Raw genomic sequence first — 72,089 nt, forward strand, 5'->3', positions numbered from 1 at the left:
GGTCTACCTAACCCTGATACTTGTATACTTGCAAAGGTCTTTCAGCGAATCATTTGCTCTAAGTATTCAATGCTATAATTCAAGAGATACTCAGCAACAGCCAGCTACCAAAGAGTAGTCTCGATTCCACGTGTCTGTATCACACGGAATTTGTTCCTTATCATTTTTTCCTGTAAGATGTGGAAGATAAGAATGACAGCCAGAATTTGCTTTTCCACAGAAGATTTTGCAGGAGGAGTTCTGGCTAATGGTTACCCAAGCTTTAGACTTTCCCCAGTTTTATCTACTTTCCTCAAAACCATTGCAAATTCTGATCGTGAGTGAGCTTTGGTGTAAATTTGGCACCATTCTTTTTTCTGTTCTCTTTCTGCAAAGAGAAACTTTTGCCTGTACCCCTGAGGCCAGTTGGGCAGAGCACAACGTGGTCCTGGGCAGGGCGCACACCCTGTGATTCTCACCTCTTCAGGGAGAGCAAAGCTGCAGCCAGCAGACAAAAACCATCAGACCCCACTCTCCCAGACCATGACGAGGACGTGCTGTTCTGTGATTGAGCTTAATTACTGATTTATACTCGTCATGAGCAAGCACGGAGAGTAAGGCCTTCAGAGCTAAGGGTGCTTTGCTGCACTCCCAGATTTGAAGCATGGGGTGAAATGGGAAATTATTTGCCCGTGGGGCTCCCACTGGTGTGTTCTGTAAATCTGGGCTTAGCAACACGCGGGCAAGTAAGTCAGCCAGCTCTGAAGCCTCGGGCTGCTGTGCGAGGGCAGACTCCTAGGTGGCAACACGGAGCACTCCCTGCAACACCTTCCCGGTTGGTCATGACAAGTGCCCTCTTCCAGTAGTCCTTTCCTTTGTACTGAAACCTTTAAGGGCATGTCTATGTTGTGCCTTGACCTGGCCTTCAATCAGGAGGACATGAACCTCAGTGAAAGCATTTTGCTGCATTAGGGGCTTGTGTTTCACCTCTCTGACTGTGTCTTTCTAGCAAAACAATGCCAATGAAGCACACCCACCCCAAAGCCTCTGCACTCCCACTGCTGCGGTTGTAGGACCGATGGTAAACGCGCCTCCTGCAAGAGCAGAGACTTTGGTGGCACTGGGGAAGGGCAATCACCTCTTCCCAAAAGAGCCTCTTCTTGGAGAGACCTGGCACATCACAGCTCCCTGTGCAGGGTAACCCAGGTCCCACACGAGGAGCTCAGCACAGGCGGACGGTGGCATCGTGGTGAGGGAAGGGAACGGTGCAAACGCTGCATGTGCTATCCAGCAGCCTATGACTGGAGCAGAAATAATTCCTTTACCTTTTTTATTTAATTTTATCTTTGTTCGGTCACAGCTTCCCCTGTATTTCTGAAAGGAAAAATGCAAATCCGCTATTTCTTAATTTATTTATTTTTTTAAAGTAGAGAAGAATTACTGAAGAAGCAAGTTCCTGCAGGCAATACAGCACTGGCTGAGCTTGCAAAATAATTCAGTGTACAGAATGGATTAGATTGGCGGCTGCTTTATTTTCATTGCTTCTGAAGTAGCTGAGAAAACGAAGCTGTAAAGGTAAGAGCTGTAATAAAGAACGAGCTCTGTAAAGCGGCTTTGCTATAGCGAGCCTTAAAACCCCTTTGAGAATGCCAGAGATTTAGCATTATTCTTGAGCTGACTTGACACACAAATCTGGCGTCTTTGCAGTTGAGCCTTCGAATGAAAAATGCTATAAATTCAATCTTCAGCAAGATAAGGAGTGAGCAGCTGACTCCCAGGGCACAGGCAGCATTGACTCGCTTCTGCTATCGGTGAGCGCGCCGTGCTGTGAGGGGATATCTCCTCTGGGTAAGTGCGTTTCCAGCACCGGGGCGCATGAAGTCTGACTGTGGGTGGCCGCCACTACAGACACACAAGATCAATTTTGGAGAAAAACTGCTCTCGTTTTGACTAAAATGCTAAGCTTGAGTAATAACTTAGGACTATTATAAGCTATCAAGAAAGGAGGAAAGCCAAAAACTAGTCACACAGTCACATTTCCAAAGATGCACAGTGCTGTTGCTCTGCATTTTTCAGTCAGAATAATGAATTTATGTTTGAGTACTTGTGACGCGGAAGTTTATCATTTGGATTACTTTAAATCCAACAGAGCTATCTGATCCACACGTAGGGGTGCGGAGCCCATGAGCTGCTTCCTCAGGAGCTACCTGTGTCGGAGCTGTTGCCACCAACGCACTTTCAGTAGGCTACAGATGGCTGGGGCAGCCCCCATCCAAGGCAAGCTGGGACCCGGGAGGATGGAAATGACTATATCCGCTGCCTCTTTCTCTCCAGGCTTTTGTGTATCCAGCTGAAATTTTGAACTTCACAACCATTTCAAGTCGCTGGTCCTGGCCACTGCTCTCTTTCCTTCAGGGGAGCACTCTCACCATGCCCAGCCCGTGTATGTGCCGCCCCAGGAGCTGGAGGCAGCAGTTTGGAAAGGATTTGGGCTAGCATCTCCAGTAAATAACAGCGACATATTTTGCATGGCAGTGCTTAAAATGACATTCTCATTGCTATATTGCCAGAAAAAAAAAAAAAGTTGTTTTTTTTTGGACCACAGATTTCAGGCTAATTTAGTCATCTTTGTTTCTGCTAGCTTGCTTTCTTAAGAACTTGTGAGGATTTGGGTGGACTGCTCTATTCTCTTTTGGCCTGTCTGTTAGCACGATGTGAGATAGAGATTAGACGAGCCACTCAGGGCACTGTGGTGGTTACGGCAGTCGTGACAGGAGCTGCTGTGTTCCCGGAGTGGTGTGTATGTTTCACTAAAGCACATTAGACCTGGAGTACAGCCAGGTCTTTCATTGCTGGGCTCTCTTCAACTGCAAACAGAATTGCTCTCCCTCCGAAATTGAGCAGTCACTTGCTTTTGCAAAAGGGGGCATGAGTATTTGGCATAATATTTGGAATTTTCATCCATTGATTTGTGCCGTGAATTAATTCTGTATGTTTTGTGAGATCGATGTGTTTCAGAAAAATTAAAGAGCCTGTTCTGCTCTGCTACATTGTCATGGTCCCATAATGCCAATGAAATTGATTGGGAAGAAGTTGGCTCAGGACAAATAGGTCCCACACAAGCTGTAAGCATCGCTCACGGTTAGGAAACGATGCACACAGAGCTGCACAGTTCCCTGATGTGGCAGCAGAGAGGAGTGTAAAACATCTCCTCTGAGGGAAGTGTGACTCGGTGTAGCTGTCACAAGCGTTACTGAGATGCTCAGGAATTTTTCTGGTTACAATTTCAGGAGTTGTGGGGCAGTTTCATGTGGGAATCTTTGTCTACTTGTTTTCACCCTGCTCCCTGTGTCCAGCCACAGACCCTGTTCCAGGAGACACCTGCCCACGTGCTAGGGCACAGCCAGACAAGCTGTGGATCTGCCTCTTGGCACACTGCAGGGGGAGGAGATTGGTGCAGGAAATGGGGAAAGGATGAACTTGGGGGGACTAAAAACTTCCTCCATCAGTAGCAGATCCACTTGAAGAGATGTATGCTGTGTGTTCTTGGTCCAGGAGTGCGTCACCTGGATAAGCAACTGCTGTGTGTGTGTGCAGGAGGTCAGTGGAGGCATGGCTCTAGACTGAGGGGTGCTCCCAGGCTCTGCAGTGAACCACAGCTGCCTGAAACCTGTAACTGCGTCTCTAAAGCAATCCTGAGTGTGATAGCAAAATGTTTCCATTGATTTTTATATTTAACATTTTAATTTGAAGACGAATGCCTAATCTGGTTTGAAATGACTGGATTCGATGACAATTTGATTCCCAAGGCTGGACGATCCGTTAAAGCACCACAAGCTAAACACATGCAGGGCTGAACTTTCCAAAGGCACAAAACAGGCAGTGGTACAAAGACACGTGGCTGCTGATGGCAAAACCTGATTTTAATTGCTCTTCCCCCTGTGGAGCTCTCCACCCCTACGTGAAGGTGACCAGCCCCTCCTGGGGGCTGAGAGGCAGGTTTATATACTGAGTGGGTGGGATGCAGGCGTTCCTGAGCTGTGTTTGGCTGACAGGGCTACAAAAAGCAGGACGGAGGTAGTCATGCGTTACAACTAAGGCTTGTTCTCCAGATCTAAATCCCATACCCTCTGGCTGCACTTGTTGTCTCAGAGCTTGGCAGTTGTGTCTTATGCCTTGGAGAGGGCTGAGATGGTCATAGTCACCACAATTATCTTCTAACTGCTTCAGCAAGACCAGAGCCAGCAAGTGCTGCCTTGGTATGGGGAGGAGAAAGGACTGTAGGTTGGTTTGCCAGCCAACTCAGTCCTTGTTCCCATAGGGACTCTTCTTGTTCTGGTCTCCCTGTCCTATAGCCAAGGATCTCAGCTGGTTCAGCTCCTCCCCACCCAAGTTAGATATGCTCTGACATCTACGGGTGTGTGGAGGGAGAGTGTCTGCTTCTCTAAGGGTATCTGGCCAAGGATATTTTTCAAGAGGTAATAAGAAAGGAGGAAGCCATAAACAAGAACATGCAGGGGCACACACCTGGCCGACAAATGATAAGGGAGGCAGTGACAGGAACCAAACCTGGTCAGTCACACACATTGATGAGGGCACATGGGAGTGTGGGAATGCTTATTTCAGTGAGATAATCTGATCAGGAGCCCTGTCAAATAGGAAATTAAGGGGAAAAGGGGAAAACCAGAAACAAAATACGCAGGGATGCAGACTTGACAAAACAAAGAGACAATGACAAGAAACAAGCTTCATGGTCACACTGCTTGATGGGCTAGCAAGAAGGCAGAGGTGCTGCTTCCAGGAAGATCAACCTGGACTTTGCAATGGATGAGATGGTAAACTGGGGGGCTGGGAGGGGTGTGGGGATGGACAGAGCTGCAAGGAACATGTGGGAAGAGGGGAGCCAGGAGGGACAAATAGGTGGGAGATGGAGAGGGGTACAAAAGCGCCAGGTGCATGCCGAACAGTGCTGGTCTTTGTGCTTGTCTGGCTGAGCCCTGAGCATGGTCACTGCAGCCTGTCCTGCCTTCTTGTATCTTCTCATTAAACCTTCTCTTAACCATCTCTCTGCCTCATCTCACTCTCTATCCCATCTCTGTGCGTGCTGCAAGGACACGTGTGCGTACTGTGAATGTGGGTGCCTGTGGGGTGAGCATGTCAGGAAAAATTCAGCCACGTGAATTGATAATATTTAGCATTTGCATCCCAGAAGTATCTGGAGGATACAGATGAAATCAAGTTTCCATTGTGTTAGGCTCTGCTTATACAAGTGATGGTCTCTGCCCAAAAACATTGCAATAAAAACAAACTGTTGAGTGATCCTCTGCAGTAGTACTTGCTACTGGAAGATAAAACTACATCAAGAGCATAATAAAATTACTCAGTTCACAAACCTGTCAGGGCAGATAGATAGCACTGTCTCATCTAATAGGGGTTTACATCATGTGGATAACCTCTTATTAGTAAAATACCTTATGCAATATTCCTTAACAATTCATAATGGCTTGTGTGTGAAGAGAGGAAGACAAACTAGTGAAGAGAGCTCACGGCTGTAAAGGTGAGATAAAGAAAGTGCAGGGAGTTCTGCTACAGAGCAGCTGCCCAGATGCTCTTCTCCTCTACACAGGACTCTGAGCCCACGGTGCATTGTTTGAGTGAAAGGCTAAGCCGAGCTGTTTCGTGGGATTGCACTGTCTGGAGCTCTCTAACAGTGAGCTGAGCACATATATTGCAGATGACAAATGTTCCTGCTACCTCTGACATTTTTCACCCTTTGTTAGAAGAAAAAAACAAAATGAAAACAACAACCAAAGAAATTCTGCCTCTGACTATAACATTATCTTCCTCCAGTAAGAGGAGACAGTGTAAAATTGTTTTTATATTTTTTAGCACTGTTTATTGTCTCAGAGTTGCCTGTTGAGTTACTGAACACATAGACCTAGGCACATAGGAGCACCACTTACTTTAGAAGATAAACGGAGTGAAAGTGGTAAACATTTCCTACATGCTTCTTTTCTGGTTAATGGGAGTTTCACAGGTGACTCCAATGGGACCAAGCAGACAAATAACGAGGGGCCATTTGAAAAAATCTTGCTGAATTTCATACTGATGAAATTTCATAAAAGATGTTTAGAGTGCTTCACTAATAAATATCAGTCTATGCTATACCTTTTTACTATAAATCCATTGTGTTTTGGAGGCTCTCTACAGACTATGTTCTGAAGATGATCTTTCTGTGATAACAAAACAAAGAGCGAGCAGCTACAGCACGCAGAGGACACAGGTTAGCACTCATTAGCTATGTAAATTACAAAATTACACACTTCAAGCCGTGGACAACCTACAGTGGCCAGCAAGCGAACAACAAAACTTAAATACCTTGTCAATAGACATCTTCAGAACTGCTCTGTTTAGCATTTCCTGATAGCAGGTCCTGGTTAGCAGCTTGGGTCTCTGCTGCCACTCGTTGGCACCCACCCCTGCCCTGAGCTACTTGCAAGCTTGCATTCCTCCTCATGGGTAGAGGACTCCACCAGGCAGCAGGGAACCTCAAAACTGGGCACTGCCGTTCCCAAAGCCTTCTGCTGGGCTTTGAAGTTCTGGTGACTCCTCTGCAAAATGGGTTGTGACACTCCTGGGTTGGTCTGCTTTGAGGATTAATGCGCTAAGTTACTTTCAATAGCTCTTCATTGTTCCTCAGAAGATTATCTCAGATATAGATTGCCTCAAGTGCGGAGACATCTGAGGTAGCTCTGTGTGACAGCATGGGATTACCTGGGTTAATTTGCATAGGGTGCAGCACCCTATGAGGAGAGCTGCACTGATACAGAGCTGCCTAAACTCACGCACATGCCTGCCCTTAAAAGCCCTGGTGCCTGGGGCAGCTTTCTGTGCCTCCCTAACATTTCATTTTCCCCTTTTCTTTAAACTAGGCTTTCTACTGTTCCTCACAACAGACACTACATTACAGGGCCTAGAAGTGCCTACAGTGTGCCTGCTGTCCTTGTCACAGACTGCACCCAAGGGCCCAGCTGCTTCTACAGTCCCAGTGCCCGATCACCTCTGGGTGCAGACCCTTTCCCTAACCCCCAGCCTGACCCAGCTCACATGCTGTGCCTGTCACTGTCCCCAGAGAGCAGAGCTCAGCGCCTGCCCCTCCGCTCCCCTCGTGAGGGAGCTGCAGGCCACCATGAGGCCTCCCCTCAGCCTGCTCTGCTCTGGGCTGAACAAACCAACGTGGTGTTCAGTTCAGGGCTGCCCATGAGAGAGAGAAATATACCTCACCAGAGTCAGGCATCAGGCTCCAGGCTCCGATTTCCCTGTCCTTAGTGGGTCTGGGGATTTGAAGTTCAGAACTGGAGTCCTCTTCTGAGGGCTTGCATCTCATGAGAGGAGTTGATGGTTCCCCTGTGCCAGGGAAACCAGAAGCATTGCTCTGTCACAGCTGAGTACAGCAAATTATTTCAATTTTATTGTGCTGTCATTGCTGTGCTACTGAGCAAGAGCAGCCTCCCTGCTTCCCCCATCCCTTCCCAAAGCCACAAGCATGGCAAAGGCTTAAAATATGTTGAACAGCAAGTAGCTCCTCCACTTAATCTGATATCTGCCATAACACATGGCATTGCACTGCGGTGCTGTGCTCCAGCCTCAGATTCTTCTACAGCATCTCCAGATCTTCTAGCCTCTGATCCTTCCTGAAGGGTCCTGCATGTTTATGGGAAGCCACAGAGCACTTGTGATTTCTAGAACAATGTGTCTCTGCAAAAGAGTAATCTCCAACAAATCAAAAAAAGTTCTGCACTCTAAAAATAAGATGAAATTTTAAAAGGGCTATAAAAAGCTAAGTCATTGACTGGATCCGGATGATGTACATGAAAGAGAGAACAATATTCAATTTGTCTAAAACTGTAAGTTCTTCTCAAAAGGCACTAAAGAAAAGCATTCAGAGGCATAATGTAAATTAGAAAACCACCAACACAGTTCATACTTGAATGAAACTAATTCACACAGGATGCAGCAAATATGGAATAACTATAGCACCACTACTATTATTTTTTTTTTGTTGTATCACCAAAGCCTTTATTTCCTTTGAAGATGGATAATTGTGAGGAATACAATACTTTTGTCTCCTACGTACTATTCTTCTCCCGGTCACTCTACACTACACAATGTATCAGCTACAAATGATTAAAGCTGGCCTCCTTCCCTTTGGTTGTTTTTCAGAGACTCAGTGTCTCCAATGGGCTGAAGCTGTGTAGCGGAAGAGTGTGCATATGGACATAAAAGCATGCTATTTATCTTCAAAGCAGAAAGCAATTGAGCAGTCTTGACAGATGTCTGGGTTTCTCTGAAAAAGAATTGCTTTTATTTAAACAAATTAAAAAAAAAAAAAAAGTAAATTCAAAGCAAAATATGAATTCCTGGGTCTTTGCAAGATTGCTACCAATTTCATATTTTTGGTCCACCTGTGACATTCATACTTTCTAAAATGTTGTGAATCTAGAGCCATTAATTAATGGAATTTCACCCATATATATATACCCTATCATCTTAAGACCTAGAAGTAAAATTTGGCTTTGTCTGCATTATTGTTTCATCGGACTGAAATTTTAGTTATTCTAAGAGTAGTTTTTGATTCTGTGATTGGTCTCTCAAGCTCTTTGTTGACTCTCTGTTCCCTGAATAAACGTAACAGTATAGCTGCCAACAACATCTAGGGTCTCTTCTGTCCAATCTCTAATAGAATCCCCTGCACTGATTTATGGAGCTGTTAAAAATGGGCAGGTTTGGGCCCTATGTTGCTATCAAAAGGCTGTTCCAGAGCTTTAACTCTCCCGTAATAAGAAGTTTTTTTTTTTTTTTTTTTTTTTTTTTTTTTTTAACTCATTTCTAGTCTATTTTTTTTCTCTCTGTGATTACATGCTCAGTTTCCAAATTGTGGATAGCAATTTGCAGTTTAGCATATCCATCCCCCTGAGCCATTTTGGCTATGTACTCCCTCCTACTTGTCATGTTCTATATCATCTTCATTAGTAACAACTGAAGAAAAGGTTTGCCACTGTCCTTGGATTATCCCTGAGTTTCTGTCTGGTTGTTCAAATCCTCCTACTCTCTTGAGCCTTTATAGTATAGGATTTTCTTATAAGGTTATTACAAATCCTATTTTTCCCTGAGACAAATTTTCCTGTGGAGCTTCTCTGTCTTCTACAGTTCCGATTCGTTTACAGTTCCTATTCCTCTTTAAAGAAAAAATATTTTGTTGAAAATGGCATTACTTCAACAACTGGAGATATGGGGTGAGAGAAACTGGGGTATTTAAATTGTGAAAAAGATAGATAGGTTCAGATTTGGCATTGTCTGAGTACTGGCATGAGATATACTTCAGCAATTTCAGAGCCTGACTGGGATCCAGAAATCAAATTGGTTTTGGCCTATACCTCCCTATGGGCTTTATCCATTTGCCTATTTTGAGAATGTCTTATATACACTGACAAGTCTGGTCTCCCCACAAATTTTGTGCTTGTTGCCATGTTCTCCATCCAGAGAACATTCAGAGCATTTGTTATTCTTTCCATTGTATGTACCATTTACACTTATGGATAAAATAGGCAAGCATGCTTGTGCTCTTCATGAGAGATGGAAAGTTTTCCTCTTTGAATTGTAATACAGCCTCAAAAGTTCCTGTGTTCAAATTGCTATGGATTTGGAACTGACCTTGGGCAGAGGAAGGAAATTTCTGTGAACACTTCCTGGGTGACTGATCCAACCATTCAAATATACTGGTGATAGCATTACCACCTACTGATCCTGCTTAAGAGAAGACTGAGTCCTTCTTGCTTTGATTGTCTATTTTCAGATGGGTTTTCAGTGCTCAGGATACCGAGTATAGGAGCTTCCTTTCTTTACACCTAGCACAAAGTGCTGGCATTCTAGAAAGACATGAGATTTCACCTAGTGCTTTCCTGTTTGGTGACTGAAAATGGTTCTTTGCCATGAGCACTGGTCACTCCAGCACCCCTGAAAACACCCTCCCCATCCTCTAAATAACAACTTTCGACATGAAATCAGTGGGTTCCTGTTGATCTTTATTGGATTTTGCTTTGTTCTCACTTTTTCTTTGGAAATTTAGAAATACAAATATCAGAAATAATGAGAAAATACTGAGAATATGGCATTTGAAATTATTAAAAATCTCAAGCTATATCTCTACTATCTAGGGAGAGGAAGCCAGTGATTTACCTCAGAATGAAGAGGAGACTGGTGGCGAGGTTCTAGGCAGATGGATAAAAAGGGCTTCAATATATGTACCCTTCTGGGAACTGCTCTCCCAGACCTGCTTTACTGGGTTTATATGCCAAGGTTTTGGTAGTGGGGAGCTCTGCAGAGGTGGCCTCTGTGAGACGAGGCCAATGGGATGAGGTTCAACAAGGCTGGGTCCTGCACTTTGATCACAACAACCCCATGCAACGCGATAGGCTTGGGGCAGAGTGGCTCGAAAGCTGTGCAAAGGAAAAGGATCTGGGGGTGTTGGTTGATGTGTGCCTGAACATGAGCCAGCAGTGTGCTCAGGTGGCCAAGCAGGCCAACGGCATCCTGGCTGGTATCAGGAACAGTGCAGCCAGCAGGAGCAGGGAGGTGATCGCCCCCCTGTACTCTGCTCTGGTAAGGCCACACATCGAGTGCTGTGTTCAGCTTTGGGCCCCTCACTACCAGAAGGACATCGAGGCCTTGGAGTGTGTCCAGAGAATGGTGAAGGGCCTGGAACACAAGTCCTGTGAGGAACGGCTGAGAGAACTGGGGTTGTTTAGTCCGGAGAGGAGGAGGCTCAGGGGAGACCTTATTGCTCTCTACAGCTACCTGAAAGGAAGGTGTAGGGAGCTGGGGGTTGACCTCTTCCTGCAGATACCTAGTGATAGGACAAAAGTGAATGGCCTCAAGATGTGCCGGGGGAGGTTTAGTTTGGAAATGAGGAGACATTTCTTCTCAGAAAGAGCAGTCAGGCATTGGAATGGGTTGCCAAGGGAGGTGGTGGAGTCACGGTCCCTGGGGGTGTTCAAGGAAAGGTTGGACCTGGTGCTTAGGGACATGGTTTAGTGGGTGATACTGGTGGTAGGGTGATGGTTGGACTAGATGATCTTGGAGGTCTTTTCCAACCTTAATGACTCTATGATGAGTCCAGAAGCTGCCCTGTGTATGACCAGAGCCAGCTCCAGCAGGCTCCAAAAGGGACCCGACCTCCCTGCTGACCATAGAGAAGACAGTGAGTGATGGTGGTTGTGCCTCTCTGAAAGCATAGTTAAGAAAGGGAAGAAATTTGTACAGGAGCAGCTGGGAGAGAGGAGTGAGAAAATGTTGAGAGAAATAAGCCTGCAGCCCCCCAGGTCGGTGCAGCAGGAGGGCAGGAGGTGCTCCAGGCAGGCAGCAGCAGTTCCCCTGCAGCCTGTGGAGAGGCCCCTGGTGGAGCAGGCTGTCCCCCTGCAGCCCATGGGTCCCACATGGAGCAGATCTCCATGCTGCAGCCCCCCCATGGGTGGAGGAGCCCCCGGTGGAGCAGGTGGATGTGGTGGGAGCTGCTGCCTATGGAGGACCAATGCTGGAGCAATTCTTGAAGAGCTGCTGCCTGTGGGAAGCCCACACAGGCTCAGTTCGGGAAGGACGACATCCCGTGGGAGGGACCCCATGTGGAGCAGGGGCAGAGAGGGACCATGAAGGAGCAGCAGAGATGAAGCATTAGAGACTGACCACAGGCCCCATTCCCCTGCACCACTTGTGGGGAAGAGGTACAAGAAGGTGGGGGGGAGGAAGGCATTTTTAATTTGCTTTTAGTTCTCACTGCTCTGGTGTGTTATTAGTAGGCAATAAATCACACTAATCTCCCTTGGGCTGAGTCTGTTTTGCCTGTGATGGTAATTGGTGAGAGATCTCCCTGTCCTTATCTCAACCCGTGAGTCCTATTTCCGTATTTTCTGCCCCTGTTCTTTTGAGGATGAGGAGTGAGAGAGTGGCATGGTGATGCCCACTGATGTGGAACTGCCGCACCTGTGCCCATGTACCTCATGTCCTTCAGACATCATCGTGGTGACTATTGTGCATGATTTAGGGCAATGTGTGTATTTCAGCAGGGTGGTGTGAAGGGACACTCCTCATTTCGGGCGGTCTTCAAGGACCGAGCCCGGCAGCGCCCTGGCGGTCACCGCCAGATGGCGGCAGGGGCCGGGGCTGGGGCTGGGCATTTCTAAATAGAAACAAATAATTCCAGGTGAATGCCGGAGTATCACTGTAACTGGGCAGAGCTGCGTGCTGCGGGCTCAGCAGGGCAGCAGCCACCACCCAGCAGGGATTTCCAAGCCTCGCAGCTGAGGTGTGGGGGGGACAACAGCCTCTAGGAACCTGATGGGTTTCAGTGTGCAGCCGGCGCAAACAAGGTACTGTCATGGAAAAAGCTCTTGCCCCACCTAAAGCTTGTTAACAGAATCACGTGCAGGGGTGTGGCCCTCAAGGACAGTTTATTTACGTGTGGGTTTAGCCTGGTAAGTCCCTCTGTTAGCTGCACTGCTTTACAAACTCCTTTGAATGTAGGGGGTAAGGTGCTGAGAAACCTGGCGGCAGCTTCTCACCTAGGGACCAAAAAGGAAAGGAAAAAAGGTTTCCAAACAATTTATGTGGGGCCCTGTGCTGGTGCGTGCCAGGTCTGTGAAGATGTTTGAGTCCAGGTGTGCATTAGATGCATGTACTTCTGAGGCTTTCAGACTTTCATGTAAAACTGCTAATACGGCAGTAACTTAGCCCTGAGACCTTCCAGAGTCCTTGGTCTGCACCTCTGTGTGTGGTATGCCACACTTAGCAGACTAACTTGTAGAGCTGCCTCTTTACGAAGGCCTTGGTGATGTGATTTGCCTTTATGGCATGGGCAAGGTTTGCTGCCGAGGTCATATCGTTATCAGACTGAGAGCAGAGCAGGGGAAGGAATTAAAGCTGGAGTGTGCAGAAGGCTTTCTTTCAGTCCTAGAATGTATCTTTGTGTTAACTGTTCTGCAACTGCAGAAATAGCCTTGCATGCTCTGAATTTATAGTTAAAAAGCAACATGTTTTTCAGAGATACCAGTGCCAAAGATGGTTTGGTGACTAAGATTATTAGGAGTATTGTTGTAGTAAGATGCTGGGCTAACGAGACTTAGTCTAATGAGGGCTGGAGCATTTCTCTTACAAAGACAGGCTGAGGGAGCTGGGGTTGTTCAGCCTGGAGAAGAAAAGGCTCTGGGGAGACCTCATTTCAGCCTTCCAGTACCTAAAGGGAGCCTACAGGAAGGCTGGGGAGGGACTCTTTGTCAGGGAGTGGGGTGGCAGGACAAGGAGTAATGGCTTTAAACTAGAAGAGGGTAGGTTTAGATTAGATATAAGGCAGAAATTCTTTACTCTGAGGTTGGTGAGGCACTGACATGGGTTGCCCAGAGAAGCTGTGGGTGCCCCATCCCTGGAGGTGTTCAAGGCCAGGTTGGGTGTGGCTTTGGGCAACCTGGTTTAGTGGGAGGTGTCCCTGCCATGGCACGGGGGTTGCAACTGGATGGTCTTAAAAGGTCCCTTCCAACCCAAACCATTCTGTGATTCTGTGATTATTCATGGTGAAGCTTTGCTTTCCTGAAAACGGCTAAATATATCTGCCTGAAGATATTAGTGAATGAATTCCTTATTTTACTTTGCTTGTGCATGCAGCCATTGCTTTATCTGTTAGAGGTAAAGTAGTCTTTATCTCAACCCACAAGCTTTCTCACTTTTGCCCTTCTAGTTCTTTCCCCCATGTGGCTGGGAGGGAGAGAGCAAGCAGCTGGGTAGGGCTTGGCTGTATACCAGGGTTAACCCACAACAAGGTCTCATAAACACAACATTTCTACACAGATTACACATATTAAAAAAAAAAAAAAAAAAAAAAAAACATATAAAAAATGAGTTCAGGAAAATTGCAGTGTGTTTTGGCTGCTCTGCTTTGTGCTTGTGAAATACTGAAACAGAGCAGTTGAGAAGCAAATCTTTTCTTCAAATCTTCAGTTCTCCCAGTATCCAAGCTCTTAATAACTGCCTTTGTTCTGCGTGTGGGAGCGTGACCAGAGGCCCCTGGCTCGGTGCTGCAGCTGATCAGCAGATGCTCTTACACTCGCTCCCACCTGCCAGAAGATGCCTCTCCTCTCTGAACATGAACCAGTATTTGGCCTCAAGTTTCTGCTGCTGCAATTGTTGATTAACAGTTGGATGAACTTGCCAGGGGTTTGCCTCAGCTGTGCTGATTGGGTATTTCCTGTAGAGGGAGATTCCTGGCAATGCTGAACATCTCACAGACAAAACGAACCAGCTAGCTGGCCCACCTAAGACTATGTAGGTAGAGACAGTCATTCAATGAATGTCAATCAGATGAGACTATAGGCAGTCCTTGAAATGGTACGAAAAACCGTGAGATAGCCTTCATAAAGTGCTGCAGGGGTCTCATTAGGAAATGAATTCAAATGTACTGATGAAAGTGAGTCTGATTTACACTCCCAGGTATTGAAATATTGAAAGCACGTGGCTTTCACCCCCTGCACATCTCTGCCTTGGTAGCTGGGTTCATTACACATCAGAAGGTTTGCATTGAGTCTGCCAACACTGGAGAATCTAAGTTGGGAAAGTTCTGCCATTTTTGTCATTGTTATGTTACTGAAAAGATGCAGTGGAGATGAGATGTGTCAGAACTGTGCTCTGGAGCTCTTATAACCTGGACAAATAACATGGAAATGCAGTAGCTGAGGGAAAAAATGGGATTAAAAAAGTAATCAGGGAGTTCAGTGTAAGTCAATGTGACTTTGACCAAATTTTCAGTCATCCACTGTCCTTGAAACTGTGACTGGTGGGTGTCTGGCTCTCTACTTCCTCCTACATTGCCAGCAACAACTTTAAATCATCTGCAGTGGGTTCAGTCCATCTAAAATCACTTTCTGTTCTGCTTGTGAAGAGGTTTTCATTCAATGAGCAACTTCCCTGGGTGGGCTGGCACTGCTCAGCAGCTGTTGCATGGGAAGACCCAGACATCCTTGATTTCTTCAATGCACAAAGTACTTGGACGTCATCCTCCTCCCTGAGAAAGTGAGAGCTGTGGAAAAGCGTGCATGCCTCCTTGTCTCAGGGCGTTCACTGACCAGCAGCCAGGATCTTATGTGCTGTCCTGGCTTTCCCGCTTAGCAGCGTGACACATTTCTGCCAAGCAGCTTTCGTGGTTTAGAGAATGAATCAAAATTTCCCCCGCAGCTCCTGGTGTTTGTTATAAGAAGCCACAATATGTCTTGGCAGCTGAAACGCTCCCGTGTTTCCTGCAGGTCTGCTCCTGCTCTGCCCCTGGCAAAAGCTACCTGAGGCAGGAAACTGAGTCTCTGCATGTATTGTACTAAGCCGACCAAATTGGAGGGAGGTTTGGGGAGCTATATAAATAATAAACACAGAGTAATCGAGGCAGAAATAGAAAACAGGAAGAAATAATTTGGTTTGCATGAAGTGCGAGTGAAGTCTGTTGCAAGTGTGTGGATTAAGTGATAAATCCCTTTTATTGGTTCTTAACTGCAAACAGCTTTCCATCCCTAACTTAAGTTACTTTCCGTGTTGGTATTTCTGCCACGCTTACCGCTGTAAGATTTCTGTTTTTAGTGGCTAACATTCAAACTACCTAGTTCAGGGCTCAGTGTAATTGAATTTAAACTACATACACTGCATTTTGATATTTCTTTACTATTAGGAGCAGTGGAGAAGGCACTGGGCAGTTGATTAACAAGATTATCTTGGTGACACTGTTAGGATGAGGTCTTTCCCAGCTAACTCAGTGTAGAGCCTCATGTGCTGTCTTGCAGAAGAGACAAACACAAGCGGTAATCAAATAAGACTGGAACAAATTTGGCCATCTGCCCTGTGTCATGGTGACCAGAAGTTAGAAGATAAGCAAATTTACAAACCTCGTTTCAATGAGGTTGCTTGTTTTGGTCTTTATATGTATTTCCCAGGAGCTCTGATGGCCTCGCTGTAGCAGATAGCTTTCTGATAAATGCTAACAAAGTTATGAGGAACAGATCTGCCTTCCTAATGATGAAAAACACAATGGTAAAAACCTAGGGAAAACAAGCTGCAACTGGCCCATCCACTTAATGGATTTTGATTATTGCCATTTACTGGAATATTTGGCTTTGGATCAATCAGGATCCTTTAAGATGAATACTTCATCTCTGTTGGGTACTTAGGATGCTAATTTTTAAGGGAGCCAGTAGTGACATGACCCGATCACTGCACAGACTTCAAATAATAGGTGAGATGATTTTACTTTTACGTGATGAACTAAAAAAAAAGTCACAGGTATTAAGAAGATGCCTAGCTATAGGAGATTCTGCATTGCTAAATGCCCGCAGGAAATTATTCACTGTTGGAAAGCGTTCCAGGCATTCAAAACAAAATCTTCAGTTCCCATTTTGTGCCTTTATTGCATTCTCCATCGGGCATGGGACTGAGTTCCTTTTTGTGGAGGAAGGTGGATTTTCTCTTCTGAATACTCCAGTCCCTGGCAGGAGTGTCCAGTGCTCAGTGCAGTCACTGCGGGTCTTGGGCTCTGACCCCACTGCTGTTCCGGCTCCCCAGCCCTGGCAGAAGCAGTGGATTTCCCTCCTTTTTTCATGTGGTGTGAAGAAGGAACCTGACCTTTCAGCAAACACTTCTAAATCCTCTGCTTGCTCAGGATGCACATCGGGGTCCACGAGTAGCACTAAAATGTCAAGATTTTGCTGAGATTTCCTTTGAGGTTAACTAGGGAAGGAAAGCTAGTGTTGAGCTTAACAGACCTAGGGAAACACAGCATGGCATAAGTAACAGGGTAAAACAGCTACTGTTGCAAAGACATACAGGAGAACAGAAAAAATAGACCAAATAGTATTCAGACCTAAGTTGCACGGCCTTTCAGCTCTAGAGGGAGGCTGGGGGCTGGCTGCTCTGTCTCACATAACCTTAGCAGCTTTTTATTAACAGGATGGTACAATCTTGCAAACCAGCAGTGCTTTGTTTGTTCATTTTACTCCAGAAGCATACAGTGCATTTCAGAAAGCAAAAGGTTTCAATTTCTCTCCAGAAGCAGGCTTGGATCGAACTTGTGTTGGTTATAGGAGGGTTTGTTAGAGACAGTGGTGTGAGCGGGTTAGAACTGGTCCCACCTGAGAGACCTGCTTATGAGAAATGTATTGGTTGGCATAGTGGAAGTAAGGGTTTTTTTCTCTTTGCCACACAAATCATTTGTGTTTACTAACTGGGTAAAAGGTAGTCTTGCAGCATCTTGACGTGTTAGACAGGAATGTGTTTATAGAGACCTGGGAATGTTTTGACGATGGCTGGGAGCTAGGTGGCTCTGACACCTGCGCTTTTGATAAACTGCAAGTACAACCATCACAAAAGATCATGACATATTTATGGTAGTGATGAGGAGTTAAGGATGTTGCAAATAGAGGAGGGACACAAATGGAAGCAAACTACTATTTACCTATTGGTGTAAGGCACCCCAAATGAGTTGGGGGATTACCCACCAACAGATGAGCACAATCGATGATTTCAAGTGTAAGGAGACGTGTTCAAAGATGCGTGGCTTTTTTAGATTCACGCTCTCATTTATGTTTTAAAAGCCATGGGGTCAGTTTGCTGACAGCCCTCTGCTTCTGCAGTAGGCAAGGAGCATGCAGGGCTCCCTGCTGGCTTCAGCATTTGTGCAGAGGCTCTGCAGAGCGGGTGACATTGCTGCAGGCCTTCCGTCAGCAGCTGCCCTGAGGTCCCTTAGAGTCACATTTCCTATTTTTCCCTTGAAGTATCTTTGCTTGTGATCCTTACAGAAAAAACTTTGAGTGACAGCTTGAGTCAGAGGCTAAACTTGTAGCTACAGTTTATCTGTAGTCCTTTGTCAAAAGCTTTTATTAGTGCATGTTGAGTGCAGCAGGGGCACTGCATTAGTGCAGCAGGTCAGCACTGGAGGTAGGACTCCTATTTCCAGGTGGCAACAAATTTCTGTGAAAGTTAAGAGGGTAGAAAGCTCCTACCATTACCCTCAGGCAGGTGCAGGGCCTCTCTGCTCATCTCCATCATAATTAAATTCCTGATTCTGTAGAGCAGAGAACACCCCTTAAACAGCTTTTACTGTTTTCCTTTGCTGTATGGCAAAACAGGACATCTTTACCCCAGCCAACTGCGCTGCCTGAAACTGATTTTGCCGGTTGAATCCTGATCGATTGCTGAGTCTCCCTTTCAGTCTGATAACTGGTTGCCCTGCTCCCGGGTTGCTTTTTGGCTACGGCTTAAAAATGGGAGGCCCAGGGGCGAAGAGTGTGGGAGGAAATGAGAGAACAGTGTTGAGCAGCAGAACAGACTGCTACCTGTGTTTTCCCACAGAAATAAATAAATAAAAGATTGACCATAAAGGCTCTGTTTTCTAAAATTTGTACTATTTCTTTATGAAGCTGGGTAAAAAAAACAACAACAATAAATGTTTGTTATTATAAGTCTGTGAGCTATGCAAGACCTGTTGTGCATACTATGAAAAAGTTCACCCTAATAGTTTTTAACATCTATCTTTAAAGCCTATATAGTCATAAAACCAGAAATGTGCTCTCTGCTAAGATGCATATAGTCTGTGGTAACTGCTTAAAAAGTAAAATGTCTCTGTGATCACACAGGAAAGCGTAAGCACACTCAGTTCAGGATGACAGTTATTGGGGGGTGCTTGGGTCAGCCAGTTCAGCAGGAGACAGACAGAGCACACCGTGTTTTCAAGTCCAGTGTGGTGACAGTTCACACTCACTAAATCACGTTGCACAAGCTGAGCCCATCTTTTTGTAGACGTTTATTTTCTCACATTACAAGGATCAAGGGGTAGTCCAAAGAACGTCATTTTTGCAGACGCAGGACTAGAAATGGATGTACAAAATACTCTAAAAACTGTCTTGTGTTGTGCAGAGACAAGGGGTGTGCAGGAGAAGTACCGCTTCCCTCGTGCCTCATCCGAGGCCACGAGCAAAGGAACTGATAGCCACCCTGCGCAGTGGGATTTTTTGTTGTTTTTTAGGCTGATGCAGCTTACTGTAGCATCACGCTGGCTAGCAGCATTTCCAGATGCTGGAGTAGAATTTCATCTAACTCTGACCCTGCTCCCTGGCACACTGAGTATCCCCTCTATCCCACTGGCCTGCTGTCCTCCTTAGCAGAAAGCAGTCAGACAAAATGAACCCCACTGCTGTAAGCATGGACCATGTTCCCGTCAACATGCCAGCTTACTTTTGACAGCTGGAAGACATTGTTTCTTAATGCCAGCTTTTGGGTGCAGAGCCGACGATACATGTTTATGGCACAGGCTGCTGCTAAATACCGTGTCTTCTCTCAAGCTTTTGTTCCTTATTCTCTACCAGAGGTTTTCATAGCTGTGTGGTGCTGAGGAGCAAGTCTGTTCCTTATAACCTAAGTAAGTCTGGGAAAATCTGTATCAGCTAAACTGATTCTGGAGGTTTTTGAAAACAGAAGTCTGTACTTTTGGTTCTCTGTCCTATTTATTTATTTATTTATTGTTACCAGAAAGGGAAAAGGCAGTGCAAATTAAGGAGAACAGCTCAGCGTTATTACATGTACATATTACCAAAAATCTTTATGGTTTGTAGATGACACTAAACATGAAAATGACTTCCTACACTTACTGCTATGTGATCCTGGGCTGATGAAGCTTGAAACCTATATGCAAAACCAAAACAGCAAAATCTTACCTAGTCGCTGTGTCTTCCTTTTACAGAACATGAATTTTGAATTGGCAACGAATTGCTATTTTGAATGGATAACGGGAGACAGGTGAATGGTTTTAAATTTTGACTTTGCAAAAATGAGTCCCATCAGACAAGATCCCTGCAATTATTTAAAAATATGAAGCTTGGAATAACTGATCTTTAACTCTGCTGTATAGGTGAAGCACATTTCTTATTTAAAGGGAAAAAAGGATTAACTGGCTTTAAGATTTGATAGAATATGAGCATCAGTCTAACATTCAGCGGGTCAAGAAATGTCATCCATCTGTTACCATTATTGTTGAAGAGAGACGTGCTTTTTTGAAAGACCTACATTCACTGGAGAGTTTTCACAGACCTCAGTCAATTGTTACTGTTCAAACCATGGTGCAGTTGTAGTTTGAATTTCTCTTGCTTAATCTTTCAATCACTTGGTCTGCTTCAGCCTGTATTTGCAGGTTAGACCATACAGAAGTCATGAGTGTACTCTCTTTTGGTAAACTTGACTGATTTTCATTTCTCAGTCCCAAATTCAGGAATTTAACTCTCTTCAGTGAAATGCTTTAAAATAAGCTTTTAAATTTATTTTGAAACCAATAGGGGTTGAGCATGTTTCTGTGCAGTCATTGATTAAGAACGTAATTTGAAAGCGTGTCCTGGCTCAGGACCTTGTTTTCATATTGTACATTTCCTCGTCCCTGAGAACTTTTTTTTGCAGCTCTTGCTGGAAATGTTCATGGGAAGAGCTGCGCTATCTGATTAGCAGTGTAAGCAGCCTTTTCCAGAGCCTAACCCCTCCAATCACTGCACTGCTGGTGTGCTGCAATTAACTGGACCATCACTGATGCTAATGCATTGCTGGCATCTCCAAAGGGCACCTGCTTGTCCAACACTACTATCAGAACTGTTTCTGATCCCAATTCTGCAGAGAGTATGCTAACTTCAGCCTTGTCCAGCAACCTATGCTCTTTTAGTGGCTCAGCACAGAAAGAAATTACCTGGTAAGGTAATTGGAGTGCCCTGTGAAGTCCAGGCAATCCAGCTGCTTGTATGCAATGGATGTGCAATTTTTCCTTGTAACAGTTTGATCACATCCCTATACTTTGCATTACACATTATCTTGCATCTTGTATTGAACAGTTATCATGTATTCCTCAACTGGCAAACTTTTGTGCAGGCTCTCAGGCTGCAGCCTGTATCATGCCATGCAGACAGCTCACCCTCTCTTTCTGCATGCCATATTTGGATTTTTCCATCTGCACGTTCTCTTTGTGTAGTAATTTTTCCGGAGCTGCTGTAAGTCAGACCACAGGTATCCTGCACTCAGATGCCTGTTTCAGTCACTCCTTCAAAAACCCTGTCACTCTCTCTTAGTTGTAGGCAGCAAACCACACTTACAAATTATGGTTCCTTTTCCAAAACTGCGTGTGCCCACACCTAGCTATCAGTTTCATCAACATTAGATCTCATTTTTGATAGCTAGACTTCCTGTTTTTCAAGCTTGAAAAAGCATTTCGCTAGATTTTTATATTAGTATTTGCCTTACATCTTCCTGGCTTTGCTTAGTTTGTAAACTAGATGCTATTTTTCCAGTAGTGGTCACATCAGCCCTGCAGACAGAGGTAAAGTGCTATTTTCATTGCTGTTGTACTCAAGAAGTATATGTCCTTTTGTCCTCAACATACTGCTACTTAGTTCTATTAGTCTCCCACATCATTGACTTCAAGGCTATAAGTAGCCTCATGTTTGAGTATAGTCTATAGTCTTTGTTTCTAGATACATCACCTTGCTTTTGGCTGCATTAAGTCCAGTAAATGGGGCTAACCAATTTTTTTATTTAAATATAATAAAGGCTGGGAACATGTTAGCTCTCTTATTGCTTCAGTCTTTCATCTTACTAGGAGTAGACTCTTGTCCAAAATCTTGTAGGTAGAAATAGTTTTACAAGGAAATATTTTGGTCCATGGTGATTGTTTTGCTTGCTGAAGGTACCACATCTGATTAGTTTCATTTGATTAATATAATATAAAAGGTATTCGTAATGTAGAATCAGTTCCAGAGAAGCTGCCCAGAGAAATTGCCCAGAGATGCTGTGGATGCCCCATCCCTGGAGGTGTTTGAAGACCAGGTTGGATGAGGCCGTGGGCAACCTGATCTAGTGGGTGGCATCCCTACCCATGGCAGGGGGGTTAGATGGTCTTTAAGGTCCCTTCCAACCCAAACCACTTTATGATTCTGTGATTCTGTGAATTCAATGCAAATTCAGATTAAAAGGAAGCAACACTGAAAGTGTTGCAAAAATCTCTTACAAATATTACTAATGAGGCTTGTCTATAATAGTAGAAATTCTGTCCATTTAACATCTGCTCAGTTGGCCCTCTCCAACAGTTTTCTTCTTTCACCCTGAGCTATGACCCTCCTCTGTGATACATAAAAGCATTGATATAAGTATTTAGGTATAACATTGCTGCAACATCTGTATATTTATTAAAAGACAGTTGAGAACATTTTTTACATCAGGAAAACAGTCATCAGTATGAAATATTTGTTGTTTCTTGTTTTAAAATCTATGACTGCAACTAAAATAATTCAGAGGATGAATATTCATAGAAAATGCCAAGCCTATGTGACAAAAACATTACCTGAGAGAAAAGATATTGTTAAGGGTCTTCCTTCAAAAATAGACTTAATGATATACCTACCTTGGAGGTTACAAGTTTTGAACATGAAAGAAAAGTTTTTTCTCTCTCCTTTTCAAAACCAAGGAAAGCATTACAGTAATTTCTTTGGTATTCAAAAAAAGGACAAAAGTGACAGGCTTTGAAAGGAAAAATGTCACCTCAGTAAGTAACTTCTAGTGTGTCTGGTAACCTTACTATCCAAGTAAATATTACAGAACACAGAGAAAAAGTGAACTTGTATGGAAAGTCCTGGTCTGGACATCAGATAGGAAAAGAAAGCACGCAGGGACACTTTCTGGGTCTGCCATGGGCAGTGGGATGTCTGACAAAGCAGCGGTGTGTCTAGGGCAGGCTTCTCCATCTGAGTTAGTCATGCTAACCTGCCATTAAAGTCATTACAGAGGAACAGACACTTGCAGGACATGAAGTCATTTCACTGTGAAACAGCTGCTCTACTGCTGGTGGCTGAGGCTGAGCGAGACACAGTCCATCCACTAAGAGTAGAGGTGTATCAGTAAATCCCTCTGTGCCAACTTTTTCCCTGGTTTAGAATATGACTAGTCTCTCTTCTTCCCTACGTTTGTTGAACTGGTAGGTATACCTGTTAAAAGAAATTTTGCTGGATGTGTATTTGTGTAGCAGTATGGAAGGGACCATGCACCTCAGAGAAGTTTGTCATGAAAAACAAATTAGAACCTCTTCATTAAATAGAATATTCATAAAACAAAACAAAACATATACTGGAATGCCCTTTTCTTCCACAGAAGTCAGCTCCAACCATTAAAAGTAGTAGGAGTGAGACCTAGAAAAAAATGTGTCAAGATACACGAAATAACCCGACAAAATGTCATATTGCTGCTTTTTATTGCTAAAAATAACTGCTTTCAAACTAAAATAGTTTGAAACTACAGAACTACAATGTGAAAATTCTAACAGCCCACTCTCTGTAAAAAGATAATTCTTTGAAAAAATACAATAATCTCATAACCATTGTATTTTACCTGAGAGGTCTATGATGAGAGTTGAAATTGTTTACATTGGGTCTGGAAATTGTTATAAATATCATGAATAATTTGGTCAACCGTGACAGTTCTGAAAACTTCAATACATTATGCTGTGTTTGCACCACTGAGTCCATCATTCTCTTTGGCAAAGTAAAGAGTACTTTGCATTTTATAGTATTTTAGAAAATTACTGTTCAGTCCTCCATTTCTACATGCAGCCCCCATAGTTCCTTGAATTGCAGGAGATACATTTCTTGATCCTCTGATGATTCTTCAGACAACTGTTTCTCATACAGTCTGGACAAAATTCCCTCTTTGTCAGGATCATTACACTTAACCAGTCCTTCACACAGCTGATTTTCAACACTGGACAAAGTAGGAATATAGAGTCTTCCAGTATGAGGATCCCAATCCACTAATATGGTCTGTTCACTCTCTTTCTCTGTGAGGCTCTGTGCTATTTTTTCCAGCTGAGGATAGGACGTCTGCCCAGATTTTCCAGTATCCAAGTCCACCAAATTGATATGGGTCTTACCTGGAATTTCATCCACTGCATCAACCCTCTTCAGTTTAGGTTCCTCTAATTCCTGTCCCAAACAAGGGTCTGTTGACCTCACGTCTAGTTGGGGGCAATATGCCTGTCCTGTTTTGATGTTAACCAAGTCCCCCAGAGCAATTTGTGGCTCACTGAGAAGCCCTCTTAGGGCAGAAGTCTTCTCTTTCAAACCAAGTTCTTCCAGTTCCTGACCAGAACTGAAGTCTTCAGCCCTTACATCAAGTTCATACTCTACAGTCCTTGCATTTTTCTGGCTCAGAGTATTCTTTGTTCCAGGCTGGCCATAAAATGGCCAGTTCCCAGTTTTGTCCCTCTCTGCTAAAATATCTTCTTCTTGCAAAATCTCTTCATGAGAAATATCAAGCAAGTATTTTGTTTCCAGCACTTCTTTTGGAGGAGGCAAATCCTTCCTTTCGGTGCCATTGTAAACAGTGTAATAACGGGGACTTTTCCTTTCTGGTATCTCAGCATTGGGTTCCTGAGATGGCTTGTACTCATCCACATTAACAGTGATAAGGTTGACCACTATCTTTTCACATGGTATGAAAACCTTTTCCTTGCATTTATCAGTGTAGTGCCATACCTGGAAAGGAAAAAAATATTTTGGTTTAAGTGTAATAAAAATACCACCTTGCTTCTTCTTCTACTATAATATATTTTTAAAAGAAAAGGCTGTATTAGACTTTATTAGAGTGAGTAATGCAATGTAGGGAAGAACGAAGTTCATCATGTATGCCTCCAAGAGTGTTAATACACCTCACTTTTTTTTTATTCCACCAGAAGTAAAAATGTATGATGAGCAGCTCTAATTTCCCTTTTCTCATCTTCTCCTTGTCAAAATAATGGTTAGAACAATTCTGTCAAATTCTGCTTCTGTTCCCACCAGTACAAACTCAAGTGACTTTGGAGGGAACATCGGAGTTGGCCATGGGTCACAGACTACAGAAATCTATTCCGCCCTTTTTAACCAGTGAAGAGGAAGTGCAGTGAAAACCACATCCCACAAGCGTAGTCAGCTACCATGTTAAGGTATAACTTACAGAGAATTAAATAATATCAGGTTTCCTTTCAGAGAAGGAAAATAGAGTAACGTTGAAGTGCAGTGTATGGAGCCTGCATTGTGCATTGTCATAAGCTGGACTTGTGACTGCAATAAATCGTCTAGATAAACAAATAAACAATCTTTCTGAAATGAGTAATACTTGTAGCTGAAAAGAAGTACTGCAGGAGCAGTCACTAAGAGAAAATTCAATATAAAAACAACCAGAAGCTGCATTTCAGGGTTTTCAAACTTGAATGGAAGACTAAGGCCACTAATGTATGTAGCAAGAAGTCTGACAACTCCCCAGGTCAGAAGTGCTGGACTAAAACCAAACTGCTTATTCCACCTCTCCTTGACCACAAGGGATGGCCGGGTGGAACAGTCTGTAGGTTGGGAAAAGCAGAGACCATCGCTAAAATAGCTGATCTATATTCATCTGTTACCTCAGCGTGAACTGAATTCAGAGGTACAGAAATAAAATTGAAGCTTTCAAGGTGGACATAAAAAAGTTCATTGGACATTAAAACAACAACAACCCCTTCCTGAAGCATTCAGTCCCTCTGTGAGCACTTCTACTACCACCTCTGCACTAGATTTCTTCAGAAAGATCAGCATGTTGAAACCACCTCCCTTATAGCTCCCATCCCACCATGTCATGCAGACCGGATTAGCATCGGTGTTCATTCATTGCTGTAACTGCATGCTTGTGCTTGAGCAACTTGTTTAGAGATAGCTGTGAGAAAGCTCTGCTCATGGGATGCAAACGTAGTATTTTGTAGGCATAATGTGTTACTTCCAAAAATTATCGAACTTTGCAGAATGGCTGCTAACTGGTGTTATTTCTGTGTTTTTATAGCATTTAGTAAAACTCTCATGTGATGTTCTTTCTTGATCTGAGCGGCAACCAGAGCTTTTTGTATGTGGATAGCCATGGCTTCCCCTTGGAAAATGCATTTCTCTTGCCAAATTTGGCAACATCCTCCGGCAACAAAGAATACTTACCAGGTTTGTTGGATGTTTCTGTTTGCTGACATGAATATACCTGTGCACACAATAGCATGTCATTGAAATAAGAAGGACAGCTAGCATGACAGGCAGAAGATATCCAAATATGACTGTTATAATCTCATCTGCTGTTTTATCTGTTAACAAAACAAACATTTTTATTGCACGGAGTAACTTTTTAACGTATTCAACTAGAAGTATAAAAATTTTCCATATTGCTTTTTGGATATAGGATGTAAATGTTTTAAAGCAGGAATTTGCAGGAAATTACCTTTTTAAAATTTTTATCTAAATTATAAATTAAATTATAAAAAGAAGTAATAATCCCCCCTAGTTCTCCTGTTGCTAACTTCTGCCCCCTCAGACCATCCCAGCTATTTCGTTCTCATTCAAGGAGAAAAATGATCTCCATTCACTAAGAATCAAAGAATGCAGATCCTTTCTTGTCTTTCAGTCAGTAGGTCCCAACTTTGTTCTAAAGTCAAAATTGTTTTCATCAGTGCAGAAGAGGGTACAAAGAGGCAGAAACAGTACTAACTTTTCACTCTGAGAATAAATACATCAAAATTTACAGACTCTACCACTATGATTTTTTCTAACTTAATGTTGCAATTTGACAGCTTGCACATACCTTTCAAAGTAGCAATGCAATATTCTTTGGAAAACCCACTGTGTAAAAGTGGCGTGGTGACATGTATCTGTGCACTGACACAGTAAGCTGTTCCAGGCTCTAACCAGGGCACAACCAAGGTGTTGTTGCTGATGGAGAAGAACCACTAGAAGATATTAAAAAATAAAATAAAATAAAATTATTTCCCCTTTAACTCTTCACTTACAGAAAGGTAACGATTTTATATACTGTAAAGTAAAATAATTGCGCTATGTCAAGAACCTTTATTAAAAAAAATAATAAGAAGAAATTTCTATACACCTCTAATTGCTAATCTTAGCATTTTAATATACCATTTAACAGAGAGGAACCTTTATGGTGTAAATATCCTGTCTAGAAACTCAGAGATTTGCCAGATAGAGATTGTGCCTGGAGGACAGGAACACAAATAATGAATATTTTTGTAAGTAATCACTGAGCGCTTCCTCATCTACTGTGTTTATGCTAGAAACCACTCCCTGATACGGAATGTAAATCTGGAGATAAAGAAGAATTCAGACTTTCAAATGTGGTGGCAAAGGGTGAGCTTTGTCTTGATGCCTGGTGAGTACTTTCACTAGACCGCCTGGCTGGGGAGCAGCTCTGCTGAAGGGGGCTGGCACAGGCAGCGAGCTGAACACAAGCCAGCAATGTGCCCTTGCAGCAAAGGAGGTGAACAGCATCCTAGGCAGTGCCAACAGGAGAGGATCCAGTAGGTGAAGGGGTGGGGGAAGGACCTCCTCCACTCAGTGCTCATCAGACCACCCCTAGAGCAGTGTCCAGTTTTGGCTCCCCCTATACAGAAAAATGGACAAACTGGAGTGGGTTTAGTGGAGGGCCACTGAGACGGTTAAGGCTGGAGAACATGCCCTGCAAGGAGAGCTGAGGGACTGCAGCTTCACCACCTGGTGAAGAGAGAGCTTCAGGGGGACCGTGATGACCCACAGAGATTATCAGGACAAAGCCAGGCTCATCACTGTGCTGAATGGTGGGAGGACGAGAGACAAGGGACATAAGCAGAAAAAAAGAGGTTCACACTGGGTAGAAAGAAAAACTTGTCCTCCAAGAGGAGGGCTGAGCAGTGGAACAAGTTATGCAGTCTCCATCTTTGGAGATTTTCACTATGCAGCTGGACAAAGCTCATGTGTGAGCTTATAGCTGATCCTGCTTTGAGCAAAAGTTTGGACTAGAGACTTGCTTGAGCTTCCTTCTCACCTGAATGATACTACAATTCCTGTAATGCTATGAGTTCTATTTCAATTCTTGCTGTTAAAGAACATTTCAGTAAGTACAGTGCACAGATTGAATAGGTGGAGCTCCCCAGCCTTCTCAACGCTTACCCGTTTCTTTGTTTTTTTGTTGAGGACAGACACATTGTATTGCAGGCCAGGATACACTTGAAGCAGAGAGACTGATTCTCCATCAGGACTTCTCTTCCACTTCTCGGGAGCAGTCAGAATGATTGAAATAGATTTCTCAGTGGATGATAAATTTACCATGGGTGGATCAATCTTAGCTGGACAAATAAACATTTAGATGAAATAGTTACATGCAGCAGAGGATTTGACCATGTAGTTTCTTAAAGTGATGACAATAATTTCTTGTAATATTCTGGGGAGTCTAGGTAGAACTTTGAACAATCCATTTATATTGGTAGAAAATTACTTTCCAGATAATGAAGAGAAACTTCACAGAAGGAAGCTGAACACTGACTTGGAATTTTGCCTAGGAATTCCTGTGACTTTGCAGAATATATAACCTTGAAACTCAATTTGCTAAAACAGGCTAAATTACCAGCATGTTGTCAGATTATCTGGCATAGATAAGAGAGATGGTGCTTTAGAGTATGATTACTGCTTGGTTTAATAGGGCCTTTTGAAAATCAGAGTTCTTTATATAGTGGATGTGCCACAGCTTTTGTTTTCCTTGAGTAAAGCTTTACCATTGCATAAAAGAGTATTCAGCGTATATAAGGTGCTTCTAAGTACACAGGTTTAACATACATATATCCAAATTCCAATACAATTATTTCAATTACTGCTGCCAGCAGCATAAATCTCAAACAGCAGCAAAAAAATCTAACCTCACATTAAAATTAAAATACCACATACTATGAGGCACATGCACTCTGAGCACAGAGTACTAGTCAAGGCCATGAACACCTGGATTTGTGATTAACTTTCCTTACTGTCTGTAAGAGGGTTGAATCGTGCCGTCTCCATCCAGTCAGAGCACATCCCATTCAGGAAGGCTTTAACACTCGCGTAGTATTGCTCTTCATAGTCAGCAGTCTCATTGGAGAGGTCACACCACGTTCTGTTGATATTCCTGCATTCTGGCTTCCTAATCCATTTGCCAACGCCATATCTATATTGAAAGAGAAAGAGAAAGGAGCTATGCAAAAGCTATTGCCATATTAGTCACGCAATAATGTAACACAGAAGTGGATCATCCAGATGATAGAAGAGTTTGCCTGTTTTGCAGAAATGTGCAACTTGAAGGAGCTCCCAACTTCAGCTGAGATAAAACACAAGACTTCCATAAGTTGTTAATGAAATATAAATCAGAGTAGGCCCTACCCAAAAGAGGCAATAGGTAACTGAGATGTTATTGGTACTAATTTAAGTCCAGATTTGCTTGCAACCATCTCTCAACCTCTGTCTCCACAGCTTTAATTTAAACACTAAACACAGGAGAACCGAGCCAGGATGACTGTATAAAGACAAGAGTTCTGCCAGAATGGCTCTTCCTGGTGTGTGAAGACAGGTGCTCAGGGTATCCCAGATGAGTGGACAGGAGACAAACCTCTCCTTTCCTACTGAGGGGGACTATGTCTCTCCTCTGTTAGCATGAGATCTGGGCAAAAGAGGTTGTGGTCTCTGACTGCAGGAGGAACTTCTTGCTTTGTTTAAGTAACCAATACAAGTTACAGGAAACTTCTGGAGATCTACATTTCTTTTGGTGTCATGAAAGAACTACTAGACCAAGGGAAGGTTATATAGCAGAGGATAAGCCTGGGAGCATTACATCGCCCATGACATCAGTGCTACACCTATTTATAAGCTAAACTTCCAGTACTGTCCTCAAAATGACCTAGTGTTCTCTTGATGGGAATGAAGGAAATGGATTCTGGTCTTCACTCAAATTCCTTGATATCCTACAAAGGGGTGAGGCTTGATTCTGATCACGTTACTTGGTTTTCTACGATACTTGATAACTTCAGTGGTTGGGCTCCTAAACCGGTGAGGTATGTGACATCAAAAGAATCCTGTTGGTGATGAGTTTGTTAGAAAAGACCAAAGAAATACTGGCTGCTCAAAATATTATATTAAATACCACATCCCCAGATCCATTCAGATGTGTACAGAAGGCCACTGTGATGTCAATCCACAGCACAGTCTCAAGAATCACAGAATCACAGAGTGGTTCAGGCTGGAAGGGACCTTAAAGCCCATCCAGTTCCAATCCCCCTGCCATGGGCAGGGACACCTCCCACCAGACCAGGTTGCCCAAAGCCCCATCCAGCCTGGCCTTGAACACCTCCAGGGATGGGGCCTCCACAGCTTCTCTTATATATATATTTAAACTGGATCTGAAGAAGCATTACCACAAGTAAAAGCTAAAAACTATATTGTTTAAATCTAAGCCATATTTTAGTTCTCTCTTGTGTTTGGCAGCCCTAGCTCACACACACACACATATATATATTTAATTTAAAATGCTTTAAAAAAAGGCAGTGAAGGATGAAATAAGCCAACTTACACTGAATATTTCACCTTGTAGAGTACTCCCTCTCCTGTACCTTCTGGTGCTGACCAGTGAAGGACATTCTTCATGTTTATAGATTCAAAATGGACATTCCTGGGGTTGGGCAAAGAACAATACAACTCTCCTGAGAAAGAAAACAAGAAAGGAACAACATACACTAAGCATCTGCAAGTACATATGCTTCCAAGTTAACCAAACAGATACTTATTTTTAAGTAAGCCATAAAATGCTATATATTGCCTTTATTCTCTATAAAGTCAAAAACTGAGCACCTGTTGGTATGTCACTCATCTAAATTACCATTCTTTGCACCAGCTTTTGAAATAAATAAGCAACACAAGCAAGTCCAGGGGCTCCTAAGAACCCATTTTCCTCTGTTCCTAATACACACTTTTAAAATCATCAATTTAATGGAGATGCTCACATTGCTAAACTGCTGGCAAAACAGTGACCTTGGGCCCAGGAGCAGAATCCCAAGCTGCAAGCTGCGAGCCCCAGCACCTCCCCAGCACCTCCCAGCAGCCCTGAGATGAGCCCTGGAGCTGGAGGTGCTGGGAAGGTGCTTCTTGAAAGTGGCCACGAGAGCATAATGGGGAAGAGAAAAAGTGAATCTGTGGTCTTTCAGGACTTTTCAGAACCCTCTTCCCCCTGCAATGCAATTCTAGTTCTTAAGATAATAAAACGTGACAAAGAAAGGAGGAAATACAGCATATTAACATGAACAGCGGGAACCTATCTGAATGAATAGTCCTTGACCTTTGTTGCTTCCTCAAGCAGACCTTAATTTTTTTTAAGTATATTTCACTATTAATGTGTTTGTCCTCCTGTATGAATTGTGTACAACACACTAAATGTAACACATAGTTGCTTTTGTAAGTAAAAATCACCATCATTTTCCTGAATACCTGTCTGACTTCTAGCTGTCTTTGAAGCAAACAGTAAAAGCTTTTATCTTCAATACATTTATTAAAACAATCTCCTTGTTATTTTGTAGGGGCCAATTATTTTAAACAGTCATGGTGCAAACTATGGGTTTTCCAAGCCTCTACTTGTATATTAACGTTCAAAACAAATGCCAGTATATGCTTAAATCTGTATCTTCAGATCATAAAGCTGTTACTGGGAGGGTATTTCTAATGATGCTCTCTTTTATCCCCAGCACTTAGCTAGGTGACATTCAAATTTCTATTTTTATTTTTATTTTTTGGAGAACAAGTCTTGTCAGGTACAGTCCTCAAGGCAAGCGTACAGTATGCAGGAAGTCCCCTTTCCTTGAACACTCAGACACAGAAATGCCACTTAACAGTAATCTAGCAGGGGCTCAAATTACAGGCTTGGTTACAATGAAATCCCAAAGTTTGAGGATGCCAAGGGTAAGAAAGAAGCAGAGAGAGACTGACAGGAATACTTCTGCATCTGTTTTACTCTCACATTTGCTTCCAAGTGGGAGATAAAGAACCTGGGAAATAAAAAGTTTTACTTTCCACCAATATAAATGTCCTCTATGTGCCTCCTGCTTAGGTGAAACTAATCCAAATGGAAACATGAAGCTGCCCAAGAGAGCTACGAAAGCATCCAGAAGTTGGCAACATTTGTTCAGAGAAACAGAGAAGAACTTAAAACATTGATGTGCAAGCTACTAACCAAAGCCAGCAATGTATGGACTGTGAGAAATCACTGAGGTATCAATTTTCATTATTTGCACCACATCCCTGCACTAAAGTGTATGAGAGTGCAGGGAAGCCATCAATTGCATAATCAGCAACCACGAACAAGAGAGAAAAAAAATCAGAAGTCAAACAGTCCTGCCCAAGCCCTGAAGAAGGCAATCAGGGAATCTGTCCAGAGAGGGCAGGAGGAACTGAGAAACAAATGAACTTTCTGTTGCAATTCCCAAAAAGAAGGAAATACACCACAGATTTTTTCTTAGGTTGTGGGAAATCAAAGCCATAAAAGGTTTCTCATTAAAAAAGAAAAAGAGGAAAAATAAATAAATAAATAAATAAATGAGAAAGTTAAGAAAAAGATAGAGAACAAAGTACTTAGTGAAAGGTCTGACCACTCCTGCTACTTTAATCTGTTACACTAAAATATTTTTGAACTAGTAACACGTAAAGGTGTTTTTTAATTGACTTTTTTTTTTTTTAATTTCCCTCCGCCCAGTGTGGTTTCTGATGTGGTAAATGAAGTTTCAAAACAGAAACACTGACTGCAGTGCATGAGCCAATCTCAGACAACAGAACCCACAGGCTGTATCTTTACAAGATCTAAAGCATTACAACATTGCAAGCATGCTCCGATTTGCCCCGAGTTCAGTGTGATCTGGAAGGCAGAGGGACTGGGACCGTTAACTTTCCATCAGCTGCAAAAGCAGAGATTTGCTTTCTATTTCTGGTCTTTTCCTTTCCTCAATTCTGCATCTGTAAAACATGAATAAAACTGCCACACTCTACAATTTCTACGAGAAGAGTGAAGAATAAACTCCTTCATGTCTCCTTGATGCACAGTAGTATCTGGAGAAACGTGAAAAATAGAACGTAGATATAGCTAGTGCGTCCCGAGGTTATCAGTTAGTAAAGAACGCAAGTATGTGTATCGGCTGCTTATTTTGGTATCTTGTCTTTAAATGCAATATAACTAATCATATTCCAATTTTCTTTCCATTAACTACGATTAATGGCATGGATGTCACATGGAGTATTTTCCGTCTACACCGGCCTACATGAGAGCAGAAATCAGTCATGCAATTCATTTTGGTAGGTTTAGTGTGTCTCATAGATAGTCTGCACTGGTTGTCATCACTTTCCAGTATAATGAAGTAATTTCCTTTATTTATTTCATGTGTGTAAAAAACCCAGAGCCATTATTACTCTCTTTGGAAATGCTGTAAATCAAACCTTGAGTAATATTGTTCTTTATGTCTTCATGACTGCACACCTGGACTGGAAAGACAGTAATAAAATAGGCTTGTAAACTTCACCACCACAATGAAGAGCCAAGTCCTGATCTTAGAGTAAGCTATTGCGAGACTCTTCAAAATAGATGTGACTTAGCCTGAAAACACCTTCACATGTGAGCAAAAAAATCCACTGACGTCAGTGAGGTTATTCACATGAGTAAAAGTCTTGATGGCAGGTGCCTCATCTCTTTGTAAAAGCGCCTCTGTTGGGTTGAAAAATGTGGTCAGTTTTAATCACACAGAGTACTCAGTCAGCCACCTCACTCAAGTTGGTACTGTTCAAACCTTGGGGCTGGCTATTGCCACATCGATCTATCTATACACATATGCATATACGTGCACACACACCTATGCAAGTATATTGCATGTGTATGTGCATTATTACTACTGTCTGCTCAGTGCACCTGCTTTTTATCTGCAAGGAGGCAGGGCTGCCTAATTCGGTGATAAATGGCTGTGTTTAATGTCAACGTTGCAGGACAAATACAGCTGCAACTACCCGAGCTCTCTCGCTGTAAACACATTTGTTAACTCGTCTCTTGAATTAGACAACCCAGCAGCTGCAAAGCATAAAAATATATAAATTAAAAAAAAAAAGAAAAAAGATTATTTTCTGTACACTAGCTGAAGTTATGGGGTGGGGAGAAGACAGATACCCACTGAAAGCTGAGGTGTAGCCACCGAAATTTGTCCGGTGTAAGTACCAGTGTTGACTGTGCTGCTCTCCAGCCAAGAGAGCAATACAATATTACAACATGCAATACCTATTGTATTTCACTCTCTCATGGCTACAAGGATTGCCGTCCCACCAAATTTTATAGCAAAATAAAATGTCATAGGAAGTCACAGAGTTTCTCTAGACAACTGTAAGATGTAGGACGTAATTTATGACAGTGAGTGATGTGGAAAGCATTAGGGCAGAAAGGAAAGTCTTACTTCAACACAGCTTTTCCTAATAGCTACAGCAGTCAAAACTGAGGACTCCTCCCTTACCAATTACTTCTGTTTAAATGAGGAACTCCTTTTTTGACAATGACAGAAAAGACTTTGGCTTCAATTGCTATAGTATTTTCTTATGCGAAAGTGTTCCTGGGGAGCACCCTTAAAGGAAGCAGCTCCTTTGCGCAAGGAGCTGAATTTAGGGGCAACACAGCAGGCACTCTGCTCCTCACAATTTGCAGCTGGGAGTGAACTTTTGAAAATGCCAAGCCCCACAGCCACCTCTTTCCACCTTTTTCCTCTACAGAACCACCAGTGAAACATGAAGCAACTTCGGAGCAATTTAGCACACCAGTGATTCACTTCTATGTTGTGACCAACTGCCCTGTTCAGCTTTGGACAACTTCCACCAAATTCGTGTGAAATCTTGCTTGTTCCTTCTGTGCTGCTGCTCTTTGTTTCTTATGAATTCTTAACTCCCTTTGCTTCCTCCAGATCATCTGCTTAAATGATGATGTTTACAATGAAAAATATTCCCTCAAACACATGCGTAAGGATATCATAAAAATAGTCATACTCAATCAGATCAAATGTCCGTTTAGCATAACATTTGGTAGCATTTCCTAGCAGAGGGTTGGGATTGTCTTTTCTGGTACATCTACAGTCTGAAGCAAGCTGGCACTGGCCATGCAGGAATGCAAGGGAGTGCATGAATGGTAAACAGGGGAACTGAGCCAAAACTGGAGATCAGAAGTTACAGAGAGGAAGGGAAACCCCACTAAGCCAGGAATACACGTTAGCAAATGTCATTACCTGGTATTAGTCATCTTTGTAACAATTTAAGCAAATGAGTTAACTTTTTTTTTTTTTTTTTTTTTTTTTTTTTTTTTTTTAATGAATTGAGCTTGAAAGTTTTCCTCTGTGCTGATTCTTCTGCACTCCTCTATGGAATTTAATGGACTGGTTAGTGAGGAGGAACGGGAGGAGGAAGACGGGCAGGCAGAAGTCATGGCAGCTTCCCTGCCTTTCCTCCCAGCTGGAGCTCTAGGACCACCCTGTACAAAGTCGGGCTAGTGAAACCCTTTTACTTCAGCAGTGCTGGTGGGAATGGGGGGAGGAGCACGGAGGTGATTTCCTGTTGTAGTCAGAACAATGCTCAAGAGGTAACCACAAAGCAAACTCTTGCCCTCCCAGAATAGGAGCCAGTCACTCCCATCACAGCCTCTTCATAGGGGACATGGTGGAAAGGGGAGAGCGTGATGGGGACAGAAATAGGGTCATGAGACTAAATGAAAATGAGGTGGTGGAGGAGGCAGGAAAGCAGATGTCATGAGAGAAGACGTGGGAAAACAAGAGTGACAAGGCTTGGACACGTGGGGTTTGTTTTTGAAGAAAACAGGCAGGCTGCCATTGGAAACAGGTGAACCTGGGGAGGTCATTTGGGGAGGGCTGTGGCAGCTGACACCTATTCCTTTCTGCTAACTTGTATGACAGAAATTAAATAAACTGAATTTTCTTCCCACTGCATTGAAGGTTTGCAAGCACAAGAGTAGAGCTTGTACAACCTAACCATGCCGTACTGCAAAAACACGCTCTTGATCCACTCTGATAGGAGAAAATGTTTGTGGGTATGTTTCCTACTAATTTTAAGAGATCAACATTGGCCTGAAACAACTTGAGGAAAAATCAGGGTGGGCTCATCTAAAATTACTCTCAAGTTGGTCAAGATTCGTAGAGTCACCATCCATCAGAGGTGTGGGTTTTTTTCTTAATTAAAAAAAAAAAAAAAAGAAAAATATTTGAGTAATATTTTGTTAGTTAGCAATGCAAAAGCTTTTTTTTTTTATTATTTTTTTTTTCCAAAAAGTAATAAATTCATTTTAAAAGCCTGTTGTTGATTAAATTGACTACAACTCAGTAGCCAAGAATATGAGTGCTTAATTAGAATATTTCTGATATCTTTTTTTTTTTTTTTTAAATGCTCTGGGGTTAAGTAAACTTTCTTTTTGAAAAGAAATATTTTAAAAATGATGCTGTGTGAGAGTTATCAGGTGAATTCTGACACAGCATGTTGTGGACCAATCCTAATCTATCCTTACATAACCTATCTATTTTTTACATAAACCCAGCAAAAGTTGTTTTTAACTTCATCACTTAGTGCTGGCTAATATCTATGAGGCAATGACAGTTCAATTAGTACTGATAACATTTTATTTATTGCCTAAAGGGTGTTGCTCCTCGCTCTCTGACCTACTAACAGCTTGTCTAGACAAGGGATTTTGTTTTTCTTGGAAACTGAATTAGTTTAATAAGTGAAATGCCGTCTTCTGAATCCACGTTTTCCCTTGGGCAAGAGACAAAGTGTGGTGTCAGTGGAAGAGCCTTCCCTTCTGAGGGAAGGCCAGACCTACAAGATGCATATGGAGCACCTTCTTCTGCATCAGAGGTCTGAAGGCTAGGGCTAGCACACCTTGCAAGCTTGCAGTGCCTCATCTTTCACAGGGGAGGTCCTACGACCACCCGGGGCAGAGAGGTAACCAGCTACCTGTTCCCAATCCCCAGCCAGTGCTCACAAATGGCAAGAGGATATTTCAAGAGGGGGCAATGCAGGAGGAGGGGGATGCTCAGTGCCTCGCAGAGGTGGCAGCCCCGTAGTTGGGGGCACAGCATGGTGCTGGGTGCCTGTGGAGGAGTCCCACAGCTGCGTGGGCATCTCCCTCTGCTGCCCAGGGCGGTGCATCACGCCAAACCCTGCCAAACCACAGACCTGCAGGCCGCGGGATGCCTCCTCCGCTCACCCTTGGGAAATCTGGCTGGGATGAAGGCAGCCTCTGCCCCACCGGCTCCATATCCAGCCTGGGAGGACAGGGAATGCTGGAAAGTCCCCTCCGAAAAGCCTCGGCTGGAAGCTCTGATCTTGATCTTCTGCATGGTACCAGGGCTTGGCCAGGAATACGCCAGCGGGCATGAGGTGGCCTGCCAAGGATCTCTGCTACTCCATGTACTCAACAGCATTATTTTTCCCTTCTGGTGCCCCACATTCATGCTTCTTTCACAGATAATCTGGGACATGAAGTGCCTTTGGGAAGCAGCTGCCTGTAGAGAGCTCACGAGAAACGAAGGTTTCCTGGAGCACCCACCCATTTCTGTTAATCTCCCCAGAGGTATGGTCTGCTGTGTTTTGAGGCACCGTATGACTGTATGTTCAGAGTGCTCCCACAGAAAGTTCAGATGTGAACAAGTAACAGATATAGTATTATTTTTAGTATCTTTCCTGGACATAACAAGTGTTTTTTTGTTAAAACCGCCAGTCATGATTTTTAGACTCATTTACCCCGCCTGTAGGTTTGAAGTGATTTTGCTGTACAGAGGAAGTCATTCAGCGTAATCACCTACCTCCTTTATAAGGTACAAAAGACTGCCTCAAAAATGCTAGTAAAGGTGGCGTTTTCTTCCTGAAGTTCACCAAAACAGTATACACATTTTGATGCACACAGCAGAAGCCTGACTGTGGACTATGCCGATGGAGAAGGCAGCCCAGTCATGTTGGTACTGCTACAACTTGATGTACATTTGAGGAGTTGTGAAGCTCCACGTCTGTCTGTCTGTCTGTCTGGTACCTTCTGATAAAGTGAAAAAACTCTGTCAGCAATTACACGTGTCTCAACCTTCTCCGAGCAGTTTTTAGTGTTTCTGAGCCACATCCTGTACATTACTATTTCAACTACAGTATGCCCTAAAGCAGGTATACTGACGTACTTTCAGAATAGACAAGGAGAGCCAAGAGCAGTTGTGTACAAACCACACACAATAATAAATATTAGCCTCATTGCTCCCTCCAGCCTTTAAGAAACTACCATGAAATAAATTAACCCCTTTCACCTCAAAGCTGTAATACCAACCTGGGTGTGCTTATGTGTATAAAGTGTGATTGTGCTCAAATACATAAATCTTCATAACCTGTTTTCCCCTCCTAAAACAACATTTTTCTCATAATATTTTTTGGATTCATTTCTGTTCTCATCACAGAAAAGGGAGTGGAAAATGGGAGGCTGAAAAACAGCTAAGCTGTCAGGTGAGTTTTAACTGAAGGTGCTGGGGAATAAAGAGGGAAAGAAGGGACTACAGCCTTTCTCGTGACCCTTCATTCACCTTAGAATACTCTTCAGGTAGCCAGGCAGGCAGGAAAAGAATATATAAATACATTCCTCTTCAGTCACCTATTTTCCATGAGAAGGAGGCATAGTTTATTTAATCTCTTCATATGTAAACCATCCCGTACCTCCAGTCCTACATCTCACTGTCACTTCTTTCTGCCTTATCTAGTTTTATTGTACTTTTTTTTTTTTTGAGATAATAAAAACAGCAGTAGATAGAAACTCCGTAAGTTACTAATACAGAAAGTGTAAAGCAGAAACAGATCTGTACATCATTTAAACTTGGCTTTCTAATAAAACTTCGTTTTTATCTACTGATATCTACTGATGACTTCCAAAATTCAGGCTTTTACAAACCTCAGCTTCTTAAAAGAAGCTCTTGTATGGGTTGTAAAGGATGATTATTCTCCCTCCTAGCTATTAATCATGCAGTTGTAATCAACACCAATTCTTTGAGAGAAATCAATCAGTAGAAGTGTACAAGCCACAACTATAAAAACAAACATAAACTGAACCACACGTACATAGATGACTTGAGTAATACTAACCACTTGCTTGTCTTGGAATTAAAAATATAAAAGCCACTGGAGAATAACAGTGAAAGAAGGGTAAGGTTACCAGCTGGAGTAGCGAATCTGAACATTAGCACTGGGAACCTCAAAACATATGTAAGTTTTGGACTTCAATCCCAATTTCCCAACAGTGTTTGAAGTTTCTCTACAGAATGAATTAGCTACTCTTGCTGTTTCCATTCCTGATTAAAATGTAATGAGAATTTGTCAAGTTGTGGAAATTGTAAGCCAAGCCAACAAGCAGGGCACGGATCACAGCATTATCTGACATGAGACAGTAAATTAGAGATGAGACAATAAGGATGAGTCTTTTGATTGTATGAACATAACACTCCTTCATATACTGTAGTTCACCTCACACCAATATCCCTTTTTATTTCTACATTACATTTGTTCTTCTCTCCTTCACACTGCAGAGAGCCAGAAAATACCACATAGAACAAAAAAACTAGCTCAGCCCTCCCATGTACTTCCAATACAGAGGCTTCGCAGCACACAGACATCACAGAGTATACCCACGGTGCAATTAGCCTATTTACAGCATGCACGCTGCTTGCCTCATATATGAAATGATCTATCTGACACTTCAGTGTGCTATTTAATACCTCAGCTAATACTTACTGGCTGTGTCTGTGTAACAGATCAGCCTCTTCTCAGATCCAAAACATACCTCGAATCACCTTGTGTCAATACCTAAGCATCTCAGCACCGGTGAACTTTGAGCTAAGCATTTCATTTCTGCCCTTCAAAATCACAGTCTGGTGCACACCTTCTCAACAACTTACAGCGGATAGGTGAGGAGGAAAAGGAGTGGATTATTAGCACTGGAACATTGCCTGCCCTCTGGATGGCTTTAACGTGGCAAAATATAACCTCTGGACATAAACATGATCCCTGATCTCAAGCTCAATGGCTTAACTGCAAGGCCTATACTGTGATCCCATCCTTTTTTTTCTGTATTTTCCAGAATAATTCCTTGATAAAAATGGGATGTTTTGTATGTTTCAGTGCTCTAGTAACTGTGAAAGAAAACATACTGAAATCTGCTTAAAGGGAGGTCTGAAGCTGCTTCTTAAAATATAGATGTATTTATTAGTAAAAATATGATAAAGAGAGACAAGTAAATTAAATCAGGTATGTCAGTGCAGACCAACCAATTTATGCAACTATTAGAAAGCATTAAAATGAGGAAGCTTTCAAGGTCCTATCATAAGAAAAGTAATTTGTATAGCCATGTACCAGCTCAAGAGGTATTTACAGCTATTGTCTACATTAGTGAACAATGCAAGCCAATATGAGCAGATCTCTTACATGAAAAAGTCAACACTGAAAAAAAATCTTGTCTACACTGTACACATTCTAGTTTTTTTTTCTTTCTAATATTGGACTAGCTCTACTTGTTTTAGATGCACTCACGGAGAACACCTTCCAGGTCAGCTTCATCCAGAAGACATCCAATATCAAGACTGCTTCACGATATGGACATAAGCGAAGTAAGTGCAATCACTGAGCTATTTGCTTCAACATTACATGCCTGATCTGAACAAAAATAGTAAACGTGCCTGAAATATATCAAAACACTTCTATTTTTGCAGTACAGTATTCAGGCTCATTTGCCTTTCCCAGAATCTGTATAATGTAGCATCTGTTACTTGCTTTTTCTCTGAACAGATCTACAAGGTACAGACTGGACTCTATGAGTTGGAAATGTAAAGGCTTCTCTAACTAAATAAGAATGTGGTTAGGGAAGCCCCCACTAGGAAGGATTTAAGATGAAGTTTGGTAAATTAAGAGAATAACATTCTATTGCATTCAAAAATTGTGACGCTTCTTCCCTATCCTTGAGCTGCTTACAAAAATCATGAAGCTCTTGTGGTAAGGAAGAACACGCCGCATTTCTAGATACTATGGATTTTCCTTTTTTTTTTTTTTTTCATTTGCTTTTCCATTTTGCATTTTCCATCCCTTTTCGTTTGTTCTAGAGTACAGATTTTTAGCAGCAAATGAAACACCAATGTATAAAAATCCCACTGATGTGCAGTGACAAGTGAAATTTTTGTCCTGTGCAAAACCAGGTAACACTAAGGCAGCATGTGTTAAGTGGGCACACATCACTGGACAGCAGTACCTTAGCTCTTCATGCTTTCAGGGACCTTTGAAACAGCAAATGTAATCCAGTAAGAGTAGGATTGTACCCACACATACACCACAGGGAAAAGAAAAGCCGTTTTGCCTAGTGTTTTGCCATGATCCGTCTGTAAGTTAATGTTTAAAAGCTGCTGCCACGTTATTTGGAGAGGAATTAATTTGGAGACTCCCAATGGACATGCACAGCATGGATGCTGTAAGGTGCAAGAACCCGAGTCTGTGAAGTCCTGCTGTAAAACCGCTCGCCACGGCACTGAGGTGCACTGGTGCCCCTGTGCAATCTGTTCCTATTCTGGCACCGGGTGAAGCCCCCGGGACAGCTGCAGTATTTGCAGGACTGCATCTGCTCACGACTGGCAACCCAGGCTTATTCTGCTGGAAGAAAGAACCCAGAGGACATGGCTCTGCACCTGTAACATCAATTTTGAGGAAGAGCAGGAGCACTGCTATTACACTGCCCCTCATGTAACGTCTTCTGTTATTAGCACAATACTGACAGGGTGAGTTAAAACAGTTTTTACTTGTTATGCTGAAAAAGAAGAGGTGAAAAAGGAGGCTGTAAGCCTCCAGTGAAAGGCAAAACTCTCCTTTCTGTGCTGATATTGCTGACTGTCAATAAAAACGTGGAAGTACGTCTAGCTAAAACTCAGGACCATGCTGTTTCCCTTCTCCCTTGAAGGAGTGTTAGTGAAAACCAGCTCATCTCCCTTGACATTTTTCTAAACCTTCTCTGGAAGCAGTCTGTGCTAATAAATAAATATATATATTAAAATATAAATAAACGAAAGGGCTACTGAAAGCCAGTTATAGAAATTTTCCAAACCACTTGCACTGGCGATCAGTGGACTTCGATGAAGTGAATGTGATGTGGGCAGCTGCCTGAAAGGGAGCCAGCCCCGTGAAGGGAGAGCTCGGAGTGCCCATCTCTGAAAGCCACTGGTGCATGAGAGAAGAGTTGGTCAAATGAGTTAACTGAAACCATCCTTAAGCAGTGCTACTCGAGGATGAAGTGTGCTCCTTACTACACTCCAGCTCTTGCTAGGTCTGGAAGTTTTGCTGTGGGCTTTAATGGGAGAAGACCAGTAGGTTTCTCAGAAGCTGTGCTCATCTCTGCTTTGCGCTGGAGAGACAGAGCATCTTGTGAGATGATCCCAGTGACAGCTGAGGCCCCACCGAGCTCGTGCCCACCCGGCAGCACCCCCAGCCTGCTCCTGCTGGGCTGTCACCAGGGTCGGGTCTGGCCGTGGCTGGCAGCAGGGAGGCAGAGGCGCTCAGCGGTGGCACAGGTGGGCAGGATCTCTGCCAAAAACTCATCCTGCCTGCTGCTGTAACATCTCCCACCTTGCAGGTAGGGCTCCTGCGGCTGGCGTCTGTCAAGCACAGGGGAAGCTAGGAACACGGGAGGTATTTGGGGAATTACCCTGATGCTCGTAACAAGGAGCAGCCCGAGCGCACGCGATCAGATTACAACTGAAAGCAAACTGACATTTTAGAAACATAAAGTGCTCTACAGCCCAATTCCCCCGCAACTGCAGAGAAAAGAAGAAGATGAAGCGGCCTCACAGAAGCACCCAGTCCTCTTCCCCCACTGCGAGCCCTGGGGGGCAGGAGCGGGGCCATAAAACCGGCGCAAAGCGCAAAAAGCGGCGAGAGCGCCCAGCTCAGCGCGGGACCCCGGCCCGGGGCAGCCCGGATCCGTGCCCAGCCGGGGCTGCTGCTGTGCAGGGGGGCACCGGGGAGAGGCTGGGGGCTCGGCACGGCTCGGCACAGCACCGGGATGGGCCAGCTCTCCTGTGTCCAGGGGAAGGAGCCCCCATGCCGTGCTGTGCCGTGCCATGCTATCGCTGTCCCGGGGGAGAACCCGCAGCCCCCATCACACCCCGTTTCACCCCATTTTCACCCCATTTCACCCCATTTTCACCCTATTTCACGCCATCCCACACCGTTTTACCCCATCCCCTACCATCCCATCCCATCCCACCCGTCGGGAGCGGGCACGGCCGCCACCTACCCGTGTGCGCGGCGGTGCGCGGCGGCAGGAGCAGCAGCAGCAGGAGCAGGAGCAGCAGCAGCAGCAGCAGCCGGGCCGCTCCCCGCCGCCGCCGGCGGGCGCCCATGGGGGTCACATCGCCCGCACCGGGGCGCCCGGCGCCGCCGCTCTGCCGGCGGCCGCAGCAGAGCAGGGGCAGGGGCAGGGGCAGGGGCAGAGCAGGGGCAGGATGAGGGCAGGATCAGGGCAGGGGCAGGGCAGGGGCAGGGGCAGGGGCAGGAGCAGCAGCCGGGCGCCGCCGGGCGGGACGCGGAGGGCAGGGGAGGAGCCGCCGGGCGCGGGGGCGCGCAGCTCCGCGGGGGCGCGGTGCTGTTTGGTGCCACGCTGTGCCCTCCGGGGGGCTGGAGCTGGACACAAACTTCCTTGGGACGCTGAGGGTGCTGCCCGAGGAGGCTGCGGAGTGCCCATCCCCGGCGGTATTCAGATACACCCCTCCCGGCCCCCTCCACCTGAGCCCGGTGGGGCTGCGGAGGCGCCTTCCCACCTCGGAGACCCCGGGGTGCCCCGGCAGCGGGAGGGGGCCCTGGGGCAGCTGGAGGTGCCGTGGCACGGCTCCTTGCCCTGCCTTCAGACAGACCCCTGCCAGCTCCCCACCCGCTGCCCTCCCGTGCTTCTGTCCCCTTCCCGCCCGCCCCCAGCCCTGCTTTGTGGTTTCTCCATCCTTTCATCCCGGCCCTTTGCCCCCCTGGCTTTTCTGCATGCAGGGAAGATCTGGCAGGCAGCAGGAAGATCTGCAGGACTTGCGAGCAGCCTTGGAGTCAGCTCTTTCGTGGGGCTGTGACTCCCAGATGCTCCGTACCCAGCCACCTTGACCAGACGGTCAGTGTGAGTAACACTGGCTACTAAAAACAGGGTCTGTGCCTGGAAATGAATGTCTTGCTTTTTCTTGTGGGAACAGCCTTGCTGTTCGTACAGAGCGGAGAGCCAGGCAGTAATCAGACTCATGAGTTTTGAGCATTTCAGGGCCCCGGTGTGGACAAATGTCCGGGGTGCTGGTGCTGATTCGCAGCCAGAGCTGAGAAGAGTATGTTTGCTGGGCAGCTGATTTGCAGAAGAAGATCAGAAACTGAGAAGTACATACGGTAAGTATATGGTGTCTGTTACCACAGTGGAGCTCCTGGTGGACCTCTCCCTCCAGTTGCCATTCCCATGAGGTCTGCACTGGTTTCCAGTCCCAATTATCTGTCTCGGTGGTTCCATGTCACCTCCTGGTGACTCCTGTGGGTCTCTCCATCGTGCCATCTGCGTTAGAAACGAGGTGCTCATTGCCCTTGTCCAGGTACAGGGGCCCTCTCTGTGGGTGCGACATAAGAAAAATGAGGTTTCTCACCTCAGTGCTGGTTCCACAGACAAAACACAGACAGCGTCTCAAAGTTCAAAACCAAAGTCACAAAGCCAGTGACCCTGCTTACTCTTGGACTTAAATGCACATATGGTAGTGATAGCAAATTCAGGTACCAAACGGACAATGCCCTGTTGGTGAATTTTGGTCAAGTATTTCAGAGCACAAGATGAAAGCCCACATTGCTTTTTCTAACTGGAAATTTGTCCACATTCCATTGAAATTTCTTGAATTATTACTGATGAAAGTTGTTGGCATTTAAAGCAGAAGTGGGGGGAGGAGGCCTTCTGGTGTTTTTTCCCTTACCCTTGTTCTTGGAAATGTCCCAGCTGACTTGGCTTAAAGCCTGAGGAAGGCTCCAGCCTGGCTTCTAGCCTGGAAACTTTATCACAAGTGGTTAAAGTTTGTCAATATTACAAAGACTGAAACTAGCCCTTCAGTTTCACTGTCTCTTTTTCTATTTTCTTTGCTTGAAGGAAAAAGATGATACGTTTTGTATAACTTTGCTTTCTGGCAGAGTTTGGCTTTGTCTAAAGCAGAGTTTGGCTCTGCTATCACCCCTGGCTGCCTCTGCCACCCACGGCCATGGCTCTTTGCTTTCAATTTTATTTGCACGAGAACTGAAGAGTTAGATGATGATAACGATACAACAGCTCCCGGTTGAGCAACACCAGTGGCTCCAAGGAGGAGGTGGAAGGACAAAAACAAAGGAGCCCAGAAATGCTTAAAAGAGGGCCAAAGTCTGAAGAAGCAAAGCTCAGTGCAGAGGAAGGTGATATTAAAGCAAGGATATCATATGCAGTTAAATAAAGTAACAAGGAAGTTGGGAGCAATACTTTTTTTTTTTTTTTTTTTTTTTTTTTTTTCTCCGAGTCATTAATGCATTATAGACTTGTCTGTGGGAAGAAGTGATGAAAGAAAAGCAGGTTGAAGGATCGGGCTCTGCATGTGGCGGGATGTTTGCAGTTGGTGTTCCCTCCTGTGGGCCCACAGGTAGGAGCCAGCAGACCTTGATGCCATCTCTGCTGGTCAGTGGCGGTATGGGTATGGGTTTAATGAAAAGCAGCTGTTAAGGCAGGCACTGAGGCCCAGGGGAGAATCGTCCTGATAGTCGGAACCAGTCCAGCTGAGGGTTTTGTAACATCAGGGCAGGGACTTTGGATTGCATGATGGTGCAGGAGGATGATGCAGTCCTCTTTATGGTAGAAGCTACCATGGGTGTTTGGGCCCTCAGCTTTTAGCTATTTAGCGTCCAGTGGTGCCCAAACCCACGGGGGTCCAGCAGGCATGAGGCAGCTCACAGTGCCTTCATGAGGCAGCCTGGGCTGTGCTTGCCCTGACAGTGCTCTGGGATGCAGGCTGGGTGGTAGTGCAAGAGGGCACTAGGGTAACCTGAGCAAATTTCTTCTTCTGTGAGCTGCACTGAAGTTACTGGAAAGGTGCAGAACAGCTGTCTTTCTCAGAAATCGGTTGCTTCATTTCCTTTCTATTTTAGCTCTTTTAAGAGCAGAATAAAAGGAAAGGTCCAGTTACCTCCACTTTTGAATATTTACATTTCTCTTTTTAAGGATCTTTTATTATTATGCTTTCCTATAAATACAATACTGCTATGTTTGTGCAAAATTTTGATAATACTCAGGTTCCAAACACATAATAAGACTTGTTTCAATTTTTATCTTTTTTTTTTTTTCTCTCATTTTTTTTTTTTTTCTAAAACAGATGATATATGTAACACATAAATAACAGAAGAGCCTAAATAATGTTAGTAGTACAGTCACAGCAAATTTGGATTAGCCTTTAACTTCTGCAAATTTACTCCAGACTGATTGTGTGAGGGCATGGTTAAGAGCAGAACTTAACTTCTGTTTATAGTGACTAAAAGACTGAGTGGGTTGAGTAACTTGCTCCATATTGTAAAACAGTAGTTCAAGAAGTGAAGATTTTCATACAGTGGAAAAAGTCAGAAGTCTAATTAATATTATGTACCTGTGCAAAAAGCCTTCAATCCTAGATGTGTTGATTTTTACTCATTTTTAGCTGTCAGGCCTATGAGATGGTATCAGGGTTGGTTCCTGCCTTTGTCAAACAAGTTTGGGAAGGAGATTGTGGTCTTTCCCTATAAGATGCCATGTGATGGCTATTATGGAGCAGTCTGATTCCCAAAGGACTTGCTGGCAGGCTTGGGGTGTTTCTTTCCTTTTTCACCTGACCTTATTAGCCCCAAAAGCCCAGCAGAAGGGAGGAGATGCTGAGCTTGACAGAGTCCTTTTGAGGAGATGCTGAATTTGACAGTCTTTTTTTTTTTTTTTTTTTTTTTTTTTTTTTTTAATCCTTTTATCTTTCCCTGATTCCTTGAGATTTGGCTGAAATCAAGTTGTAGTTGTACTGTTCAGCAATCTATCTCATTCAAAGTACTGTTCTTGTTTCCAAGAAATATGTTTATTTTATGGAACAACACACATGTATCCATGTATACACACAGCTTTTGGCTTTAAGGCTATCTTTAATCCTTTCTCTGTGTAAGCTGCTTGTTGATATTGGAAATTTGCCTGAGCAGGGCATGCAGTATCTGGCCCTGTGTTTGTGCCAGATGATGCTGATATATTGACTACACTTGGGTGGTGACTACTATTGGGTGTGTTTATGGACAAAAAGTGAGGTAGATGGACTGCATAGATACAAGTACACATCATGCTTACATTTTGCAAACAATAAAAAAAAAACCTGTTTGGACAAAATACGAACTTGATTTTAGTTTAGAGCTCTGACATCCCCACTGAATCTGTGCGTGCTAACCAGTGACGACAACAACTTTTCAGATACCTTTCCTCCTACCAAAAAAACCAGAGAGATTGCCTCAGAAAACGAGAGCCTATGCTTTGTTTTGTAAATAGTTTAACTTGGGAGTATAAATAAAAGGCTTATTTCAATGAAGATAACATCAGACGTTGCCAAATGTATTAATAAAGGACAACAAGGGAAAAAGGAAGGAACCAGAAAGTTCAGAGGTTTGGCAACAATCCAATCCAACTTTGCAAATGTGATCTTTCTATGGAAATATTTAAATGGTTTTAATTAATCGTGCAGGGAAGCTTCCCTGGCTACTTTTAAAATTATACATTGAAAAGACAAACTCAGAAAACATTTCAGAAAAGTTTTGCCTTTGCGTTCATCCATTAGGACAGTAGCAGCCTAGTACTCTTCAGTAGAACTTGAAGAAAGAAAAGCTTGAACAAAGTTGAAAGATGCTATCAGATTTATGTTTCGAAATCCAAATGTTGAACCGAGAAAGGCGTTGTTTGTGCCTTGTGCTCGCTGTAGGAGCACACCTGTGTACCTTGTATATCCTGAACTCCAGCTACCTTGCAGTCCTGAGCTAGGGTGGCTGTCATCGTCCACCAGTGGCGGTACCATCTTTTGTATTCTGTCACTACAGACACTTAACTGTAACAAATTTGCATTTTCTCCCCTTTCCTGTCCCTGAAAATAGACTTTGAACCAGGATCTTAAGCCAGTCAGGTTATTAGGTTTTGCTGGTGCAATTGAGAGGCAATGGTCTTGCTGTTCAGCTCAGAAGAAAATGGATTGGAAAGTGTATCTTCTGCTAGATCCTGATATTTGTTGCTTTGCAGATAAGTGCTTCTGATAGTGTTGGGGTCAATGGAAATACTGCCCAGCTGTCAGCTTTGCTACCTGCCATGCTGTTATTCAAAAAGGTAACAAGAAAGTGTCCAAAGGGAAATACAAACAAAAGTCATTTATTTGTGGTGCTTCCTGACTGATTATGAAATGCAGTCACATTTTGACTATAAAAAATATATGTACTCAGGCGGCAATAAGTTAAATAGCATTTTTCTTTCCCTGATGTGTGAATCTGTCAGAGCACTCAGATAGAAAGCTGAAGAGAGCAAAATAAATTTCTTCTGAGTATTAGTGAAGAGAGTTTTGATTGATGACTCAAGTTCCTCCAGACAGACTTTATGGGTTATTCCTCATGTGCTATTCGTTTCAGTTTAGCAACAGTTACTCATCTTCTCCCATAAAGTACCTCTTGCGAACGAGGTTCTTCATCATCCTGTTTCCTAAGACATTTTTGTCATTTACTATAAAGGAGATGAACCTCACGGTTTCTGAGGTATACAAAAAGGAGCACATTAATTTTCAGTCATAGGCTGAGGAAAAAGATTGGGTGTTTGTATTTCACTAAGAACTTGGGTAAGACAGCAACAGATCTCTTTTAAAAGTACTCCAGACCTTCGGAAGGAGACAAATCTCAGAAAGGTCTGCTATTGCTCACAGTGAACTGAAACAGTTTAAAAACTGCTTACTGCATCTTCCTTTGCTCTTTGTACGTTAACTGACTAAAGAAAACAAGTATTCTTAAACTCATAAGCAAAACAAATCAGCATCAATCAAAGTCATTGTTATGCACAGCTTACTTAGAAATACACCCTTACAGAGCACTCCATAAAGCACAGCCTCAAGTGGGTAAGATTTGTACACATCCTAAACCCTGAAGATCATTAAACTCTAGATCTTTTGCAAATGTTTTCCTCTTGGCTCTTACGAGCTGTTGTTATTAAATGTAAACTTAACTGAGGAAAAATTTCTGATATCCAAGATCCAGCACAGGTGTGGATGTTGAAAAGGGTAGAAATGGAGATCTACCTCCTTGTTCACTCCTGTTCCCTTTCACAGCAGCTGTAGTGGTAGTCGGACGAGAAGGTCTGACGTGCAGCTGACCTTTCTCTCCTCCATGCCATGGCTAAATTGAAGCAAGTATTCCTCAAGAGGCTCTCATGACTGTGTCAGGTCAGTGCAGAGATAGCTATGCACACACACTGCTGCAGATTTCATCAACATGGAGATCCCCAAATAAATGGTCATTTACCAGAAAAATGCCTCATACTACTGAATGCTGCCAATAACCCCCATAAAAATGAACTGCTTATTGTACAGACTAATAGACCAGGTAAGCATGGTAAGCCTTCCAGTGACTACACTTGTTAGTTAATACCTTTACCAGAGTTGTTCCCTGGCTCTAATTCAACTGAGAAGATTAGTTATGATTCACCATCAGATTACATCAGGTGTTATGTGTAGGAGGATATGGCATTCAGTCTTAATTTGACTCCTTCTGCTGATATTACCCAGACCCGTAAAGTTAAACCACTGCAAAAAGGAAGTGAAAATCATTCTTCCATCCTCCAAAGTCACAGCTGCAGAGCTATTTTGAAGGGTGTATTTACAAATCCTGATTTGCATAGTCTAAACAGGAGGCCCAAGCACTGACCACAGCCAAGAGCACCCGTCCTGTTTTGTAAAATCAGATCCAATGTGAGTTCACCGAGGCAGAAAATTTTAACCTAGATGGAGAAGTATTAATCATAACAGCACTGTCCCTGATTGAGCTGGACCCAGCACATCACGGAGACACAAATAGCTCTGAGAAATGTTCGGGCCAGCAATATGCAATATGAAGTATGCCTCTCAAGTGAAGACACTGCTAGTGGAAAGCAATTTCCTGCAAGAGGAAAGCAACTGACATCCATCCTGAAGTGACCTGATTTATCTTGTCCTCGGAAAGCAACCCCCAGAATATTGGAAGGTTGCACCCACTTAGTCCTTGGGTGCAGAGCAGCGTGAATGGATTGAACATGAACTGCATATTGCTCTGCTGTCTCTTGCAGTGTGGTTTGTAAATCAGGATTCATTAAATCATTTGTATGTATCAGTCTCACTGAGCTACTCAAGACATTTATTTTCTTTCTTCCCCTTTTCTTTATTAATTTATTGTTTAATTAAGTGTTATGGTGAAACTTTCTTGCAGTTCTCAGCTCACGAGCCCAAACCCATAGCTGTGTTCCAGGCAAGAGAAATCCTACCAGATCCTGCAGCAAGGGTCTGGTATGCCTCTTAGGAGGTGTCTCATGAACCTTCAGAAGACCAGGATCATGGTAAGCTAATAAATGTGCCTGTCCTGCAAAACAGACTTCTTAACTTGCTTAGCAGAGATAATTACATCCTTAAGATACAGCCTTGTGGAACAGAAATGAATCTAGGAAACACCTGAAACAGGAGGGAAATGTGTTCCTGCCTGGATCCTCAGAGTATAACCTGCTCCCATATTCTGGCATCTGGCCTAAAACTGCAGACAGACCTCTCAGCTGTATCATTTGATAGCTATATGTATCAACCCTGGTCTGAGAAGTAGAAGAATTATGTAATTGTAGCTGGTTTAGGTCAGACATGGCCATGTATGCTTATTGTATGTTCACATGCTTATCGTATGTTCACAAAAGTTTGGAGCAGCTGCAGGTTTTTTGAGGTTGGTTGTTTGAAGTACCGCTATATTTGAATGTCTAACATGTCTGAGATTTAAAAAAGCTGATTTTCAACCATTTGTTCAAGTGTCCATATTAGGAAGACACCTTTTTAATGTGTCTTCCTAAAATAGAGGTCTCCAATTCACTTTGTTGTAATTAGAGACCTTGCTCAGGCAGCAAGAAAACCACGTATAATTACTAATGATGCGCCCAGAATCAGGCATATTTTAAGAATCTAGGAAGCCTGAATTTGTGCAGTTTACATTGTCAAGGCTCTTCAACACTCACAGGGTAAGTCTGGAGCCACTGCACGCAGTTCACTGCATATGTGTAGATGAACGGCTGTCACGTAGGTAGGCATGGCACATCCAGAATTGTTCTTAAAGTGCATCGCTGTGGGGATCGCCGTAATACAGATGTTATTTTGATCCTTTGCATCCCCTTGGGAGCAGAGTGGAAACCATCCCATTCAGAGTGATACTGATGTGTTATGGTAGTGCAACAAAGAAAGAGAAGAACATTGCAAGTGCTTAATAAATCATAAGAGGTGGTTGAAACAGTCACCACATGAATAGAGAAGGCTTAGTTCCTTGTAAATAATGAAAGACCTCTTGCATTGAACTCCCGAAAGAGATGGCACATATGTGAGAGGTAACAGTGTCACCACAGCAGTTTTGTGAAGGAAGAACACTGGAGAGGTGCCTGAAGGCAGGGTTTTGTCCTAAAGGTGGCAAAACACAGTTCCAAGAGGAGCAGGAGCACGCATGGCTGATGTGACGTGGCACTTCCCATCAGCTGCTTCGAGTTGCTGCCGGCACCTGCAATACAGTTGATGGCATTAAATGGTAGCTGGGTGCTGTTCGGTACGGGAGGTGCCATGCAGCACAGCATCTTACTTTGTGTCTGCTGATTTGTGGTAAAAGCTTGAGGGTGCCTGAGAATCGGGAGAGGGGGGAGAGTTTTGACCCTGCGGTGTTCAGGGCTGCTGGACACTGAGGAGGGTGGGACTCGCTGGGGTAGGTAAAGGGATTTAATCCACTTCTTAAGTGGATGCCATCACTCCAGGTTCTGGTGGTAAAGGTGGTTATTGCCACCAGTTGCACATTTAACTCAACTCAGCACAGAGTCTGGCAGAATCAGAAATACTGGTTGACAGTTAGATCCAAGGTCCTGCCTCAGCATGGTCCTGCCTCCCAGGTTTGGCACGCTATGAACACACTTTGTTGGGCTCCTCCTGAGCACACCTTCCCAATAATATCAGGTAAGAAACATGCACTTGGGTGTCACCTGTCAGCAAAGGGAGGGATGCAACCAGACAGCTTCATAAGTCCCGTGCTCCTGTACAAGTCAGGATAAATAGGATTAATTAATAATCTGTATTCTACTGCCACTGCATGCAATAATTGTTGCTATGGTGCAAGCAAGTCCCTTGAGACCCGTGAAACTGGAGTGTGATTTTAAAGCTTACAGAGGCAGCAATGCAATGGATATATGCATATGAAGAAGTTTAACACTGCAAGAGTTAATGAGACCACTAATTAGAAATTAGGTGTTGTGCATCACGGAACACGAGTCATATGAACCTTGTTTTTTGGAGTCTAGAGGACATTTGCATTTATAGTAATAATAATAATAACCTAAACAGAATTTTTGATTCCGTTATAGTTGTTCAGAAAATTAGCAAATTGCATAGCCTCTGAATCACTTTTCTGCTAATTTTGTGTTCTCTGCTTAATTCCAGTATCAGACTGTTAACCCATGAAATCAAGTTTTTACAAGTATCTTGTTGCAGTAGGAAACTGACAAAACTGAATAACCTGTGAAGAAACCATAATGGTATAGTTTTGAAAGCATTCGCTGTAACTCAGACTGTTAACATCTGAAGGGAACAAGCATTACAGAATCACAGAATCACATTACTATTATTTTATTTTCATACAATGGTTAAAAAAATGATATGGTCACAGAAATGCTTGATAGGATAAATACTTGAGTTATTGTAAATTCCATTAACTCTGATTTTTAAAATGTCAACAATCCACTCTCTAGTGGAAACTACAACTTCTGCATTACATATATCAGTATCTATGCCCTATAAAACATGTCAGAGCAGATTAGCTCTAGAAAAATAAGTGCTAAATTTGCCACTAAATCTCAGAGTTTAAAGACAAATCTCATAGAACTGTATAATCATAGAATACCCTGAGCTGGAAGTGACCCACAAGAATCATCGAGTCCAACTTCTGGCTCCACACAGGACCACCCAAAAATCAGACAATATGCCTGAGAGTGTTGTTCAAACATTGCCTAAATTTGATTTGTGTCTGCATATTTTACTAGCTCTAATTAAAATCTGAATAGAAGAATATCCATGTTCATTGTCCTAGAGTTGTATTATTTGGGGAAGTTGTACTCAAAAGGCATCAGCTTATATTTAAAGTGAAATACTAAGCAAAGAGGAAATACAGAAAGTTGAAAATGCAACTTTGAATAGGATTAGTCTCAAACTTAATTTCCATTTGGCCAATTGATAAAGATGTGCAAGCCCTTTGAAGCTCTCAGTGATGTCCTGCCAAACAGATGGCAACACTCATCTCATCAAAATCAAAGATTACTAAAACACAGAGAATGAATTTGGCTTCTTTTCTCTGTTGTTACTGTGTAAAGAACTTTCATTTGTTTATTTCATTTTTACTTTTCCATGAAGAGGATCCTTTGTGACTAAGCCTCTTGCTTTTAAGAGTTTGTACATCAGTTTAGGAGATATTCCTGATATCTGCTGGACTTGCTGAAAATCAGTGAACGTTGTTGAGATCACATCTGCCTGTGTGCATTTGGCTTAATCATAAAACAGCCCACACTCTCACCACATAAGTTTTCTAAGCTTCTGCAACTCTTTGGTGCTCACTTCATGCAGAGTTTGCTCACAGGGTTCTTTCTCAGTGCAAAGGTTTGCAATAAACTGGTTCATGGAAAAGTGTTTAAATTTCTTCTGGTAATCCCCCATTACACCATTTTATCCATTACTGTCATCCTGTAAAATATTTTTTCAGTTGAAAGAGGAAATGTATTTAAAAATCATTTATAAGGACATAAGAGGACTCCATCATCTGCTTTTTCTATTGAAGGCTCAAGATGCGACATTTCTTACACGTGCTTTTTTCTTAGATGGTATCACTTTCCTAGCCAAAAGGAGTCTTTGAATAAAGGTTAAAGTCTCTTGCCTTGTTCAGATATGTCTTCTGAAGATTGGCATTTAGAATTTTTATTATTTTTTTTTTCTCTATCAGTACCCCCACTTCTTTCCCTCTCTTTCTGGAATGTCCAAATGAACAATAAAATGTACCTAAGTGGCAACTGGATGTCATAGTTTTCTCACTATTCCTGTTGTGTCTCTTTTACTGCAGTGTTTTAACTCTCCTGTGGACTGCCAATGAACCTGCAGCGTGAGCTTAAAGTCAAGGCAGGCAGAGATACTGCCCCCCTAGCAATGAGGTCCTCAGGGACTCACTTGGAAATTAAACTATGGTCATTTTCAATATGGAATCGTTTTATTGTGTGGGTGCATCTGCACATAAACTTTACATTGGGTTCTGAACAGCATATAAAGGCTTGCAAGAGATAAATTAGACTAAGTATAGCACTCATCATTAATCAGGATACTAAACAAGCATGAGCGCTAGAGAATGAACACAGCTGCCCCTTCATTTATCTTGCTGTCAGAAGGTAACTCTCTTACAGAGAGAAGCTCAGAAGTGATGACTTCAGGTCTTTTGTGTCTCTCAGCTTGCAGAGAATATACATGCTTATATATAATTAATACATATCTATGTTACACATATGTATGTTTGTATATACACAGGCAAATATACTATATACAAGCACATTTTTGTGCTGGTGCATGTGTAGTGATGTACTTGTTGTCCATAGTCCTAAATTGTAATTTTGAGCTGAAAAGTGAGACATATGCCTGCTTATTTGAAAGCAAAAATGTTTACTACTTGTTTCTGTTTACACCAAGTATTCAGGCTCAATAACAGAAATCTTGGCTACTATCTTACTGTAGGGTTATTTCTGTGATAAAGTCGACAATTTCACCAACAAGATGTGGTATAGGTGTAGTTGATATGGTAAGTCTTAAAAGGTCTTAGTTTTCATTTAAGAGTGAATGTGTGATGCTGGAAAGTAATAAAACCTACTTTCTCATTTGACTGGGGGAAAAACAGCTAACTGAAATACAATTTACTGAACGTCTCTGTGTTATTTTTGTAGTAATTTCTCAGTGTCAAAGAATACTGTGAAGGCAAACTAACCAACGAGGAGCCAGATACTAAGCTTATAGGGCAACAGACTCCACTGACTGGTCTTCCTTCATCTGACCTTTTGCATGAAAGCAATAAATCAGCTAGCCTTCCATGTCTCTGGTATTGTCCTGAGCTCTTGGGAAAAGGATGATTGAAGAGGAGGAATTAGTGCTGCTGCATAGGATTTAGCATAATGGATAGATCGTTAAGCTTTTAAGTCCGGTATCCTGGCTTCCACACTGGCCTACCATGGCTGCTTCAAGTAAGCAGAAATCTCCATGCATAACTGGGACAGTTTGTGCAGGGAAGGAGAAGAATTTCCCGGGCCAAAGTCATGAGAACTGATCATCTGTGAAGCTGGGTGATACTGCAGCCACAGTGGGACAGCAGCATCAGGTACACAGATCTCAGGAACAGGGTCAGGACGTGCCTGCTCTGCAGTACATTACTCCTCGCCATACGAACAGAGCTGTATGCCACTAACTGTGGCCATGCCATCCCACGGCAGCATCTGGACCTGTATTCAAGGTGTCTGAGGTACCTCTAGCAAGGTGTCTGTGAAAATATGGAGCCCTGTATGGGTTGCAATACTCAGCTTTTTAGGCATTTTTCACAGCTACTCTGCTAGCTCTAGCTCAAACTAGCTAGTATAAGTCAGCTAAGTGTCAACATCTACACACTGATGCAGGAGCTGCAGATATTTTGACTGCATTGGTGACTGTAGTCTTCAGTTTATCAGAACAAGGGTGTGGGCTTCAGGTGTGCAATTCACTGAACCTCAGTTAAGAACTCACATTGCTCATGAGCACAAGAGAGCATATTAGTCTTTAAATCTGTTGTGCTAGACATAAGCTATTGCTGAACTCCCAGTAGTCTAGATTTTTTTTTTCCCCTGTAACATCTTCCATCAGGATCTGAGAGACTAGAGGCACTTCAATTTTGTATTGTACCATAGCTATATTTATGCTTCTATCCAAATTGTAGACTCTTTGGAGAAGAAATTATTTCACTCTTCTCTGCATATGTAAGACCTATCCCATTCTTCCTGTCACCACTGCCTGACTTTGTGCTGTACAATGTATGCTGTCCATGCCAAGCTCTCAAAGCCCTTCACTGAGGTGTAGCATGTGTTTTGCTAATAACACTATGCATCTAGGGAACAGGTGAGATATTAAAAGCAGTGCTTCAAAGGTGGCCCTCAGCAGTTCCTATATAGCCCCGTGTCTATAGCCTGCTATTCAGTGACAATCAGTGCTGAGATGCTGGTAAGTGCCCATAACATCCTGTAAATGTTGGGCTGATGTTTAAATGATCACATTATCCCTTAAAGGGATGGAGATCTTGTCATGCAGCAGAAGTCTCCCACCAACCGTGCAACTCCACCAACTGGTGTTGCCATCTCTGTTGTCAGCAACCAGAAAAAGGAACAGTTCCCTTTGCCTCTGAGACTTCCGCTTCCTGTCTCAGATTGCTGCCAATGACATCTGTCAATGCGTCATTATCTCGGTGCTGCAGCTTCTTGTCCTTTAGGAACTGGCACAAGGACAACAACTGTCCATGTATGTGCTGGGTGTCTGAACTGACACCACAGGCACTGGATCTTCAACTGTAATTCAACTGACTAGCTGAATGAGGAAGGTTGAGGTTGCCTAAGTCTAGGCATTTATAGGTATTAGACATGCCCTTCGGTATGCAGGAGATCTGCAAGAACAGGTCGGTACAACACTTGTCATAGAGAGACCTGGTCTCTTTTACAGTAGCAGCTGGAGGCCAGGTAGGATACCCTGAGCACCTAAAATGTATTTCCTGCCTCGATTTAGGTGACCACCTCCGGCCCCACATGTATGTTTTCAGTGGAGCCCTATTAAAATTGGAATTAAAAGTTGGAATTAAATGAAACTTTTAGTCTCCTGTGTGATGTTTGGGCTGACAGAGGTTGCTTAGGGGCACAACTTCAAATCCATTTGATTTGAACTTACCTCATAGAATGTGTTTCAATCCTTGAAAACTTATGTTGGAGGACTCAGCTTGACAGGGCTTCCCACAAGAAGAAACAGCTAGATGTAGGCAAAGCCGGGCTGGTTACACATAATCAGATCAGCCACAGAAATACCCATGATCTTCATTTTGGTAATTTTGATGAGCCTACACTGAAAGCATGTGTCCATAATGTAGTTCCTCTCTATAAAATCCTAGACTTTATGGCCTGTAAACTTTAAATTATGTCTCAGCAACACCCACACTGACTATTATAATGCTTTGTGCATTGTCTTGCCATCTGCCTACTGACAGAAATTACAGTCCCATTGAATCATACCGCTGGGTCCCTGCATCACAGTAAGACATAAGAAAATACCTGGGGAGTTTCCTGCTTGGTTGATGCAAGAAAACTTTTCAAATAACAATAAAGGCAGCAAGTGCATCGGTTGGAGCTGGCTGACATCTCACGTTCACAGTAGAAATCTGATCACTTTGATAGTTTGTTCTTCCTCCTTTCTTACGGCACATTGTTGACAAGCAGCAAGTAGCACAACAGACAGGAGAGACAGGCTGACTTTAATGGAAGCAAGAACAGACATAAACTTGTTTGCAGTTATGGCAACATTGCTTTTCAGCAAATCATGCAACAAAGTGGCAGATTTACAGAAGGACCAAAGCTGTAGACTGGATGGGCTGCTGAGACTGCATTCTTCAGAGGTGATCAAGTATCTTAGTCAGCAATTTGGCTGTCTAGATTGTGTGAAGGTTCACAAAACTGTGTAAAAACAAACAAACAAAAAAACACAGACAACCATGGACATATATTATGTATAAGTTTCTCTTTTAAAAGTAAGCATTTTCATGCATATGGTGGTGTCACACTGATGGGCAGCTGACCACCACCACACTGCTCTCTCATTCCCCCTTCCTCAAAAGAACAAGGGGAGAAAATATGGCAAAAAAAGACTTGTGGATTGAGATAAAGACAGAGAGATCCCCCAGCAATTACCAACACAGGCAAAACAGACTCAGCCCAAGGGAGATTAATGTAATTTATTGCCTACTAATAACACACCAGAGCAGTGATAACTAAAAGCAGTGAGAACTAACAATGCCTTCCTCCCATCCACCTTTTTCCACCTCCTCCCCTCCAAGCAGCACAGGGGAACAGGGAATGGGGGCTGCAGTCAGTCCCCGATGCTTTGTCTCCACTACTTCTTCACAGTCACTCTCTTCTGCTCCAATGTGGAGTCCCTCCCATGGGATGCCGTCCTTCCTGAACTGATCCTGCAGTCCTTCCACGGGCTGCAGCTCCGGCCCGGGGCCTGCTCCTGTGGGGGCTCTCCATGGGCCGCAGCCTCCTCCAGGCCACATCCACCTGCTCCACCGGGGGCTCCTCCACGGGCTGCAGCGTGGAGATCTGCTCCATGTGGGACCTATGGGCTGCAGGGGGACAGCCTGCTCCACCAGGGGCCTCTCCACAGGCCGCAGGGGAACTGCTGCTGCCTGCCTGGAGCACCTCCTGTCCTCCTGCTGCAATGACCTTGGGTGCTGCAAGGCTGCTTCTCTCACATTTTTGCTCTCCCAGCTGCTGTTGTGTGGCAGTTTTTTTTTCCCTTTGTTCAGTCTGCTCTCTCAGAGGCACAAGTAACATCACTTACTGGCTGTGCTCTATCCAGCAGCAGGTCCCTTTGGAGCCATCTGAAACTGGCCCTTATGTAACATGGGGCAGCTGCTGGACTCTTCTCACAGAGGCCACCTCTGCAGCCCCCTACTACCAAGCCCTTCACATACAAACCCAATACAATGTCTAAACCTGCATTCCCAGTGTTTTACTATTACTGCCTTCATAAGATTTTCCTGAGCACTGTTATCATCAAACAGCAGGTGTACTATCGCTGGCCCATTGCCTGAGAAATCTTACCTCAAGAAATCTTCTGTGGTAGGTTCTGTTTCTGTGCTGTGCTCAGGTCATATCATTACTGGTCTGGTATTGCTGTTGTAGAAAAGTTTCTATCAGTTTTACTAACATTGTTAAACCAAATCACTTTAATGGCATCATAAGCATCCCAGTTTCTATTGGTTGTCTTCTGTCACTGGCAGAAGCGTAACAGGAGTCACCCCAGGAACCAGAATTTCGGCCTCTGCTCCTGCTTTGTACACTGTTGATTGCAGTGTCACAGGGGAAGAGTTGAGGACCTGTTAGTCAATAAATCAGACTGAAACACAGCTACAGTGTAGATTGAGCTGTATGGGGAAACTTGTCAGGTTTGAAGTTCACAGGTCGCCCACTGAAACTTTCTTGCACGGACAAGGTGTGAAAGTGAGGAAACCAGATGCTTTCTCACTCCGCTCAGTCGGCAGGCGGCAGGGCCATCTGCCGCGCTCTCCTTCCACCTAGATGCAGAAGTGCAGGGTGAAAGCTCAGCTTTTTGCCTTTCCAGGTTTCTTTGGGAAGATACTGCAACTAACATCCAGATTTGATAATGCTTATAGGGTTCTTAAGTCGGTTCTTATTCTCAAACACTCAAGTGATATGTTTTCAAGCTAATGCATGTATCCAAATAGCAATTTACAAGATACTCCTATGCTATCGTTCTAGAACTCAAGCATGCCAGTGGAGGGGTGGGTATACCATCTGGGTATACTTGCTCTCCTCTTGCCTCTTCTCTTTTCACAGGGTTGCTAGTCAGCACAAGGCTCTTGCAAGCCTCGGACTAAACAAATATATTGTAGTTTTGCCAGGACTCGAAGGTGTAGGGTGGCAAGTAGGATTAATGCATTGCAACATTCAGCATTGCAACATTCAGCTTTGTAATATTTAATTTCTAGGCATCATGCCCAGTGCAGTACAGTCCCAGGTTGAGTGGCCAACTCTCTGGTGAGCAGTTTCCCTGCTGTTACCTTCTCCTTTATCCTTCCGTACTCCCATGCTGGATTTTTGCCTCTCTTGTTACGTTGGGAGGTAAAAATGGGTGTCACTGAAATCAGGCTCCTGGTGCTGCAGCGTGTGCTGGGAGGGCTGTCCCAGCAGCTGGGGCGCTCCTCTGGGATGTGGCAAGCGACTCCTAGAGGAGCAGGAGGGGAAGTTAGTTTGTGCTAACCAGGGAGCCCCACGTAAACTTCAAGGCAATTGGTATTTGTATCTGTGCGTGTTTTGAAAACTGACATTTATGTCAAGACAGAAAGGAGACATACAGCAGGCAGTGGCACAGATGTGAAACAACTCTGTCAGGTGCCAGCAGCCATTGAAAAGCTATTCCTTTTACTCTAGGCAATAACATTGCAGTGGTGTTTCTTTATCTGCTAGAAAAGATTCTTTCACATTGTTACATTGCTAGATTTTTATTTATTCTTTTTAGATTAATGTTTGAATTATATTGACCTAAAATAATTGAATAATTGTCCAAAATAATAGAAAAAGAATTATATTGTAATATCAGGGGTTTAGTCACTTTTTTTATTTTTATTTTAATTTTATTTTATTTTATTTTATTTTATTTTATTTTATTTTATTTTATTTTATTTTATTTTATTTTATTTTATTTTATTTTATTTTATTTTATTTTATTTTATTTTATTTTATTTTTATTTTTTTAATTTTTTTTTTTCCCAGGCAAAACTTGTGGAGGATCAGCTTTCTCACCTGTGAAGAAAGAGAGTTACCTGGAGGAGTTCAGATATGCAAATCTGAAAATCTGTCTCAGGAGCTTGTAACAGGGTGCATAACATTTCTGCCTGTACAAAGAGTAACAAATCAGTCTGAATGGAAAGGAGAAGGGAGGAAGAGAGAAAAAAAGTCATTTCATCAGGGTGTGCACAGTGATCACTTCTGTAAAACGTTTCCTCAGCACGCAGAATGGGAATTGCCTGCTCATTTCTGCAGGCTTCTTGAAGAATTTGTCACAGCTCCTCTGTGCCTGAGGAGCCAAGTACTGTCCAAGATAACAGTGAATAGCAAAACAGAATTCACTTCAAGATAAAGTTCAACAGAGTCAGAGCTGCTACCGCTACGTGCTACCCACTTCCTATACAACAGTGCCATTGATAGGAATCTGGTTTTAATTACAACAGAGGCTAAAATGTCAGCATGTAACTGGCTAAAATGTCCTGGGGTGTAGACTGAGGATCCACATTTTTGCTGTCCTGAGGAGTAAATGAGAGGGTATTTTCTGCTGCAGCAGAGAGCACATTTATTTTTTTGTTCTGTGAAAATATTTTGCTGCTTGTTTAGTATTTTCTTCCACTCAACAAAAAAGGACATGTATTTAATCATTCAGGGTGGTCTTGGAGAACAGACTGTCATTTCTGCTCTGGAGCTAGGCCTTCTGTAACTTTCTGCGTCTTTTGTAATCCAACATGTCAGAATGGATATTTTTCTTTAAAATGGCTTGAAACTTCTGATTTGGGCTGAACTTTAACCTGTTGAGCCTGTTGGCGGTGATACAAACACCATCATTATCTTTATTGCAAAGGAAGATAATTTCAAATTCAGCATTCAAGTATTACTTGGGTAGGTTGTCATTTAAAGGGAGACTGAGTGGCCTCAGGTGACAGAACAACAGGCACTGCCACAGCAATCTCATATCTGAGGTCCTCAGACCAGAGAAACATTGTTCATTGTCCAATGCTGCCAAAATACTGCCATGTAACCATTGCAAATCACTTCATTCAAAGGTGTTTGGAGTGTCCGTATATCTTTCCAGATAACTCTGAATCTCTTTATAGACCAGATTAGAGCCCTTTCCTATTTCACAGGGGGATAATACAAAGATAAATACATTGTTAAGGCACTCCAAAGCTTAGGGGTTTTCATGTTCCTAATTCCCATTGAAGTCAATGGTCTCTGAATACTCTGTTCCTCACTGAACACTTCTCCTCCTTCCTAAGAAATATGGAGTCTATTAGCTAACTTGCTGTTCTAATGACTGTGGTCTTTGTGGTCACACAAAGAGGCTCCATAGTTGATACTCTTCCCACAGCCCAGGAAGAGGTTTACAGCTTTTGCTGTGCAGCAAGTAACTGCCAAAGTTTTCCAGTTTGTATGGCTGACAGTGTGGTAGGGCTGTCTATGTTACAGACATAACGTTCATCCTTTGTCCCCCCTACCACAACTGTTCTCTAGTTAGGACAACTGATGAAGCTCTCTGGCACTGTCTGATTCTTGGGATTCCATGGACTGGAAGGTTTTCTAAGTCCCCATTATAGGAAAAATTAGTACCAGAACTCATTAGAGGGAGGTGATGATAGGTTGTTGAATGGCCTGGGGAATACTCTGGGAAGACAAAGTGTGTGTGGGCGTCCACCTCATGACCAGATTACGCTGGGAAAGACAGGCATAAAGCACTACATTTATGATATGTTTTCTAGCTATCTTGCTTGCAAAGGCTGAAACGATTAAAAGAGGGATTCTGAGTCCTGCTGTCTGTGGAGGTGCTGGCTGACTGTCTGTCACGATGATTGAGGGACATAAAGTTCAGACAGCTTAGTCATTACCCAGTTCTGGGAAATCCACCAGCATGCTCTTTTTCCTCTGAAAATGCTTCATCTTACGGCACAGTTTGTGCCTGGACCTTTTCCCCTAATCATCAGAGGTATGGGAAGGATTATTCAACTGAGTCATTCAGGGATAACTCTTTATTTTTATTTTTTTTAAACAAAGAGGCTTCTTGCCGGCTGAAAGTTGAGAATTTGGAGGCTTCCAAACACACAGCTGAAGCTGTGTGGGGTGTAGGATTTTCAGTTCTGGGTTCAAGGACAATCTGGTCTGCCTGTCTGTAACTAGATGAGACTTTCCACTATGCTGAGATGTGGAAATACCTCAGTTGCTTCAGAAACCATCATTGGAAGCATTGGACGGATACAGTCATGAGTTCTTGCTTATATATTTTCTTAGGTTCCTTGTTTTGTTCCTGACCCCTGATTTCTCTGCCCCTCAATCAGAAGGAGGCTAAAGCAAAAGCAAAACTCTACAGTGACGATCATGAACGAAAACAAATCGTACAAGAACAAGGTATAGTATTTGCTTAGTCAATGTAGTTTCCAAATCTATCTCACCTTTGTTTTCATTTTGGTTGGAAACATGAACAATAGCCATAACAAAAGTAGCAGCATAGCTTGTGGTGATAGACATGGTTAAAGCACTGCATTACTACTGCCTTGCCACAACATGTCAGTATAGTCCCGTATATGGTTCAGCCAGACTTCTCTTTACAGCCCCCGGTTTAAAAGTGTCCCTTTGGAATTTGAGATTTTGCTGTCGTTCTTGTCAGCTTTGCTTTTGTCATCTGTGGAGAAATAGTCGTGTGCACTAAGTGGAAATGTACCCCTCTCTTCAGAAAATAAATACCAGACTTGTTTCAGGAACAAAAAATTCTACTTGAATTTGGTTCATTCTCAGCTTTCTTAATGCTTTTCTTTAAACAAATAAAGGATTGCAAACATTCATTAAAGTCTGAGTTCTAAAATGTTCTAAAAACTTTTCCATGCACAGTTCACATCAAACCATAAAAACTAATAAAATACAAAGAAACTATACTTATGTCTCTGGTTTGATTTATTTTTCTCTTGTATTTTAGAAACTGAAATGGTCTTTTCCAAGCAGTTAGGATTGTTCTATGGCAGTGAAACATTCACATCTGGTAATTTTATGCAGACCATGGCTAAGAGGCTGCCTCTAAGCGAGTGAATGCAGATGGTCTGCTTCATGTAATGAAGTTAACCATCAGATTGTGAAAGCTGCTTTAGATTTTGGTACAGCCTAGAGCAAGGGAAGAGTCTGTTCCTTCTTGTGCTACACAGTGTCTCTGCAGTAGCTGTGATAACACCCCAGATTTATGGTCTTACACACTCATTATATATCATAACACTGACTGGTGCCTGCTCAGTCCTTACCTGGAAGCTATTTTTGCCACATGAGTAAATTCTGCCTGGAGGTTAAGTATGCAGCCCCCTTACAAATGGTGACCAATGCAAGACAGTGAAAAGGGAAGAGTGAATGTCTTACTCTTTTGTCATCCTTGGTCCCTAAGAAAGTGTAAATATCTCTGGGAAATTCTGTTTGTCGCATATCACAAGTATATCCTAGGACTTGAACTCACAGGAATGACTGTCCTTCCCTCAGCAAGCAAGTCCATGTTGTTCTCCAATGAACTGAAGGGACACGACCCACAGGCCTTGATAAGTACCTCAGAAAAAAGTTTCTACATAAAAATTGTTACTATTAATACATTATATTCATTAATACAGTTAGTTTCTGTGATTTTTTTGTGCCTGCCTGAAGGATGCCCTGGGAATCGAGGCATTTCCAGTTCCTGCTTTCATCCTACTGGCTGGTCAACCTACAGCTTGCTCAAATCTTGAAATTCATTAAAAATACTAGCAGTGACAATTGGATTGTAAACATTAAACAAATCACTTCAATTGCGATTGTTTATGGAGATACATCATGTTCTACATTATTTACCAGCTAAAATGAAACAGAGTGGAAAGTTAATCCTCAGTTTCCTACATGTAAACTTCAGTAAGATGTCTGGACCCCTGTCACTGCATAGCTGAATTTTCTTGGGCTTTGTTTTGATTTTCTTCCTTTCCAGCCAGTGTAGCAGGAATCCAGGAAATGAGGTACTGCAGGGTATAATTTGTGAAACTTGCAGAATTCCTGCAACAGAGAAGAGGCCAGACCCAAGGGAGGGGAGATTCTTTGGTTTCACGTCCACATAATGCTGACATGTCAGTCTGTGTTGTTGAAATCACAGGAAGCAGGCACTGATCAGAACTATCTCAACATCTAATGTAAGCATCTCTCTTAGGACTGTAGACAGTGCAGCGTGACACCCTCTTTCTTGCTTCCTGCATCCATGGTTGTATTCTGCAGCCCGGGAATGGCTATTGAATTGTTCTTTCCGAGAAATGGTACCTCCCTGAAATCATGCTTAAAGGTTACTGGTTTCAGTAAGATCTCTGACTAGATATGTTAGATGAAGACTGATCAGAGCTGTCCTGCTCCAGGAAATTCAGATTTGGCATTTGGAAAACTTGCAGTCTGGAAAATGAAGGAAATGGGTATTTGGCCACAAAGAAAATAAATCTGTTTTGGCTTTTCACTTGAAATACATAATGTTATGAAACACATTTCTTACTGTTTTTCTTTCAGTAAAATTAAACATTTTTATTAGAAATATTTGTCTGGAAGTGTTTTCATTGATCCTGTTCACATGCAATGCTGGGGTTTGGATAATCAATGGAAGCTTGTCTGCTATTTAGTTTTCCCTCTTCTGTTTATCTTATTTCCCCACTTTATCCTACACAGTGAGTGGCTATCACTGGACCCTGAGGGGTCATGTATATCACCACAGGTTCTTGGGCCTTGGCATTAGGACAAAGGTAACCAAGGCACACTGCAACACCCACTTGCACACCAAGGTTTTATCAGCTGTGTTCCATTGCCATAACTGTGTTTTCTCTTCAGATTTCTTAATGTAACCTTTGAAATCTGTATTGGGTTTATGTGGCAAGGTGGGGCTCAGCTGCCCACTGATGTGAAACTGCTACAAAATCATATACATGTAGTTTCAGGGTTCAGTTTATACCCACTAACTATCCCATTAGTTTTCTACAGGAGCAATTCAGACGCCATGGTGGAGCTTTGGTCACCCAAGCATAGATGTCTTGTGAATCTCTGCGTGGTGTCCCTTGTAACTTCAGCTGACTTGCCAAGGAGGTAAGGGTCTCCTGCAGAGCCCTTGTATCTGCCAAAGCTGTGTGAATGTTCTGAAAGCTTAGGGATATTTTAAATTGCACTAGACACCTATGCTGAGGTGAGTGACTTTTAAAATCATCTTGATAAGGTCTCTTTGGCCTTAAAGATTGCTGTTGAAAGAGCTGAATGATCCTCTCTGAGCAGAATACACAAACATCATGTTCCCACGAGTATAAGGTATCTCCTTGGTTATGGATGCTCATAAAAATAGTCTTGCTCCATACTAATAAAGCAGTCCTTTTCAAAGGCAAAAACTGTTTAGTGTCTGTGCCAGCAGCTGTACCACGAAGCTGGCCAAACCACTTTGCTTGTATTTTGTAACCTTGTTGAAATACACATTTCTGCTCTGATGCTGCAGGCTCTTTGCTCCACAGCTACTCTGTGCACGCTTAACCTGTAGTAGTCACTCTGCTGCTCTCCAGAACATTTCTAGTTCTTCATAGCTTAAATCAACATTTTTCCAGCTGTTTTCTTTCCCAGGTTTCTCTCTCTGATTCTCATTGCATTTGGGGGCACAATTAGTGGTTTCACAGACCTTCTGAAAGTGTAAGTTTGAGTCAACTCTGTTGTTTTTTCCTCTTGGTGATGTACATGTATTTTAGGACCTTTATTTTTTCTGATATAAAAATTGAGAACAAGAATTTAGCCCAGAAATAAGAGATCAACCCAGTCCTATGACAATCATGTACTTGTCACTTGCCAGTTTTTAAACAAACATGGTGTTCCATAATAAACAATGCTAAAAATACTTGCTCATCTGTTACAAAATGAAAAACAACTGCTTACGACTGCTTCTTGGAACCAGTATGATTTGTATGATTTCTTATAAAGAAGAAGAAGAAGAAAAAAAAGCAAATAAACAAAAAATCCCTGTGTCAGAATGACATTGCCTGAAAGACAGTAATGTAATGACAATTTTCCATATTTTCCAGTTGCTCCTCTTGTAGGTATAACAATTAAAATCAGGGCCGCTCATTATGATCCTGTTCCTGTGTTTAAAATAAGGACATCTCTGAGGTCCCTACAGTGTGATACTATTGGGTTGCACTCTGTTACTACTGAGGGTATTTATGCAAATCAATGTCAGGTCCCACTGCCTTAAAAAAGAGCAAAATAATTAAAAAAAAAAAAAAGTAAAACGTAAAAGTTGCTAGTGGTTCTTTGGTATTCTCCTTGGGTGATAGAGCCATTTCAAGAATTCCTTTTTTGTACTTTCCTTGTAAGCATCTGGGCTCAATCTTCCCATTTTTTTACCCATCAAAGACAAGGACAGTTTGACCTGGGCCTTCAGCAAAAACGACAGGTAAGACTTGCAAGTGATTTCGTCATTTAGAGAATTAACTTTTCAAGCTTTTTTGTTTTTCTGCTCAGAAACACTTTATAAAAGATTCTGAAAACAAGTGCAAAGGATACTGTACATTTCCTGATGGTGAACACTAGTGCCATTTATTTCCCTCTGTTTCTCTGTAGTACTCTGGTTTTGTGTCCTGTATCTTCTGTGGCAAACCAACCCTCAGAACTCGGGGATTTGATTTTTTCTTACTTTTTTATTTTTTATTGGAGGACAGATTTTACAGATTAATACCTCTGATCATTGTAGCAAACATCAAAATCCATAGGAAATCCACCGAAAAGCACCTAGTTATGAATAATTCACTGTGGTTGAAATACTTGATAAAATCTGATAGATCTGATGCAAAAGCCAACGTCGTTTCACAAATGTACCCCACCATAAGAACTGTGTTTACCTGACATCAAGTCATGCAAATAAATAACCCCCAAGTCCACATCTGATTAGAGCAGATATACGGGAGGTATGATCAGGGCTGGCCCAGTGCTAGGCCGTATCATAAACACTGAGGATCATGGCATCACATAAAACTGGGCATTTATACGGTACAGCTGGCTATGCATAATATTCTCCTAATTTATAAGATTGGAGCATCTGCTCCATTGCTGTTGCTCCATCAGCTTTTCCCGAGAACTGTTCTTGAATTTCTGGTCATCGAATACTGCAGCTGTGTGTGCTGGTGTAATGGGAAGTTGAAACCAGTTACAACAGGAGATAAGCTGTTACTCCGTCCTGCAGATAAGATAATATTCAATGTGGTCAGGAAAGAAGTGGTAGACCTTGTGGGACGGGCTCCACATCACACAAAGATCAATAATGGCCAACTATAAAAGATGTAATACTTATTTCTCATTGGCAGGATCCCCAGCTGTGGCACAAGGACTTGGCCATCGTGACAGACCATGACTATGACTGTGGACATCCCCAGTGACGCAGCAGGCAGGAGCTTAGAGAAGAGGTTGCACAAGTCCTGACATTTTTTCTTCTGCTTAGTCTTTCTGACACTACGCCATGGCCTTAGCAGTATTTGTTTCTGTTTCCTGAACCAGAAGCTGGGGTTAGGCACTCTGCTAGAAAGTGTGTGCTCTGCAAGTGGCACTAAACTAAGAGAAGGGTGCTTTTTGGCTGGGCCCTGAAAACTACTTGCCAGAAGTACAAGCTAGCTGTAATCTCATGAGCCTTTGACATGGCCTATATTAGAAGATCGATCTTGCCGGGTGCCCTCTACAAGCAAAGCCTCCAAAGGGTTGGCTGGTGAACCTGATTCTCTCTCTCCAGAAGGAGAGTGGCCTATAGAGGAACAACCTGGGCATTAGTCCCTGTCCCCTCAAGCCCATTCAGGTTTCACTGCAGAAGGCTGGTAACAGTCCAGAATATGCACTGCTTGGACAGCTCAGTTCTTGGGATCGAGTCGACGATGTGAAGGCATCCTGCTCAGATGTGCTTACCACCATGGACCCACGTGCCAACCCAGGACAGCTCTGGAGAGGTGAACCCACAGTAGACAACCTCCTTGTGCCCATGAGGAGGAAGGGGAGGAAGGCCAGGGCTCACTTTTCCAGGTGTTTCGAAACTGCCTCACATGCAGAAAAAGCCTGTTGTAGTTCAGAGTCTGGGAGAGAGCTCTTCTTCCTTTCCATCCACACGGAGACATTAACAGCAGTGTGCCACAGGGACTAAGGCACCAAATAAGTTGTTTTTAAACTCTACAACATTACCAGCACTATCTAGGTGTTATGGATTCAGATCTCCCAGCTGGTACCTGCTACACAAAAGTACCTCTCTCTGAATAAGCCCCCTGTCTGGCAAACCCAATGGAGCAAGTTGTAGGAACATGGCACTATTGCTGTTTGTGGAGGAAAATATGGCAATGACCATTTTACTAAGCCCTTCCCCAGTGAAACTACATGGTTGAGCAGAGTTGAAAGGATATTTGCAATCCAAACAGAAAGTGAAAACTGGCTTTTGCAGAACATCATGAGGTTGGTAATAGTAAGTCACAGTGCTGTCGGAATGGAGGTGGTTCCTGAAACTCATGTGCTGCTTTCTGTAAGCCTGCGTTGTTGCTAAGGAAGTGAAGTTTGGTTAGCAAACATGATAGCACAAGGCTGCTTCAGACCTTTTATTCTTTTTCCCAGTGTAAGTGCTGCACATTTCATGTAATTTTATCAAATTGAAGAACTTTCAGATTTACAGCTTCTCCGGGTCCATAGCATGGCACCTGCTATATTTCTAGCTGGGTCTGAATGCTTCAGGCATCCCTATGGCTCTTCTTCTTTTTTAAATACATATATATTTAAAGATTTTAAAACTCTAAACAGTCTCATGCTCTGCATCTGCCAAAGGTACAGTATCCAGCATTGCCATAGTCTGTTCTCTGACTAGGGTAGGTAAATGTTACCATAATAAAACTTTATCTTTGTTTAACAAGGGAAACATGAGCTGCCCTAAGGAAAGAAGTGCATTTGAGAAAGAACTTGAGTTACTACAGATACTGTCTTCAGGCTGTGATAACCCACAAGAGGATGAAGTCGTCACTGCTGCAATGCATGGCAGGCTATTTCTTAACACTTTTTCTAATCTGTTTTATTGAGGTTCTGCAAGGGGGGCAGCAGGACAGCACTGGTTGCACGCTGCATGCAGTTCTTGCAGTTTATCACCATCCGCTGGGATGTGAGACTTGTCATGTCGTTATGTACTGTACAGAGGATTGATAAGTCTCATTTCCCATAGAAACTTACGTAGATTAAGAAATGGTGTGATACAGGCAGGGTAAAACAACTGGAAGAATTGGGAGAGGAGGAAATAGGGAAGTGTGGAGAAGGAAATTTGTTTTTGTGGACCAGGTATGCGGACACAGATAGAGCACCAAGACATCCACCCCGCAAACAAAGGCTTTGTCACTTTGTTTGCCTGCAAAAGTGGTCATTCATATATATTACGTGTTAGAGGGTGGGAATATTTCGTACATAATGCCCTTTTCCAATGTCTGGTAAAGGCACAAGTGACCAGCATTCACTTGCTTAAGCACAGCCTCTCCCAGACGCCTGCTGCCAGCATCCTGGCGCTGCTTTCAGCGATGCTGCCTGTAGGTGAGGTGATAGGGATGGAAAATGAACAGTAATTTGGATGAGATGTAAGTGAACTCACAGTCTGTCATTTAGACTGAACTGATCCACCTTTGTGTGTATGTGAGTTAAGGAAGAATGGAGAGCAATTATGTAGCAGGGAGCTCTGTTTTCTCTAGCGCTTTCTTTGCCCTCTTGTGCTTGGCCCACACTCATTGCCTCTCATCTAATTCACAACAGCAGAGTGTGGTTAAATGTTAAGATTATCCTTAATTACAGACCTTGCAGAACTGGCAAAAGCCATGTCACCTCTCCATCAGTTGTGGCTCACCTTACCCAGCAAATTTTTTCCCTTGTGTGATAAAGGCTAGGAGGAGTCAAATCATTAGAAATCACAGATGATGGTCAGCATTCATTCATCATTTACTGGTTAAAATAGAGGTCTCTTCCCTTTAACTGTCTGTCATTGACTGCAAGGATCTTTATTTATTTATTTATTTATTTATTTATTTATTTATTTATTTATTTATTTATTTTTTCCCATTTAAATGAGCACCTGCCTAATCACATACAGGTTCCAGTATCAGAAGTACTATGTTGAGGACACTGTGAAGACATTGTGAGCACAGGCCCTGCATATTGTAAAGGAAGTACATTTTTAAATCTTCTGCTGCAATCTTTATTATAGAAGAAATAAAGTATTTGGAACTTCTGTTTTATAAATCATATTTTAACTCCAAGGCCTAAAATAGAAAACCATAGAAACAATCTTAACGATACTTTCACAAGTACTTTTTGCATTTTTTTATTACAATACAAGGCTATTTGCTTTGTAAGTACAAATAAGTACTTTCTTAAATTGTGCTATAAGATATACAAAGAATCCTTGGACTTTGTGTAACATAAACTGATTGTGGTGAATTGGATAATTTAATGCAGCAAGGGTTAATTAAAAAAGCATCCACAAACGTAATCCTGCTGTATTCTAGGCCACAGATGTCAATTTACAGCTGGATCTGTAATGGGAGGCATCTTCCACCTTTATCCCTGTAACTGAGAAGAGAAAGAGAATTGCTGCTGCAGTGTGCATTTGAGCTGCATGGTATTGAATTCAACCAAAAATTCAATGCATGACCTTTGCTGCATCCCTCCTGTACCTCTGCAGGTTGCTCTGCTCTTACCTGAGCTTTCAGCCTTGTACAGTACTGGAAAAACTTTACAACAGTGTGGGGAAATCACCTAGAAACAAGCTCCCTCCTTAGCCTAAACCCAATGACCAAGTCTCAAGAAAGACCAACATTATGCATCACATTATGAAGCAGAAGACAGAAAATCTCTTATAGTTAGGGCACTAAGCTCCAACCAGAAGCACAGGTTCAAACCAATGTTTTCTTGTTTTTCCTCTGTTACCTCAAGAAAGGACATAAACCTAAGCTTGCTGCCGTCAATGCCACTGATACCAGCTTTGGCTTAGGTCCTTTTAGGTTCTGTGCCTTGGCACTTGCAAGGCAGGATTAATAATAAATCTCTCTGCTGGGCATATGATACACGAAAATACTGTAGTAATCAAGGTAAGTAAACAAACACGTTTCAGACAAGCTAATGGAAATAACTCTTGCATTCCTGCCCATGAAAACTCATGA

The 72,089-nt window shown here is 42.9% G+C and overlaps 2 protein-coding genes across 2 annotated transcripts in view; both read right to left on the reverse strand.

Moving 5' to 3' along the window:
* Positions 1-23,663: 23,663 nt before the first annotated feature.
* On the reverse strand, positions 23,664-43,318 carry IL20RA (interleukin 20 receptor subunit alpha; the record flags this gene model as incomplete). Its single annotated transcript, XM_084285178.1, has 7 exons — positions 43,276-43,318; positions 30,484-30,613; positions 28,910-29,088; positions 28,062-28,237; positions 26,704-26,848; positions 26,070-26,209; positions 23,664-24,608 (listed from the first exon to the last, which is right to left on the reverse strand). The coding sequence occupies exons 2-7, from the start codon at positions 30,555-30,557 to the stop codon at positions 23,664-23,666; spliced, it is 1,659 nt and encodes a 552-aa protein (XP_084141304.1). The 5' UTR covers positions 30,558-30,613; positions 43,276-43,318.
* Positions 43,319-71,424: 28,106 nt separating this feature from the next.
* Positions 71,425-72,089, reverse strand: part of IL22RA2 (interleukin 22 receptor subunit alpha 2) — a gene marked incomplete at its 5' end in the record, with an annotated part of 4,975 nt that continues 4,310 nt past the window's right edge. Inside the window, one exon of the mRNA XM_084284777.1 lies at positions 71,425-71,499. The remainder of the gene's footprint in view (positions 71,500-72,089) is intronic.

The sequence above is a fragment of the Netta rufina genome (genome assembly GCF_964035555.1).
Source record: "Netta rufina genome assembly, chromosome: 3".
Lineage (NCBI taxonomy): Eukaryota > Metazoa > Chordata > Aves > Anseriformes > Anatidae > Netta > Netta rufina.